At 37.0% G+C, this 52,816-nt stretch overlaps 2 protein-coding genes across 3 annotated transcripts; both read right to left on the reverse strand.

Moving 5' to 3' along the window:
- Positions 1-301: 301 nt before the first annotated feature.
- LOC121417636 (uncharacterized protein K02A2.6-like) lies at positions 302-4,237 on the reverse strand. The gene has a single exon (XM_041611374.1). The coding sequence runs from the start codon at positions 4,235-4,237 to the stop codon at positions 302-304; it is 3,936 nt and encodes a 1,311-aa protein (XP_041467308.1).
- A 6,154-nt stretch (positions 4,238-10,391) lies between these two features.
- Positions 10,392-34,912, reverse strand: LOC121417223 (tRNA (cytosine(38)-C(5))-methyltransferase-like). Of its 2 annotated transcripts, XM_041610850.1 has the most exons (10): positions 34,802-34,912; positions 29,991-30,100; positions 28,038-28,114; positions 26,956-27,027; positions 24,790-24,855; positions 23,525-23,570; positions 20,178-20,764; positions 17,988-18,045; positions 13,203-13,329; positions 10,392-11,219 (listed from the first exon to the last, which is right to left on the reverse strand). In XM_041610850.1, the coding sequence occupies exons 1-10, from the start codon at positions 34,902-34,904 to the stop codon at positions 11,116-11,118; spliced, it is 1,350 nt and encodes a 449-aa protein (XP_041466784.1). In that variant the 5' UTR covers positions 34,905-34,912; the 3' UTR covers positions 10,392-11,115. The 2 variants fall into 2 exon arrangements, with proteins under 2 accessions (XP_041466784.1, XP_041466785.1); XM_041610851.1 differs by lacking the exon at positions 29,991-30,100 and having other exon boundaries at positions 34,802-34,887.
- Positions 34,913-52,816: the final 17,904 nt, after the last annotated feature.

The following is a 52,816-nucleotide window of genomic DNA, read 5'->3' on the forward strand; positions in this document are numbered from 1 at the left end:
TTACATAGTGGCAAAATATGTCAGATGCCTGTAAGGGATTTCAATGTAACAAGGCATCAGTTTGTTTTGTTTTTTGTATTAAACAGTTAACTACAAAGAAAATACATACAAACATAACAGATATGCAACAAAAAAAAATGATAACAGTCCACTTTCACTGTAATAGTGTTGAACAGTCAGTAATTCGACGAATGTCCCAACAAAATGTCCATCAGTTTGTATCTATCAAAAGTTCAATAACACACTTGAATCATCTTGTCCAGCATAATCAGTTCCTTAGTTCGTATTTCACATTGAATTCTTACTTCACAAAGTCTCGGAGATAGGCAGGGGGGTGGATAGTGCGACCACATCTTGTCTTTACTTCCTGCCTCTCTTGTGTTTCAGATCGGTCATCACACTCATCATCTGGGTTTGTCTGCTTATTTGGTTCAATCATCACTCCATCATCTGGTTCACGACGACTCCAGGTTTCACACACTAATCGCAGATGTCTGCGATTTCTACGATATGTAGCTCCATCCTCTGTCATCACCACATATGAGTGTGGTTCTGTTGCCATACGAAGGACCTTCGCTCTGCGCCACTCCCTTTGCCTATTGTGGGGTTGGATGCGAACTACATCTCCTGGTTTCATTGAAGGCAGTTCTTTGACTGAGCGATTGTAGTGATGAGCTTGTTTCTCCTTTGTCTTCTCCCTCTGTTCTTTCACACCAGTGGGAACTGCAGGTTCAAGCAACTTCGCAGTTGTTGGTAGGGTAGTGCGGGTTCTTCTATTCATTAAACGCTGCACTGGACTAGAGGAGAATCCTGGTGTTGGCGTGTTTCTGAATGCCAACAAACTCAGATATGGGTCATTGTGTCCTTCCTTAGCCTTCTTGAGTAGTGACTTGGCAGTCTTCACAGCATTTTCCACTTTCCCATTTGCCTGAGGATAAAGTGGAGATGTAGTTGTGTGCTTGAATTCCCACTTGGCTCCAAACTTGGCAAATTCATCAGAAGTGAATTGTGGGCCGTTATCTGTTACAACTTCCTCTGGAATTCCGTGTCTGGCAAATTGGGCTTTCATTTTGTGTATCACACCAGATGAAGTTGTAGTTGTCAGATAGTCCACCTCAATGAAGTTGGAGTAGTAATCTGTTATAACAAGGTAGTCACGTGAGTCGAGGACAAACAGATCAGCACCAACTTTGGCCCATGGTCTCTCCGGTATCTCATGTTGCTTTAGCGGCTCCTTCTGCTGTCTGGTTCCCATGGCTCTACATACATCACATCTTTGTATGTAGTTCTTTACTTCACTGTTCATATTGGGCCAATAGAGGCATTCTCGTGCTCTCTTCAGACAACTGCTTTCCCCTAGATGTGATGCATGTAGTCGTTCTATCATGCCTTGTCTCATGCTCTTTGGTATCACTACCCTTTCACCTCTGAAGATGAGACCATTGGCGATGCTTAACTCATCCCGTATGTGAAAATAGGGTATGACACCAGATGGAAGATCCTGTTGCCTCATTGGCCATCCATTCATTACTACTGCCTGTATCTCTTGCATCACCTCATCCTTTGCTGTGCACTGTTTTAACTCTTCCAGCAGAGGTCTTGCAATTGGCAGGTGATCCACCAGGTTGACCTGCTCCATCTCTGTCTGTTTTCCATCCACTTCCAACACAGGAAGATACGCTCGGCTTAGCGTGTCAGCAATGTACATCTGCTTGCCTGGATGATAAATGATATCAGCATCATAAGTTTGCAAGCGAAGGATGAGTCTCTGAAGCCTTTTGGGAGCTTGATGCATGTTTTTTTTTGCAATGATCTCCAATGGCTTGTGATCACTTTGAACAGTCACCTTCCTTCCATAGGTATATTGGTGGAATCTTTCCAGTCCAAAGGTAACTGCAAGCAACTCCTTTTCTATTTGTGCATAGCGACTCTCTGCCTCAGTGAGCGCCCTACTTGTATACGCTATCGGTTGACCTTTCTGCAGGATGGCTGCTCCCAGGCCCTTTTCTGAAGCATCTGCCTGCAGAACGAGCCCTATGTCCTTGTCAAAGTACCTCAGAACTGGTTCTGATGTCACAGCCTCCTTGATGCTTTTGACTGCAGCATCATGCACGTCCAGCCAGCACCATTCTACATCTTTCTTGGTTAGTGATCTGAGAGGTTCACACATCTCACTCAGGTTGGGGAGGAACTTACTCAGGTAATTTACAAATCCGAGAAAGCGTTGTACCCCAGCAACATCTGTTGGATTCTGCATGTCTCTCACTGCCTTTACCTTTGCTGGGTCTGGTTTCAATCCTTCCTCAGTTATCAGGTGACCCATGAAAGACACATCTTTCCTTTTGAATTTCAACTTCTGTTTGTTGAGTTTCAGATTTTTCTCCCTGCATCGTTCCATCAAAGCTCTCAGCTTGGTGTCATGGTCTACTTCTGCATCTGTCATTGTGTCACCCTCACCATACACCAGGATGTCATCTGCTATTGTTCTTACTCCTTGCAGACCTTCTAGTGCTTCATCTAGCCTACGCTGAAATTCCTCTGGTGCCGATGCAATACCGAATGGCAGCCTCTTCCATCTGTAACGCCCAAACGGGGTGTTGAATGTAGTTAGGTACGAGCTGTCCTCCTCAAGTTCTACGTGCCAGAACCCATTCTTTGCATCGACTACTGAAAACACCTTTGCCCTGGACAAATCTGGCAAGATGTCTTCTATTATCTTCATTGGGTAGTGGTTCCTTCTGACTGCTTTGTTCAGGTCCTGAGGGTCTAGACAAACCCTCAATTTGTTGTGAGGTTTGTTGACGCACACAAGACTGGAGACCCATTCTGTTGGAGTATCGACTGGGGCTACAACATCTGCTTCTACCAGTCTCACTAGCTCAGCTTTCAGTCTCTCTTTAATAGCAACTGGTACCCGTCTTGGAGGATGCACAACAGGTTTTACTGTTGGGTCCAGTTCTATCTTGTACTGGCCAGGTAGCTTCCCAACTCTATCATCGAACACATCAGAATACTCATGGCTCAGTTGCTCCGCTGAGCTCAGCCGTGGCAAGTCAGTCACCTCCATGATGTTTTCATGTTGCACGGTGATTAGGCCCATCAATTGACTGGTTTCACTACCCAGTATAGGAGTCAGCTTCCCATTATCCACAATGATGAACTCCACATCAAAGATCTCTTGATTCTTGGGATTGACAACTTCTATCGTGCACTTTCCCATTGGTTGTTCTGTACTCATATTGTACATTGACAGCAATCCCTTGGTAGGCTGAAGCGACATGGTACTTGTGTCAATGCATGAAGAAGGAAGCACGTTGCAGGTTGCCCCACAATCTACCTGAAATCTCACTGAATGCCCACGGACCATCATGTTTGCAAAGATCCGTTTCTTTGGCCTTTCTTGAATACTTTTTATCTCTTCTGGTTCAAGGGTGATCACATGTAGAGTGAAGTCTGGATCCTCCTCTTCTCCTTCTCTGCTAACACCATGTACGTTGCTCAGCATGGTCTTACACTGGTTCTTGAAATGGTTATATTTCCCACATCGTGCACACTGTTTCCCATAAGCAGGACATTTCTCCTTGATGAATTCATGCTCTTGCCCACAGTATCGACATTTACGTGGTTTGCGGGTTCCAGGCTTCTGCTTTGTTGACTGCTTATGAGAGGAGTGCTGGATAGAGGACTCCCTCACTGCATGCACTGCGTCTCCATCTAATACACCCATTCTACTCTTTGTCAGTTCGGATGCACGGCAAATCTGGATGCACCCCTCCAAAGACAACGCCGTTTCTCTCAAAAGCCTCTCTCTCAAGCTTGACTCTCTAATTCCACATACAATGCGGTCTCTTAGTAGACCATCTGCAAGCGTAGAAAAATTGCAGTTGGCAGCCAGCAGTTTCAATGCTGTCAAGTACGTGTCAAATGTCTCTCCAGCTTGCTGATCCCTTGTGAAGAATTTAAACCGATCCACAGTCTCGTTGCGGGGAGGATTGCAATGATTGTCAAATGCCTTGACAACTTCCTCCAAGGTCTCTGTTGCTGGCTTTATGGTTTGATAAAGCTCTCTCCCTTTACTGCCAACAAGGTACAGCATCATCTTTACTTTTGTCTTATCTTCTTTGTCAGCCATGGCAAGGTCAAGATATAACATCAATTCTTCCTTCCAGAGTGCCCATACCTGCGGGAGGTTTTGTGCCTCCAAATCAAGCTGCTGGGGAGGTTTTAGCGCTTCCATATTTGCTTACGCTAGGTCCACTCGACACTGGATGGTTCAAATCAGGGTATGTAGCCAAAGGCAGAGTCAGAGATCAATTCACTGTTTCAAGCAAAATCACTGGTGCCAACCCAAATCTCCTTTGAATTCATATATGTCATGGATGCTCTAATACGGGCCAGATCCAGTCCCGATATGATTTATTTCTCGTTATAATGAACATTGACAGGCTTAATGAACTTAAGGCTATGGATGTAGAGTTTACTCACGTTCATTCTCTCTGCCTCTGACAGGGCAGTCCCACAGCTACAGTCTCGCGTAGGGTGCCTCAAATCTAGCACAAAATAAACACGTAACAGCTCCAAACATCGCCACCACTCCTGACACCATGTAGTAAGTAGTTACTATGACTCTCAATAAACTACTCTTTGAGACAGTGGGTTTGTAAACTATGAAGCTGAGTATATATTCTCGTTTCTCTCTGTCGCGCTGCTTACATTCAGCCTTTGCGATATTATACTCATGTCATCTCTTTTTCTGCCAAGAGGTGGCGCTGCACCTCTTTACACATATCACCATGTTTTGTGAAATATAAGGGAAACTTTAAAATGTCACAACTTTCTTATTTTACATCCTATTTTGATGAAATTTTCAGCATTGTCCTAGTTTGATTTTTCTCTATTCTTTTAAGTTATTCAAATCAACATTTTTCTGGGGTGGACTTGACCTTAAAGGGGAATCCAGCCTTGGCCATAAAATGTTGTGTTGGGAAGGAGAAAAATAAATTAAACAGAATGGTGAAAGTTTGAAAGAAATTGGACAAGCAATAAGAAAGTTATAGCTGCTTTAAAATTGAGATCACTAATACTATGTAGATTTCAAATTGGCAACTGGGTAAGTAAATTATGACAAGAGGCAAGGACAACTTTCCCATAGGCCATGTACTTTATTATCAGGGATTTGTGGTTTTCTCCTAAGTACCCATTCCCCTGGGGCAGTAATCTAAATATAACCCATGTAGTATATTGTTTTATGTCCTCATGAAAGAAAAATTTAATTTGAAATAAAACTTTTGGGAAAAATGACATTTTAGCCATAATATGTATTGGAGTACATGGAAGAGTAGTCCTTGCCTTACATCACTATGACATCCCATATGCGGCCAATTTGAAGTCTCCATGGGTATAGTGATTACCAATATTTACAACTTTTAAAAATTCATATCTTTCTTCTTGTTTGTCCAATATTGTTCAAACTTTCACCTATCATCTTGTCTGATTTTTCTTTTCCTTATAAAAACAAGTTTTTATTTGGGTTGGATTCCCCTTTAATATATCTTTCTCTCCTTGTTTTGGTTTCCATTTATTCCTACACCAAATATGCCCTGCTGGAACCCCCAAATCCCTATAGCCGGGGGATTTCAGAACACACCCTTACCAAGACAATTTTTTTTATCGTCCTCACATTCATCTTGACCCAACATTGCCCCCCCAACAATGAAAAAGGTCAGTTTATTGTACCTTCAGACTATTGGTATCAACAAATCATTTCACATCCGCTCCTAAGGAGAAACAATTTAGCCATCATGAACCATTAAAAGCTTGAAATTTATACATTTTATGTAACATATGGGGCAGCTGCTAGACAGCGTCACAAATCAAACACTTAGAGATGTCAATAAATTTTTTTATTTCAAACTCAAACCTTCACCAATAAATGGTTCAGCCTGCAAATGAAATAATAAACTGAGGCAATGAACGAAAGCATGAAGCAAAACAATTCTTTTCATCAATTTATTTGTAAAATACCTTATTACAATTAAACATTACAATAACGCCATATTATTTTCCTTGTTCCGTGACATACTTACTGTATTATCAAAGCACGATACAGGGCAGAATACTTACAGTAACACTGTCTGGTATCATGGCTTTTATCTTACAAGAATGCTTTACCCTATCTGGGGCCCGTTTCATAAAGCTGTTCGTAAGCTAAGAGCGACTTTAAGAATGACTGGTGATCCTTTCTTGTGGTAAATGATGTTCACCAATATATGTTGGTGATTATTTAGCACGTAAGAAAGAATCACCAGTCGTTCTTAAAGGTCAAGTCCACCCCAGAAAAATACTGATTCTAATAAATAGAGAAAAATCAAACTAGCATAACGATGAAAAATTCATTAAAAACGGACATAAAATAAGACAAGGCAAACGCCAAGCGTTGTCTCGCCTGCATATTGCAGTCATGAAGAGAATGTATGTCAAAACTATGCTATATGACTTCCGAGGCTGTCAGCAGTTTAGGGGGTGAATTGTGGTTCTGACAGTTTACATATGCAATAATGCTATAGGCCTACTTTATCCCTAGGAAATGAGATAACACTAAGAATGCTGTTAATACTATGAAGCTATAATGATTTCCATGGAAGTAAGGAAATGAATGTTAGTGAAAAAGAATGTAATTCATAATAATGTGAGTGAAATAGTAAAATTGAATTAATTATCAAGGTGTTATGGCAAACATATTGTCATGGACAGTTCATTGACCTTTGACCTTAATCAAATTCAACTCACATTCGAACTTGACGTGCACCTACAAAAGATGGACCTCTTGTATGAATTTGGCAATCCTACCTCAAAGCTGTAGAAAGTTATTGGGTGTACAACACAGCACAGTGCCAGTCATGGAAAGTTCATTGACCTTTGACCTCATTCAAATTCGACTCATATTTTGAACTTGACCTGTGCCTTCAGGAGATGGACCTCTGGTATGAATTTGGTGATCCCACCTCGAAGCTGTAGAAAGTTATTGGGTGTACAACACAGCACAGTGCCAGTCATGGAAAGTTCATTGACCTTTGACCTTTAACCTTATTCAAATTTGACTCATATTCGAACTTAACCTGTGCCTTCAGGAGATGGACCTCTGGTATGAATTTGGCGATCCCATCTCGAAGCTATAGAAAGTTATTGGGTGTACAACACAGCACAGTGCCAGTCATGGAAAGTTCATTGACCTTTGACCTTTAACCTTATTCAAATTCGACTCATATTCGAACTTGACCTGTGCCTTCAGGAGATGGACCTCTGGTATGAATTTGGTGATCCCACCTCGAAGCTATAGAAAGTTATTGGGTGTACAACACAGCACAGTGCCAGTCATGAAAAGTTCATTGACCTTTGACCTTATTCAAATTCGACTCATATTCAAACTTGACCAGTGCCTTCAGGAGATGGACCTCTGGTATGAATTTGGTGATCCCACCTCGAAGCTGTAGAAAGTTATTGGATGTACAGCACAGCACAGTGCCAGTCATGGAAAGTTCATTGACCTTTGACCTTATTCAAATTCAACTCATATTCGAACTTGACCTGTGCCTTCAGGAGATGGACCTCTGGTATGAATTTGGTGATCCCACCTCGAAGCTGTAGAAAGTTATTGGGTGTACAACACAATTGTTGACGACGCCGCCGACACCGGAAATAGTGATACCTATGTCTCGCTCCGCTACGCAGGCGAGACAAAAAATTATGATAATGTAAAATTTTATTTATGGTATTTTTCACAAAACAGTGATATGCACAACTCAGTGACATGCAAATGAGACGGTCGATGATGTCCCTCACTATTTCTTTTGTTTTTTATTGTTTGAATTGTACAATATTTCATTTTTTACAGATTTGACAATAAGGACCAACTTGACTAAACTATATGATATTAAACAATGCTAATTCCACATGTTCAGGGAGGAATCTATCGTTTTTTCACTTGACAATGACGAGAAAATGGGAATATTTCACATTTCATATAATAAAATACAAAAGAAATAGTGAGCGGATGACGTCATCAATTTCCTCATTTGCATATCAACCAGGATGTGCATATAACTGTTTTGTGAAATTGAGCGAAACTTGAAAATGTCATAACTTTCTTATTTTACATCCGATTTTGCCAAAATTTTCAGTGTTTTGTTTGTTGGATTTTTCTATTTTTATTCAAATCCACTTTCTGTTGGGGTGGCCTCCTTTAAAGTCGCTCCTAAAGGTATTGTTTAACTTTGTGAGCAGCCGATTTAAAAAATTGTCAAACCAAGATGAAACATGTGTACAAGTGCATGTATTAGAACTAATAAACCCTGAAAACAACCATTATTGAGAATGAAAAGCTAAAACTACAAGGCAAACCCAGTTTTTGTAAATGGGCGTCTTATAGACGCCTAAATAGTACACATAAGTGTATGGGATGTAATTAAGATGGTGTTTCCGGTCACTTTATATTTCAATTTTTGAAGCACTAAATAATTGTTTTTTAGCACAATTTTTTCTGGGCTTCATTTTTGTAACATATCACAGACACATGTGACAAGTGTGACCTTCTAGCTCAGATTTTTTAAAGTCAATCCAATGTTAACCAATCACTTTAACTTACGACCAGCTTCATGAAACACCCACTAGGTTGATATGACCTTTATCACACCCAAAGGTTGTGCATACGCAAATGCTTTTGTCACATACACATAAACCATGTAGTATGCCTAGCAAGTGAGTCTTTGAACTCTTGTTGGAATGCTCCCCAGGGAGTGGAAAAGGTGCATACATTGTAAGCGGGCATGCCTGGATCCGATGACCGGGGTAATAATATATTTGTAAAGCCCTTAGAGACATCGTTCCGATGTGTTAAGTGCTTAAAAGCAGGTTCCATTATTATGATTGATTGGGAATGAAGACATTTTTCTGTACAAAAAATATCCCCTCCCCCTTTGGGAAAATCCTGGATCCGCCCCTGTGAAACTCCTGTGCATCTCATTCAGAGCTACCAAGTCTCACGCATTATGCGTGAGACTCAAGCATTTTGGACTCTTGTTCATCCCCTCAAATCTCTGTCTCACGCAACTATCACAGCCTATCCCCATATACATTCTACACAATGTCTGTGATCTCACTCGGGTTCACAGAAAATCTCACGCATAGCTGGTCTTTGAACTTCGCATCTCTGAATAAATTATCAAATAGAACCTAAAATGTTAAGTAGTTCTCACTCATTTTCTTACTATTCTTCATGCGGTGAAATAAGGTTGGCAATCTTAGCATATAATGGTTGATATTTTGACACAGTCAGTTTCCATTACAGCTATTTATCATATGACTTGGCTTACAAATAAATTTGTTCTTTGAATTATTTTTTCTTAATTAAAAATAGAGATTGAAAAATGACAATTGTCTTTACTTTCCACCAATAGAGGGCATACAAAAAATTAGACCAAAAGCTTCAGTCTCTGTATTTTGGTTGTTCCGCTGAACTGCGTTGGCTCCACTCACCATACATAGACCAAAAGCTTCAGTCTCTGTATTTTGGTTGTTCCGCTGAACTACGTTGGCTCCACTCACCATACATTCTCAGCCAATCCAAACCAAGGAAAGTTGTCAGATCTGGGTGGTGTTTCATAAAGCTGTTCGTAAGTTAAGAGCGACTGGTGATCCTTTCTTACGCGCTAAATCATCACCAATGAACATACATGTACCACAAGAAAGGATCACCAGTCATTCTTGAGCTCTTAACTTTGCGAACAGCTTTATGAAACGGCCCCTGGCACTTATCCAATGAGATATATGCTGATGAAACACTCTGCCGTGCGATACAAACGAGTGGTAACACTTCCTTAGTACATGATAGTAGACAAGTTGGTGATGGGACAATGTGACATTGGACCGAATGTAAATAAATCCTGCAGAGTATGTTCTCTTCAAAACTAATCTGACAATGCGCATCAATCACCTTCGGCCAAGATAAAACACATCTCAATTTCAAAGGTCTTGATTTTTTATCTAATTATTGAAAAGCACAACTTTTCACCCTTAAAGTGATTGGTTAACATTGGTTTGACTTCTAAAAAAATCTGAGCTGGAAGGTCACACTTGTCACCTGTGTGTGATATGTTACAAAAATGAAGCCCAGAAAAAATTGCGTTCGAAAATTATTATTTAGTGCTTCAAAAATTGAATTATAAAGTGACCGGAAACAGCATCTTAATTTCATCCCATACACTTGGGTGTACTATTTAGGTGTCTATAAGATGCCTATTTACAAAATGCACTTGTACACGTGTTTCATCTTGGTTTGAGAATTTTTTTAAATCGGCTGCACACAAAGTTAAACAATACCTTATAAATAATATGATTTTACATCCATGGAAATTCCACATTTTTTATTGATGATCCCTGGGTGAACCCCTTCTTTTCTAATGATGAACATGAACAACTTCTGTCCTGTGCCATTTACCTGTAAGAAATATCCAACGGCACCAGCTCCCACCAATTGCTTGAAAAGATGGGTTGGTCTTTACTTCATCAAATCGGTTTCAATCCCAGCCGTGGCATATTTCTCTTCAGCAAGAAATTGATCCCTGTTGTGCTGCACTTGACCCAGGTGAGGTGAAAGGGTACCCAGTAGGATATATTCCTTGAATGCCTTACCACCTGTAAGTAACGGGCACTTAGCATAATAAGCATGCTGTAAATGTGCCATATACATGTATAATGGAATATTATGATAGACTTTTGTAGTCCGAAGAGACTGTGGAGCGTTGTTGTCCATTGGACAAGTCTCCAGGCTTTAAAACAGAGGGTCATGGGTTCCAATCCCAGCCATGGCATTATTTTCTTCAGTGCTCAAGAAACTGATCCACAATATGCTGCACTCCACTCAACCCTGGTGAGGTAAATGGGTACCGGCAGGAAGTTATTCCTCAAATAAAGCTGTGAGCACTGGAATCGGTAGCCAAGCTAAGCCAGGGTAATATAGCAGCACCCAATTAAGGTGGATATGTACGCTACACTAATAACTTCTAGGACTATGATTACTATTCAACTTCGGCAGAGCCATCAAATGAAAAATTGCCATCATGATGAAACCATGTAGTTTATTAGCCTTGCCACAAGTGTCACATTCAGACTGTTGCCTAGCAACCGGTATCTCTGCTTTTTGGTAGCACACTCCGGAAAACCTGCAGATCAAATGAAAGGATGAGAGGTGTGGGAATATAGACGGAGAGTAAGGAAGAGAGAAAGAGAGAGATTAAACCATAAAAATAACAATATTTTTTACAAAATAGTAATAGCAGGGCCCACTGGGAAAACAGTTTTCGGAACTGAAGTGGCTACCCTGGGTAAATACTGGTATACCGTTGTTATTATTTGAAATAATGATATATAAAAATAATAACATATAAGTGATAAAAGATATTTAAGTGATACGAGTTCATTCAAATCAATCAGGTAATATACAAATATTTAGCACAAAGGTTGGCAAAAAGAATATAACATGACCAGAGCTACCAAGTCTCACGCATTATGCGTGAGACTCAAGCATTTTGGACTCTTGTTCATCCCCTAAAATCTCTGTCTCACGCAACTATCACAGCCTATCCCCATAGACATTGTGCACAATGTCAGTGATCTCACTCAGATTCACAGAAAATCTCACGCATAGCTGGTCTTTGAACTTGGCATCTCTGCATGACAAGTTTTGGACCCCATAGAAGCAGAGCTTGTGAAAGGGGCCCCCTTAATGAAATTAACATAACATAATAAAAAAAAGAACATTACAGCAAAAATATTGATGATACATGATTTATGAAAATTCACCTAAACAAAAGAATAAAAAATATATATCCAATCTAACCCAATGTAACTCTCTACATCACATTTGGGGGAATGGTAAGCATTAAGTAAAGAAAATAATTTTCATTTCATTCATAAATTAGTTAATTGATACAACTAAATATAAATGTTTCAAATACAGGATCACAAATTTTCATACTAACTTCGAGACCACATTCCCCTTATAAACAACATGTAATTTACTCTAAATAAATAAATTTGTCTTACTTTCACCAAACAGTGATGTGCACAACAGGGGTTACACGTCCACTGACGAGTGGATACCATGCGTGTCCAAAGAAACAAAAAAAGGAATCCCTTTTTCTATATTAGGCATATTAGGCGTGTTTAGGGGCCGACTTAAAGGTATTGTTTAACTTTGTGAGCAGCCGATTTAAAAAATTCTCAAACCAAGATGTAACATGTGTACAAGTGCATGTATTAGAACTAATAAACCCTGAAAACAACCATTATTGAGAATGAAAAGCTAAAACTACAAGGCGAACCCCGATTTTGTAAATAGGCGTCTTATAGACACCTAAATAGTACACATAAGTGTATGGGATGAAATTAAGATGCTGTTTCCGGTCACTTTATAATTCAATTTTTGAAGCACTAAATAATCATTTTTCGAACGCAATTTTTTCTGGGCTTCATTTTTGGAACATATCACAGACACAGGTGACAAGTGTGACCTTCTAGCTCAGATTTTAAAAAGTCAAACCAATGTTAACCAATCACTTTAAGCGAGGTGTGGGGGGGGGGGGCGGTTAGTACTAAACCCAATGTAAGTAAAGCCGACGTACATGTACATGATCACGTAAGTGACATAACAATTCTGTACTATTACTAAGCTATACTAAAATGTGTTTGTACACATACTAGAAGGAATGCTGGAGCTTCAGATTTAAATGAACACTTATTTGGTTTAAGATAAAATCAAGAGACTATGCAATGCATGAAATACCAGGATTTTAACAATAGGTTAGAAAAACTTGTTAACAAGCAACCCTTGACATACAAAATAATGAAATACTATGAGAATACAATAAAATTAGATAAAAAATAATAAGGTAAATAAATTGAATAAAATATTGCTGTACTTGTTAAGGGGGTAAAAATAAAAGGAATAATTATGGTACCGTTTTGTTTCCAAGACTTGTTAAGGGTAAGGTTTCACACGCCAAAACTTTTTAAAGAATGCATTAAAATATTTGTTAATGGTGTTTTTCAAAACCCCATGGACGCACATGGCATCCACTCGTCAATGGAAGTGGCCTCCCGGGGGAAGTACCCTTTGACAACAAAAAAGGAAGAATTTTGCTCACCAAAATCTTGCGGGAAGTGATGCAAGTTGGCGACCTCTCGTGGAGTGAAGTAACGAAGGCGAAGCGCCCTCAACCTCGCTAATCGCTCCTCCTCACTACATGATCCTGGAGAGAAAGCTGCAGACATCTGTGACAGGATTAACAAAGATTAGGATTAAAAAAGGATATTAAAGATTAATTTCACACAAGAGTGTGGGACTGATGAAAGAATTAATGTCATGTTTCAACAATATTATAATGCAAGTACATGTACCTGAATAATGACTTGGGCACTTACAAAAACATTTCACCCTTGTTTTTGCTGTCAACTGACTTACTTAAATTATGGACTTATCGCTTGGGGTAATGCAACAAATTGGCTGATCGATAGAATATTTATATTGCAAAAAAGAGCTATTCGTGTAATAAATAATGCAGATCTCCGGGCACATACAAATAATCTATTCTTAAAAAATAAAATTCTGAAAATTAAAGAATTGTACACTTTTCAACTTGGACAGTTTATGTTCAAGCTCAATACTAAACAACTACCTTTGCCTCTAATTGATATGTTTTTAAAAAATAGTTCGATTCATAGTCACTTCACTCGCCAAGCAAACTCTTTTCATTTGCCATTGAACAGGACATCATTTGCTCAAAAAACGTTTATATTTATGGGTCCTAAACTATGGAATTCATTTACAATTGATATAAAACAATGCAATTCTATACAAATGTTCAAAAAACGACTTAAATTATTTCTCCTGAATTATTACTAAATATTCAATTCATCAATTTCAAATTAGGCCTTCAGTGTTAAGTGGAAAACCTTTAATAATTTGTATATACTGTGAATGATTCATATATATATTTTTTAAAATATGATGCATATGATTTGTATAATAATGTATATATTCCATAATGTAAATATTGTTACGTTTTTTGTTTGTTTGTTTTATTTCGTTTTTTTACAAAAAAAGGCAATTCAGTTGCTATAAAAAAGTAATTAAAACAATAAGGGGGGCCTACATTTTACAAGCTCTGCTTTTTAGTTGGCCCTCCCTCCCTTTCAAATATTTATATATCTCGATCTGATGATTGTCTATTGTAATTTTAGAATGTAATTTATTTTTTTGTATGTACTTCAAATGTGATTGTAATATGTTACTATGTCAATTGAATTATAATTGTAAATATGAAATTGAAAGTGGAAAATAAATAGTTGAATTGAATTGAAAATTGAACTGACAATAAAGTACCACTTATGAGGACTCGGTTTGATAAACATATATGTTTATGTGAATATATTCATGCCTTCTTTTTCACTGGCCTGTCACATTGTTTTTTGCGTGCAAATCAGACTTGCATGTGCTTCCTCGTGCGAGATACTGTCAACGTGGGCGACCGAGCTGCGGGTAGCAAACATAGCCACCCGCAAGGCTTGCATGGAGCAATATGACAGGGCCTTGACTGTTTCTTTACAACTTGTAGCTTGCAAAATGTTAGCAGGATACACCAACAAGCAACGTGTGCAGATTGGCTTCCTTCATTAAATTATTATTTCAGAGGATTCATGTCCCCAAAGACGGTTTAATAGTGCAATATTTCTGCAACATGCAGCAAAGAAGCTGATATGAAATTTCATATTTAAGACAAGTGGAATGCCTCTGGCCGTCTCACCTGCATCACGCGATTCAACATAGCAGCATTGCTGATTTTGAAAACTACTATACAGCTGTAACTCGCACAAGATGTTCAGTGATATTTGGTTACCGGTACTCGTATTTCCACGTTTTATGAACTAGACCAATACACTTTACAGACATAGAATGGTAATTCAACAAATATCCCCAATGTGGCCAAAGTTCATTGACCTCACATGACCTTTGACCTTGATCATGTGACCTGAAACTTGCACAGGATATTCAGTGATACTTGATTACTCTTATGTCCAAGTTTCAAAAGTCAGATCAATAAACTTGCAAAGTTATGATGGTAATTCAACAGATATACCCATTATGGCCAAAGTTCATTGATGTTTGACCTTGGTCATGTGACCTAAAATACTAACAGGATGTTCAGTGATACTTAATTACTCTTATGTCCAAGTTTTATGAACTAGACCAACATACTTTCAAAGTTATGATGGTAATTCAACAAATACCCCAAATTCGGCCAAAGTTCATTGACCCTAAATGACCTTTGACCTTGATCATGTGACCTGAAACTTGCACAGGATGTTCAGTGATACTTGATTACTATTATGTCCAAGTTTCATGAATCAGATCCAAAAAACTTTTAAAGTTTTGATTGTAATTCAACAGATACCCCCAATCGGCCAAAGTTCATTGACCCTAAATGACCTTTGACCTTGGTCATGTGACATGAAACTCATGCAGGATGTTTGGTGATACATGATTGACTTTATGTCCAAGTTTAATGAACTAGGTCCATACATTTTCTAAGTTATAATGACATTTCAAAAACTTAACCTCAGGTTATTAGATTTTGATGTTGATTCCCCCAACATGGTCTAAGTTCATTGACCCTAAATGACCTTTGACCTTGGTCATGTGACATGAAACTCCAATAGGATGTTCAGTAATACTTGATAAACCTGATGGCGCAGTTTCATGAACTAGGTCCATATACTTTCTAAGTTATGATGTCATTTCAAAAACTTAAGCTCAGGTTAAGATTTGATGTTGACGCCGCCGCCGTTGCCGTCGGAAAAGCGGTGCCTATACTCTCACTCTGCTATGCAGGTGAGACAAAAATAGTTTTGCATGTATTCTAAGATATAAATCACAACATTTAGACATACAGACCCCCCCCCCCCCCCGAGTCAGGCAACTTTCTCTTTTGCGTCAGATTAATTACATTAATTGGTAACACAGGTCCCAGACTGGTGGGCAAATTGCCAATTTGTCTATTGCCATCTCCTCCACTCATCACATGGTCTAACTTCATTTAGTCTTATGCCATTCCATCCATCAACATTTTGTCTAACAACCATTCGGTCCAATCACCACTCTGTCTAATCACCAGTTCATCTATGACCAATTTGTCTCATAAACTTCTGGTCTAACATCCATTCAATCTTCTTTCATCTTGCCCAATTAACACTCATTTCAATTAGGCCAAATAGTACAAGGACTAAATGGATATTGGACCAATTGGTTATTAGACAAAATAGTGAGTGGACGAAATAGCAATTAGACCGTGTGGATAGTGGACGAACTAATGGTAGACCAAATGATAGTAGACAAATCAGCAATTAGATGAATTGGCATTAGACCAATTGAAAATAAACCGGCTGGTGTTACACATTTCTTTGCATGTTATGAGTGACTTTACGAACCAGTGGTAACACTTCCTTAGGAAGTACATACACCAAAGAAAATCAGAGGCCTTTCTCACAAAGAGTAACATGTGATTTGATCAATCTCAACTCTATGGAAATCAATCATAACTTTTCCTCCCAGAAATTTGCACAGTGTCCCTTGTAACCAAAGAGGATGCACTCTGAATTGTCAAGACAATGTATATAAAGCATTCCCCATATCAAAAAACATTTTGAACAAACATGTATGTTAGATGTTGGCGTTGCTGGCTTGCCATAGTTGCGATTGATCTGGGGCCTGTTGCAGAAAGAGTTGCGTTTAAACGCAAGTCAAAAAAATCAATTGCAAGTCCCAAATGCGCGCTGTTGATTGGTTGAAAATCAAGTTGCGCATGATTTTCAGAGTTGCGATTGATTGCAACTCTTTCTGCAATGGGCCCCTGGTCAATTGCAACTATGGAGAGCCAGCAAAACCACCTCTAAAATACATGTTTGTTCAAAATATTTTTCATAAATGATGTAAGTTCTAGATTCACTGCTTCCTAGACAATTCTTCTCTTTGATTTCAAAGGACATTCAGCAAATTTCTTCAAGAAAAAAATTATGACATTGACGAATTTCCATAGACTTGAGATTGATCAGAGCAATCGTAACTCTTTTTAGGACAGGGCCATGGGGTGTATCATTAACCCCTGACCGGAAACGATCACCAGGGCCCCATCTCACAAAGTTACGATTGATCCAATCAATCTTAACACTATGGAAATACACCATTGTCACAATTTTTCCTACCAGATATTTGCACATTGTCCCTTGCAAACAAAGAAGCACACTGAATTGTCAAGAGCGGAGCGTTGTGGCCCAGGGAATTCGTCTCCGGACTTTGAAACAGATGGTCGTGGGTTTCAATCCCTGCCATGGCGTAATTCCCTTTGGCAAGAAATTCATCCACATTGTGCTGCACTTGACCCAAGTGAGGTAAATTGGCACCCAGGATTTATTCCTTGAACGCTTAAGTGCCTATTAATATGGCGACTCAGCGACAGCCGGGATAACAATATGATACCAAGTACCAAGCAGTTGAATATATGCACATAGTGTAAACTGCGCTACATAAATGGACATTATTATAAGACAATGATGAATGTAAGAGCATTCCCTATATCTGGAAAATATTTTTTAAAAACATGTTAGATGTTGGCATTGCTGGCTTTCCATAGTTACGATTGATCCGATCAAAGTCAACATATGAAAAGCATGTTTATTTAAAAAAAAAATAGATATGACTTCTTGATAGTTTTGTGTGTTTTGTTTACAAAGGACATTTTGCAAATTACCTGCAGAAAAAAATTATGACACTGATGGATTTCCATAAAATTACGATTGATCCACAGATTTACGATTGGTTGGATCAATCATAACTCTTTGTACAATGTGGCCCAGATTGAATGAAATAAACTTACATCAGTTGAAAGATCAGTTCTGAGTGTAGATCCTGTTCCCTCCACATAATACGCATACCTATCAAAACACAAATCAGTGTATACTGTATTAATAGAATGGTCATTTAAAAATCTGAGCTTGTAAATTCACTGCCGAAGCTTAAAAAAGATATATAATGTTACAATTGACCAACAATAACCATTACAGTACTTAATTGAGTGCAGAGGAAATTCAGCAAGTGCTTTAACCCTATATAGCCCGGGGGGGGGGGGGGCCTAAAAGGCCCCCCTCTCGACATTTTTCGCGATAATTTCTAAATGCAAAAAAATAATACGCTGAAATTTCATGACTTTTTTTCTTTCACATCTCCCGCACATTTTGAGACCCTATTTGCGAAAATAGATCCTGTTCCCTCCACATAATACGCATACCTATCAAAACACAAATCAGTGTATACTGTATTAATAGAATGGTCATTTAAAAATCTGAGCTTGTAAATTCACTGCCGAAGCTTAAAAAAGATATATAATGTTACAATTGACCAACAATAACCATTACAGTACTTAATTGAGTGCAGAGGAAATTCAGCAAGTGCTTTAACCCTATATAGCCCGGGGGGGGGGGGGCCTAAAAGGCCCCCCTCTCGACATTTTTCGCGATAATTTCTAAATGAAAAAAATAATACGCTGAAATTTCATGACTTTTTTTCTTTCACATCTCCCGCACATTTTGAGACCCTATTTGCGAAAATTGGGGGGTACACTTGTGGAGATATAGCACATATTCGTGACCAATGTCACCGAAAATGGCAATTTCCATCGACTTTTGTGTGTACAATGTATGGGTTTTACAAGAAGTGTTGTCAGATGAATGTTTTTTTTTCTGTTTTTCCTCACATACATGTAACTTTCTTTGGGGCTATCACCAACTATTCTAGATCTAAAAAAGCAACAAAAAATAGAGATTTCAAAACAAAGAAATACAAAATAAATTAAAAACACAGAAATACATAAGAATTTGGAAACACGGAAGGAAACAAGAATATTATCCATCTAATAAATTACTTTGAAACATTCAACTGTCTGGCTGCTAATTAATATTCATTTATCTCTAATTTGCATACGTATTTTCACTTTTTGATGATATAATGTCAAAATACAAAGTAAATATCACCTTTCTTCAGTACACAACTAGAACAAAAAAAATTATGCCCAGACGTGGTAATCAATATATGAAATTCAGAATTTCGAGAAAAATTAACATATGCGCATAATTAATTACTATTATAATCTAATAATTATACACGTTCAATACAGTTGAGTGAGCTGTCTTTTAGATTACATGACTGGCTACTAACATGCTTGATTCCATTGCATTTTCTCAAAAAATGGGGGGAAAACTACAAAAAAATGAAAATTCCTTGAAAAAATTTGAATATTTGCATAATTAATTACATAAATGAAAAATAATATCACAAATTTGACAATGCATTCTTGTAAAATACATAATGAGACACCCACACACCAAATTTGGTTGCAATCGGTCGATAAACGGCCGAGATCTGAGAGGGGGGGTCTAATAGGCCCCCCCTGGCTATGCAATTTCAAAATAGCCCAGGCTATATAGGGTTAAGGAGAAAACTAGGTTTGAAGTTGGGGTTCACTCAAGCATGAGAATTCATACTGTGCAATCTCAATGAAACTTCCAACTTCCAAGCAGTCCGAAAAAGTAGTGTCTAAGGAACTCTTGTATCTTTTCTTTTATTCCACTTCACGGCTTCAAATTTTCACATTATGAAGAAGAATTGCTCTTCCAGGTAGGCTATTTTTTCAATTTTTGGATTTGGAGACTAAATTACTATTTTGGCTATTTACAGAGAACCTTACCTGGTGACTTATTGGTGGTTTTGGGGTGGTAGGTCACATACAATATATACATCTCTCAAACAACCGTGTGTATAAAAAGAACAAGGACAGAAATAGAACAATTTCTTAGGAAATTTCACAATCTGGGGTCTTTAATCATCATTCTATGTATTGGTCAATTTGGTGTCAATCAGTAATGATCTTAAGAATATTCTTCACAAAATAAAGTGCTCTAAGAAATTTTCAAATTGCCATAACTTTGATTGTTCGTAAACAAAGTGGGGGAGATTTAGGTCCCCCATTATAGGTCTTTATGAAACACGCCAATGGTATGGAATTCCTTACGCTTTGGTGAAGCAGCGGGTCTTGGTCTCATCGGCTGTAACAATGTCCATCATGTGTGCATACTTCAGTAAAATCTTGTCCGGTATCAGATATTCCTCCATTGATTCTGTGTCCAGATCGGTTTGAAGGTAGCCGCCTATTTTACGGCCCCCATCATCCTGACAATTTTCCTGTTCGTTGTGTTCACTTGAAGACACCATATCACCACAAAAAGTCACCTCTGTACCGCATGTCTTTTCTTTTTCATTAAAAGTTGATTCCTCAGTCGAATGGAGGTGATTTGTAATCTTCTCTTCTGATTTTGTTCCAACAATTTGCTCATTCGAAGACACCATGGATGATCCAACATGCATTTCACATGAAGATATGTCCACATTCGCCTGCCCCAGTGGGGACAACACAGAGTTGCCACAAACCAGTCTGCTAGGTTCATTTCCTTCATTTGTATTCAAAGGCACGTTTACTCGGTGCTTCACAAGTTCTGAGCCATATTTCTCGTCAAACTTTAGAGGGCGCTGTTTGGCAAGCATGAAGTATCGTACACGCTGATTGGGTATGCCGATGTCCATTGGGGAGAGCAGGAATTCCTAGAATTAAAGCAAAGACAATTTTTTTATATATGAAATGAAGGGGCAAATTCCAGCCCTTTACCAAGGAAATAAAAAAAAGAGACTTTGAATTCATCCCTTTCAAAGTCATCCATGAAAATTCTGCAGATATTTCATAAACAAATTTTGAGTCAAAATGTCTCTTCACCCCAGACCAATAAGAAGAAATGAAGGGTGGGGGCAATCAAATTTTGAACCCCCACCTACATGAACAATTAAATTTGTGACTTTCATGCAACTGCTCTAAATGTTGTATGCAGTTATACTTTCAAGTCTCAGCTTTTGATACCAAGCCATTATTGACCCTAGAAGCGCTGCTGCATAATCGTTGAGATCACGGGTTGTGTGGTCCTGTAGTTAGAGCATGGGACTCGCAATCTCAAGGTTGTGAGCTCGAATCGCCAATCTGCCATTGTCTCCACTTTGATAAAAAGGCCAGTGTGTAATATCTGTCGTCTATAAGGTCAGCCACCATGGCTCATTAACCTAGATGTAAAATGTTTATGTAGGTAATTGGTTATATACCAGCAAAATCTGTCCTGCCAAGTTCCTACAGGAGTTACAATAAACAGAATCAGAAAAATCATATTTTCAAGAACCATTTTTAGTACCTTATTTCATGCAATAAAATATGCATGAATCTGAAGGTGCACGTCACTGTTGGATGGATGTCGTCATCTTTATTACGAAGATCGACGTAATCTGCATCAGCCGGTCATGCAGGGTTTATTTCCAATTCGCCCATTTGCCAACCCGTCTACTCTCATTTGGTCTACATCAGTTCGTCCACTCACCACATGGTCTACTTTCATTTAGTCTCAGGACATTCAGTGTAATAACCAGTTGGTCCAAAAGCCATTGAGTCCATATACAATTTGTTATAGTTTGACTAAGAGTTAAAATGTGCAAAATGAATGATAATGAAATGGATATTAGGCCAACTGGTTTTGTGATGAAATAAATAATAATAATACATGAGATCTGTATAGCGCACTTTCCATTATGATTACATGCTCAAGGCGCTTCAGAGCAGAACAACATAAACTATTTACATATAATACATGTCTGAACAATAAATCAACAAGAAAAAAAAACACTCTTATACAGGTATGTTTTCAGGTAGACAGCTGGCTGTCAACAAGAAAAAAAAACACTCTTATACAGGTATGTTTTCAGGTAGACAGCTGGCAGCCGTCTGTTTCGAGGAGTTTTTAACTTTTTTTTTTAATTTCTCCTCGTACACAGACGACTCGCTATCGTGCAGCCACCATTAGGGGACTTGCCATGCAAAATCCCCCCGTCAGGGCTCTTCAATTTTTGTCTTTAATGAATAAAAATTTTGAAAATTAACGCGACCAAAATGCAAATTAATATTCCCTCTTGGCATTTATTGCCAAAAAACGGAGAAAAATCAAGTTAAAAGGAACCAAAACAGTGACTTACCTCGGCTGTCGCGCAAATTCACTTCCCCGTTTTATCCGATCTTAAGTACATAAACATATGGCCATTGAGTCCCCTGTACAGATCGCGCTAGAACTTCGGTCTCTGTATTTGGTGAGTGAAGCCAACAAAGTTCAGCTGAACAACCAACAGAACAGAGACCGAAGTTTTTGGTCTAGTTTTCAGGTTGCCCTTGAAGGTGGTGATAGACGAAATAGTGATTAGACGAAGTGATGATCAGACCAAACGGTTATTGGACCTAATGTTTATTAGACGAAATGTTGATGGACTAAATGGCAATAGACTCAATAAAATAGACCATGTGGTGAGTGGACAAATTTTTTTTTTCTCTTTCAGTGAATTTTTATTATCCATAACTTCATATACATATAACAAACATAATCATTATACATTATACTGTACATATTATATACAAAATGAAATGAAATACAAAACATATTAAGAAGAAAGAAAAAAAAGAAAACGTTTCAGGATTGAATGGTTATGATGACACATTTGATTTCGTTTTCCATCAAGCTGCCCAAACTATTACATGAAAGAGGGCTGTAGAGTTTTCCATTTCTTTTCAAACTTTGATAATTGTGAGTGGACAAGTTGGCAGTAGACGAGTTGGCAGTTCACCTGCCCGACAGTGCCCTCTGAATTCAGAGATTATGCACCTGTAATGTGCTACACCACCCATGAATTTCTCCCGGGGGGCCACTTACATTGACGAGTGGATACCATGCGCGACCAAAAAAACACGTAAAAAGGATGTCCTTTTCACGATAGGGCACGTTACGTACGTAACATGATAAGGGTGTCAAAAACACGAAAATTATGAAAAAAGGGTATCTATTTCGCTAGGAAAATTACGTGTTAAGGGTCGAATTTGCGGGAATGATAAAACAAAATTTAAATGTTTTATAAAGGATGTCCTTTTTGCCCCAACACTTCGTGTTTAGAGTCCGATTTGCGCGAGGTGTAAAAGGTGGGGTCGTACTAAACCAAATAAGGTAAAGCCGACGACCGAAGGACCCGTAACCATAAAACATTCCTGTGCTTGTTTAGGGGTTCATTTCAGGAATATTTGCCAACCAAGAGTATCGATTTGTTTCCTATACTTGTTAAGGGTAGGGTTTCATACGCCAATACTTGTTAAGGGGTGCATTTTCAGAATATGGAAATTACGTGTTTAGGGTGCTTTTCGAGACCGCATGGTCGCGCATGGTATCCACTCGTGAATGGAAGTGGCCCCCCCCCCGGGGAATTTCTTCATTTAACCAAGCACATTATTACCTGAAAGTTGTAATTGCACCTCTGCAGGGTATCCACAAGGAAATTTCTGCAAAAACAATAATACAGGAAAACATTCAAAACTGGTTAGAAATATTATTCATTCTGATACCAGTGATCCAACTCTGAAGTCCGGTTAAACGATAAATACCAGTACAACATCAAAATGAGTTTGAATAGAATCCAATAAAAGTGTTTGTATAAATAAAAAATATGTGCCAAATGGCTCTGGGGAAAAGGTGCATTATTGAAATGAGAAAAATAAGCACAGAATTCCATAAAAAGACAGGTATTTTTGCAAACAATGGTAATACACTGTCCGACATATGCCTTTTTGCGTTAGCGATCATCAGAATTACCAGTTTTCAGTGAGATTTCATGATTTCACAAAGATCAGTTTATTTCAATGTACCAGAACTAGATCTATAATAAGCACAGAATTCCATAAAAAGACAGGTATTTTTTGCAAACAATGGTAATACACTGTCCGACATATGCCTTTTTGCGTTAGTGATCATCAGAATTACCAGTTTTCAGTGAGATTTCATGAATTCACAAAGATCAGTTTATTTCAATGTACCAGAACTAGATCTATAATAAGCACAGAATTCCATAAAAAGACAGGTATTTTTTGCAAACAATGGTAATACACTGTCCGACATATGCCTTTTTGCGTTAGTGATCATCAGAATTACCAGTTTTCAGTAAGATTTCATGATTTCACAAAGATCAGTTTATTTCAATGTACCAGAACTAGATCTATAATATGGTGGCATTTGATTTTTATTTTAACTAAGGAAAGAATTGTTTGCTGCAATTACTGTTTTTTACCTTTAACTTTTTCAGTGTAGACTGTATGTCTGAGCTACGCTAAGGGGAAGCTCAAAAAATGTGTTTACAAGGTACATTTCCTACATTGTCCTTTCCTTAAATGCTTTTATGATGTTGAGAGAGAAAACTCTTTTTTATTCATTCTTCTCAGAACTGAACCTCTGTTGTAAGAGATTTATCTCAAATTGGCACATCCATTGCCGATCCATAACTCTAAACCAACGTTTTAGTGAAACTCCCAAGTGGTATTTCATAAAGCTGTTTTAAAGGGGAAGTTCACTCTAATGATAAAATGACTAATAATAGAAGCATTCAAAACATAGGGGGGGAATTTTGTTGAGATGTGATAAAAATGCAACAAGTTTTTTTCATGATGCATTCCTTTGGCCTACTGTACTCAGGAAAATGTTGAATGATTGGATATGGTTTAAATATACCTTGTTTCTGAGGTCTCAAATCCTTTCACATTTTCAACCAGCAAGTAAGTTGGTCTCTTGGCCATTCTGTGAAAAGATAACACAATAAATAAAGAAAATTGACTGAAAAGGTTGGACCTTATTCCTCTCTTTAATTGTATGCTCATGAAAGTGATCAACTTAACCCTACGTGACTGGGGTGGGAGGGGGTCTATTTAACCCCCCCCCCAACGAATTTGTCACTTCGCCGCCTTGCAAAATTTTGAACTTGGTGACTTTTTACTTTCAAGTCTTGGGCATCAGCACACGTATACACGATTTCAAAATTATGCACATTTTAAAGTGCATGTCAGACACAAAATTGCTCTAAAGTGTGATTTCACATACAAAGTCAAAGAATGCAATTGTGTTTTCAACAAAAAAATCATGAATATAAAATTCTTACTTTTGTTGGTTTAAATGTATTGATTTTAAGCTACTTATGATTGTCTGGGTCCCCCACAAACTTCATAGAAAAAAAAAACAATAGAAAAACAAAGGTTAAAAAAAACTTAGAAATACATAAGAATTAAAAAAAAAAAATACTAGAAAAAATAAAGATAAATGAGATTAACTGTTTAAATTAGGGCAATGTCTGAATTGAAATTATCATTTATTCCTGAATGAGCTATCATGCTTCAAAAGCATATTCTGCTGTATGCAGAATATTGACTTCTGAATTTTTTTATTATCGGTTGTGGCAGATATTGGGACAACTTAAAGGAGAATGAAACCATTGGAACAAGATAGCTTGTGTGAAAACAGAAAAATCAAAGAAACAGATCAACGAAAGTTTGAGAAAAATCAGACAAATAATGAGAAAGTTATGAGCATTTGAATATTGCAATCAATAATGCTATGGAGATAGCAAATTGGCAATGCGACAAAGATGTGTGATGTCACTTGTGAACAACTCTCCCCATTACTTTATTATATATTTCACTTGAATTGCCTCTTTTATCACATCTATCCATAAATCATGTGTTCTTTCTACATGAGGGCATGTAATACATATTTTTTAAGAATACATCATGGATAAAGAGTTTGTATCATCATAAGAAAAAGCAAAAGAGACATTTTGAGGGTATTTTATAGTCCACCGAAGGGAAAGTTGTTCATCAGTGACATCACACATCCTTGTCGCATTGCCAATAGGAGGATCTCCATAGCATTAGTGATTCAATATTCAAGTGCTCATAACTTTCTCATTATTTGTCTGATTTTTCTCAAACTTTCTATATTCTTATTCTATGATTTTTCTGTTTCTACACAAGCCTATTTGTTCCAAAGGTTTCATTCCCCTTTAAGAAAAGTTGAGGGCAACTCTAGAAAAGTTGCTTGCCTCTAATCATATATTTTAGGGGTAAGTTTAGCTGTCAAGAAGTTGAAATTGCCCGCCGCCCTTGTAATATATTTTCATCAATGCTCAAATGATTTGACATTCAGAGTGGACACACAACATTGGGGCTCAAATAAACTGGCTGTGATGCAGACAGTCAAGTCTTCTTGGCAAACCCTTCACTCAAGTTACGGGTCTGAATGTGCAGCCTACTAATGCCTTGTGTACTGAAGGCCTTCTCGATCAGGATTGAAACATGTAATCAATAGAGATGCTCTCTCTTGCATGTAATCAATAGAGATGCCTTTTTGAAAATATCTCCTTGATGAAATTTCTTGTTTAATACTCTGGTATATAATAATAATAATAATAACGGTATACATGTATGTACCCAGGGTAGCCACTTCAGTTCCGAAAACTGTTTTCCCCAGCAGGCCCTGCTATTATTATTACCCGGCTATGCTAGTCTCCCAATTCCGGTGCACACAGCTTTTTGAGGAATTACTTCCGGCCGTAACCATTTACCTCACCTGGGTCGAGTGCAGCACACTGTGGATAAATTCCTTGCTGAAGAAAATTACGCCATGGCTGGGATTTGAACCCACGACCCTCTGTTTCAAAGTCCAGAGTCTAATCCACTGGGCCATGACGCTCCATGTATCTAAGTCTGTATATTATAAATTTCTTTGTTGGAGATGAATTCTGGTACAGGAAACGACATAAAATAAAATGTTCACAGAATTGAATAAAACTTACAAAGAATTACACTCCCCCCCCAAAAAAAAAAGAATGAAAAAAAATCAACTTACTCTGGTAGATTCCTCATGATATTGAAAAAGGCATTTGTCCTTGCATCATTTTTATCTCCTTTCAATCCTACTCTGATAACAGGAAAATAATGGAGAAAAAAAAGTAAATATTGTTGTCACTGCATTGTATTTTGAGGGGGCAAACATCACATATTGGGCAGAAAATCTGAAAAGTTACAAGCTAACAAAATGAGCCCCCTCCTTGAGATCTATGCCCTATGCCATTACCATGGCAACACAGTCTCCAACACACTTTGAAAGTGAATCTTGCATGTCTTTACTCAAGATAAATGTTTGTGTCAAACTTCAAGACAGGGTTCCCAAAGACATTTTAAAATAGAATTCCAGGACTGAATTGCTGCTTTCCATGACTTCCCAGGAGTTACATGTATGTAGAATTTGGGCTGTCACCAAACTGGGGAAAAATGGAAAGCATGAACACCAATTATAATAGCAGAGTACATGTATGATCACAGAGTACAAGAGTTGCAAGCCACGACAAACTAAAAAGCTGGCATAGCCAAGAGGTAAATAATAATAATAGGCATTTATATAGCGCCATCTATCTAGAAATATATTCCATTCCGAAGAGCGTTGGTATTATTATTACCCCAGCTTTAGCTCGAGCTGCCTCTCAGCGCTCATGCATTCAAGGAATTAATCCTGCCGGGTACCCATTCACCTCACCTGGGTCGTGTGCAGCACAATGTGGATAAATTTCTTGCTGAAGGAAATTACGCCATGACTGGGATTCGAACCCACGACCCTCTGTTTCAAAGTCAGATGACTTATCCACTGGGCCACAACGCTCCACACTATAAATACTATTCCATGACTTCACAAATTTTCCAAATTCTCTGACTTTCCATGACTACAAATTTTTCCAGGAATGTCTATGAGTGTGGGAAATTTGGAACAAATTTGGAAAAGGGAATTGCATGTTTTCACCTGAAGCCCAGAGTTGGCGCCAACTTTCATGAGCACATCACGGCAGGACTTTTTCGCATTTTGAAAATATTGCCCCCCCCCAGCTTACATGTAGGGGTTAAAACAAAATTATCATAAGGGTGAACGTCAAATACCTAGTAAATGGTTGACATGGTGGGCTCATCACAAACATATCTGCATCAAAAGAAGAGAAGTCATCGGCAGTAAATCCCTGTGTTTAAATGAGAAAGAAAAATTACAATAGCATAAAGCAGAATACCCCCTCTATAGTACATTCCAGAAAAAGGAAAGCAGGATTACCAAGCCTTTCTTCTTCAAAGGCAAATGAATTATATTTTATATATTTTATGTATATCATCATGAAATTCAATCATTGCTCTGTATACTGTATTTTGATAACTAATATGAAACCAACACCTCATGCACAAGACAAGCTTGAAATTTTAATTTCAAATTCAGGTTGCGCAGAAAAATTGGACAAGCATGGTTCAAGATATGGCGACCGTTCTAATTTAACAATTGGCTCATAAGCATTTCTTTTGTATTCACTGTAAAGTTTCTCTCACTGATCTCTGAAATGAGAGTGGATTCAGTGTCACAAACAAGTTTCTGCACAAACAATTTCTGATATGCCTCAATATTTATTGTTTGTAGAAACAGTGATTTTCCATTTCAAAAAATTTTTTTTTCCATTCTGAAAATCTGTAATTCTGTCTCAACTTGATCTAAAACTGAAAATTCTGTTTTATCACTGAAAATGTGCACATCAAAAACCTGAATTCCATTTTTCCAAAGGTGAATTCCATGAATTTTTGCATGAAAAGTGTAAAAACCTAACGGAATTTCTGTTTTATTTTATACCAGTAAAACGGGAAATCACTGTCCCTATGTTTAGTTTCAATCAACCATTTGCTATTAAAGCTGTTGGTCTCAAGTTGAGAAAAAAATCCACTATTATTATAAGTGTCAAATTTATAGTAAAAAATATTTTAAAATTGTGAAATATCTCTGAAAATGGGATTACTTTTTTGTGGGATGCACTCTATAGTAAATAAAATTGGTACAATAAATACAATGTAATTGTCTTGTCTTTCCATGGATGCTAACAATCATAAAAGATTAATAAAAAAGATCAGTTAAATTTAGCCTTATTTTAAAAAGACACCTGTCCTGCAATGTTTTGAATTTCACAGTAGTTTCAAGCAAGATCTCTAGCATTGCTATCTTTTCTGCTTTCTAGTTAAAAATGCAACGTTATGAAAAGCATATTACTTGAATGTTTTGCTAAATGCATATTTTTTTCGTTTTCAAAGGGTAGACACTTCAAAAACCTGAGAAACATGTAAGGGATGGCATCATTGGTTCACTAATTTCCTTAATGAATCCTCATAATCTTCAATGTATTGAAAAATGCCTAACTTTGCATATTTGACTTTGTTGGAAATCACATTGTTACAATTCAATGGTCTCTAATCACAACCCAAATTGACCTTTAATAGAAAACTCTAGATTGAAATCATCAGATAATGAAAAATATATAAGTTTAACATTTTTTGTGCAACAGATCCATATTCAGGTGTTGATGATGTCATTTCTTTACGTTTCATTTGAAGAAATGCCATAGAATTGACATTTTCTGCTCCATCTACACAAAACCAGAAAGTCATTCCTTATTTTAATCTGTAAGATCTTTATTGCTGTATTAAACTTATCTTCTTCTACTTTCTTTCTACTTTTTCGTCTACTTTCATTTAGTTTAATGCCATTCTGTCCATAAAAATTTTGCCAGACAACATTTTGGTCTGATAACCATTTGGTCCAATCATCACTTTGTCTACTCTAATCACCACTTTGTCTTTGACCACTTCGTCTCATAACCAGTTGTTGGTCTAATATCCATTTTATTTTCATTCATTTTGCACAATAACACCTAGTCCAATAAATGGTATATGGCGATATGGTAAGTGGACGAATTGGCAATTAGACCATGTGGATAATAGACAAACTGATGGTAGGCCAAATGATAGTAAATGAAATGGCAATTGGAAATGGCGTTAGATGAAATGGAAATAGAAAGGTTCACCAACCTCCAAATTCCTCTGCATCAAATTAACATCAGGAAAATTGTGTTGATAGACTGCATTTGCAACTGTGTTTATTTCCACCGCAGCAACCACAGTACATGGGACTCCACATGCTGAAATACAAAGAGGAATACATGTAAGTTCATGGAATTTCGAAAAGCACCCTAAACAAGTATTTTCCAAATTCTGAAAATGCACCCTTAAGTTTTGGAAACAAAACGGTGCACTTGAAAAGTATTCCCTGAATTGACCCCCTAAACAAGTACAATAACATCTGATTTGTATGCCATCGACGTGATCACGGACGTCTGCTTTACCTTTACTTTCAGTGGGCGGGTTTAATACCACCCCACACACCTCACTGAAATACATGTAGGACCCTAAACACATATTGTAGGGGCAAAAGTACATCCTTTACAAATTTTTACAAAATTATTTTTTACTCTCACATATTGTACCATGAACACATAGTTTTCCTGGAGAAATATACCCTTTTTTTCATTATTTTAGTGATTTTGACACCCGTATTACGTTAACATACTTAACGTGCCCTACATGTATCTTGAAAAAGATATCATACATATAAGAATTGTAAGAGCAATTACATTCATTTTATTTAGATATTTTCTATTTAAGGATATTCGAGAATAGTATATAATGATTAAGAACATTCCAGAATGTCTCACTAAAGCTTTGTTAGGCATGTCTATTTAAAGGTCAAGTCCACCTCAGAAAAATGTTGATTTGAATCAATAGAGAAAAATCAGACAAGCATAATGCTGAAGATTTCATCAAAATCGGATGTAAAATAAGAAAGTTATGACATTTCAAAGTTTCGCTTATTTTTAACAAAATAGTTATATGAACGAGCCAGTTACATCCAAATGAGAGAGTTGATGATGTCACTCACTCACTATTTCTTTTGTTTTTTATTGTTTGAATTATACAATATTTCAATTTTTACAAATTTGACGATTAGGACCTCCTTGCCTGAAGCACAAAATGTTAAAATAATGGAATTCCACGTGTTCAGGGAGGACGAGAAAATAAAAATATTTCATATTTCAAACAATAAAAAACAAAAGAAATAGTGAGTGAATGACATCATCGACTCTCTCATTTGGATGTAGCTGGCTCGTTCATATAACTGCTTTTGTGAAATGAAGCGAAATTTTGAAATGTCATAACTTTCTTATTTTACATCCGATTTTGATGAAATTTTCAGTGTTATGCTTGTTGAATTTTTCTCTTTTTATTCAAATCAAGTTTTTGTTGGGGTGGACTTGTCCTTTATTAATAGGTTGAATAATCTCTGTTATTTATGGAATGTAGACAACAGACTAGTGACAGTGAAAAGAACAATTGGCTTAGCTATGTTGTTTACATTGTTAATTTCACTGAGGTCATTCAAGAGGCTTCTAAAATTAAACTGTTCTAGAAATTGGCAGGTCCTTTTTGGAGACAATGCTAAAAGCTTCCAGAATAGTGAATAATTTATACAGTATATAAGCTGGCAGTTTCTTCAAGGAGATCATCATATCAGATCAGAACTCAGAGTGTCACCACCAGACTTTATGTCAGAGCATAGTTTATTTCCACCTGGAATACAACATTTATCTTCTGTGGAATTATTTGCACGCCATCAATGAACTGTTTGCACTTACTTTGAGGAATTCTCAGTTTTCATCGAGATTATCATTTATTATATCAACCTGTTTTACTTCTAACCTGTAGGTGCAGGTCAAACCGATCGCATGCCATGTTTTGAAATCAGCCGTGAATAATACGTGTGAGGAAAAATATACTGGCCCAAAATCACTAATTAAAACAATTTTGAAGATAACCGGAGGATGGACACGGAGTAAAATACGCGTGAAGAGTAAGAAACTAAGCTATTATATTTTTTACGTTCTCTTTATATATTTTCTATAATTTTTACAATAAATAACATTTTCATCATCCCACCTTTGTCACTCGGAATATCTGATCGAGTTCACCATCGCGAAGTTCGGGTAGGTGGAGCGTACATATAGTGTAGCGGTAGGCCTAGTGAAGTGGAGTGGAGCCTGCACAAAGATCGCCCGAGGTACATGTAGGTGTAACCCAGGGAGTACCGGCCCGAATAACGGGCCGGCGCCCAGGAGCTCACTGTGTATCTACCCATACCCACGGGACAAGGGTAGATTATGGTCAAAATATCTAGCAAGATAAATTATGAAAACAGAAATTATGCACTTACCATGGATGAAGGTCTAACGAGTGGCAGTTTTCCCGACATCTGGGCACAAACTGGAACCTCAAAAAAAAACCGAAAAGTTCTCTCCTTCTACCCCCATTTCGATCGGCCATTTTGTTACAATTCATAACAAAAATGGCCGATCGAGACGGGGGTAGGAGAGAACTTTTTGTTTTTTGAGGTTCCAGTCTGTGCCCAGATGTCAGAAATACTGCCACTCGTTAGACCATCATCCATATAATCGTAGTAAGTGCATAATTTCTGTTTTCATAATTTATCTTGCTAGATATTTTGACCATAATCTACCCTTGTCCCGTGAGTATGGTCAATTACACGGTAAGCTCCTGGGCTCCCTAAGTTCCCTGGGTTAATGTAGGTGATGATCTCCCTGGGTTACAACCCCACAAATTCCAGCAGTACCGTATGAGCACTAGTATTCAACCCGGCAGAATTCAAAGATTTTGACATATTCCCGAAAATATTTAGAAATTGGGAATTTATCTTAATTTCATATTGTTGTTTTCAGGGTAATCTGTTGTCGGTATTTTCTTTATCAATCTGTCAACTGTATGCGCGTAGGATCGAATTATGCGGCGATTAGACTGGAACCTCAAAAAACGAAAAGTTCTCTCCTTCTACCCCCGTCTCGATCGGCCATTTTTGTTATGAATTGTAACAAAATGGCCGATCGAGACGGGGGTAGGAGAGAACTTTTCGTTTTTTGAGGTTCCAGTCTGTGCCCAGATGTCAGAAAAACTGCCACTGGTTAGACCATCATCCATATAATCGTGGTAAGTGCTTGATTTCTGTTTTAACTATTTATTCGGAGAATTATTTTGACCATACTTCACGCTTGTCAGGCGAGTATGCCTTTACACGTAAGATCCTGGGCTCCCGCCCGCTATGCGGGCGGTAGTTCCCTGGGTTAGTGATTAGTAAGTTATGGCAAATTTACACTCCACTCATTCAATGAACAAGGTTACAATATAACCTTGTTCTCAGTTATATCTCCATGTGTGGCAAAATAAGGGTGGCAATGTTTGGCTTATTTTCTCTTTTTCTTTGGGGCAAATGCTTGATTTTTTTTACACTGACTGTTTCCATTACACCTATTATTCATACAACTTGGCTCTTATTTAAATTTGATTCTTTAAATCATTTTTTTCTTAATTAAGAATAGAGATAAAAAAATGAAAATTTTCTTGCCATATTACTTTCCACCAATAGAGGGCGTACACAAATATATGCCCAAAATTCAAGTTTTTGAGCGCTCTGGTGAATGAAAAAATTATTCCCAAGTTACTAATGAAAAATAAATTGCAACTGTATGGAAATTAGTAATTTTGGTCACAAAAGTGATATTTTAATGATTTTTTAAAGTGTGTGCTCAATACAGCATTGGCATACCATAGTCCTACCCACTTGTTCACTGCTACCACCCTGCCTGTGGGGAATCTAGAAGTAGGACTATGGTATGCCAACGTTGTACAGAGAACACACTTTAAAAAATCATTAAAATATCACTTTTGTGACCAAAATTAGTAATTTCCATACAGTTGCAATTTATTTTTCACTAGTAATTGGGAATAATTTTTTCATTCACCAGAGCCCTCAAAAACTTGAATTTTGGGCATATATTTGTGTACGCCCTCTATTGGTGGAAAGTAAAATGGCAAGAAAATTTTCATTTTTTGATCTCTATTTTTAATTAAGAAAAAAATAATTTAAAGAATCAAATTTAAATAAGAGCCAAGTTGTATGAATAATAGATGTAATGGAAACTGTCAGTGTAAAAAAATCAAGCATTTGCCCCAAAGAAAAAGAGAAAATAAGCCAAACATTGCCACCCTTATTTTGCCACACATGGAGATATGACTGAGAACAAGGTTATATTATAACCTTGTTCATTGAATGAGTGGTCCTACCTGTAGATTCTCCATAGGCCAGATGGTAGCTGAGAACACTCATTCAATGAACAAGGTTATAATATAACCTTGTTCTCAGTTATATATCCATGTGTGGCAAAATAAGGGTGTTAATGTTTGGCTTATTTTCTCTTTTACTTTGGGGCAAATGCTTGATTTTTTTACACTGACTGTTTCCATTACACCTATTATTCATACAACTTGGCTCTTATTTAAATTTGATTCTTTAAATCATTTTTTTCTTGATTAAAAATAGAGATCAAAAAATGAAAATTTTCTTGCCATATTACTTTCCACCAATAGAGGGCGTACACAAAAATATGCCCAAAATTCAAGTTTTTGAGCGCTCTGGTGAATACAAAAATTATTCCCAAGTTCCTAATGAAAAATATATTGCAACTGTATGAAAATTAGTAATTTTGGTCACAAAAGTGATATTTTAATGATTTTTTAAGTGTGTGCTCTGTACAACATTGGCATACCATAGTCCTACCTGTAGATTCACCACAGCACAGGCAGGGTGGTAGACAAGTGGCAGTGATTGAGTGAACAAGTGACACACTCTGACTTTTCTGCTTAAGTGCTTAAAGTCTGATTTTCACCAACAGATTGTTAGAAAAATAGAAGAAAATAAATCTGAATTGACCAAATACCTTTGACAGCACAATGTAAACCGCCGACGCCGCTGAAAAATTCTACGACACGGAGATTCTTTGTTCCTTTCTCACGACAGTATTGCGCACTGGAGGCTGCCATCTTAGAAATAGTCTATCTATGAGGTGCATGCGAGCATATCATGCGAGCCTCAGATCTGGGGAGCGTTTCATGATATTGATGAAACGTACGCCCCCCTGTATCCCGATCAGTGTTTCCACAGCTCAAAAATAAATTTCCCGAAACTGAATCCCAAATTTCCTGAAATTCATAGATATTTCCTGGAATTTTCAAATTTGATTTTAAACGAAAATCGGGCAATAATATACAGCAAGCCTGAATTCGGCCTAGGTGGCCAAAATCAAGGATTTTAGCATTTTCATTGTTCACGCCTCTATGCGAGCGCGGAGCGCGAGCGGAAAATTTTGAGCTACGTATGGCTGTAAAACATTATTAAAATGTAACCAGAATATCATGAATATTGATAGTTTGTACGTTTAATTGTTGTTTAATTGTAATTTTCGGATTTCCCGAAATTTCCTGGAATATTTTCATTTCCCGAACCTATCCTGGAAAAAGTAAAAATTTCTTGAAATTGAAATTTCCCGAATTTCGGGAAGAGTGGAAACACTGATCCCGATTATCATGCATGCTGGGGCCTTTTCCTGTTTGGTTTGGTCGGCTATATTTTTGCCACTGCTTTTTGGAGCTTTGTTTTTTCTTTAAAAGGATGAATATCTTCTTTCTCCTTCATTTTTGTTTTGTTCTATGCTATATTTTCCCCCCTTACTTTTCTACATTTTTTTCTCATTTTATTCTTTCTTTCAGTAGATCTCATCAATTTATCATCATGATTTTTCTTTTCTCTCATTACTTATTTTTCTTACATTTCTTTTCTTTTCTTTAAGGCTTTTCTTTTTTTTCTTTTAATTTCTTTCCTATTTTCTTTTCTTTTCGTTTTCTTTCTGTTATGTACCTTTTTCTGTCGATTTTCTTGTCTCTTTTTTGTCCAATTCTTTATTCTCCTTTTAGCCTTTATTGCAAGAATTTATCTTGTGTTACATTGAATAGGAACTAGCCCCGGGGGGGCCACTTCCATTCACGAGTGGATACCATGCGCGACCATGGGGTCTCCAAAAGCACCCTAAACACGTAATTTTCATATTCTTAAAATGCACCCCTTAACAAGTATTGGTGTGTGAAACCCATCCCTTAACAAGTACAGTATTGGAAACAAAACTCTTGGCAAATATTCCCTGAAATGAACCCCTAAACAAGTACAGGAATGTTTTATTGTTTATACGGGTCCTTTGGTCGTCGGCTTTATCCTATTTAGTTTAGTACGACCCAACCGTCTACACCTCGCGCAAATCGGACTCTAAACACGAAGTGTTGAGGCAAAAAGGACATCCTTTGTAAAACATTTTAATTTTGTTTTATCATCCCCGCAAATTCGACCCTAAACACGTAATTTTCCTGGCGAAATAGATACCCTTTTTTTCATTATTTTTGTGTTTTTGACACCCTTATCACATTACGTACGTAACGTGCCCTATCGTGAAAAAGACATCCTTTTTACGTGTTTTTTTGGTCGCGCATGGTATCCACTCGTCAATGTAAGTGGCCCCCCCGGGGAACTAGCATGCAGAGAAAGTAAAAATGAACTGGCATGAGTGAAGGGGAGTGAAAAGGGGAGGAAAGAACTTAGAAAAAAATGAAAAAGCAAATTATAATTTTATATAAAAAAGATGAATGGGGAGAAATCAAGAATTAAGATAAAAAATTAATAATGAATTTAGGAATCTGGTATGTATGGAATAATTAAGTTCAAATTTCATGAGTGTCTTGAAGTACAATCAGGATTATACATCATGATCAGAGGCGTCGATCCTGGGGGGGGGGGCGATCGCCTCACCAATGAAAATATTGGGGGGCAAACCAGGCGCGTACGAAAGGGGGGGGTTTCGGGGGTTCAACCCCCCCCCCCCCCTTTCGTTTCCTTTTTTTTTTTTTTTTTTTTTGCTTGTCTCCCCAGAGTTATCGGGCAAGAGCCTGATAACTCCTTGGTCTGGTTACGGACAGTTCCCCTACCCAATAATGTATATGACAGCAATAATGAACAGAATCTCATGTTTCCGACGAAAAACACAGAAAAAATTTCCGCTCGCTTCGCTCGCTCCATTTTATTATATCTTTTATTTCCGCATGTCGCCGACATGATCACGGTATCGCCATTAACAAGGCCATACATGATTATCATGATGTATACTTATGAATACAAGTGAACCAAGACAAAGACATACGTTTTCTTACAAAATATGTTTTACCAATATGAAAACCAAAATGACGGTAAAATGTCGGTTAGCTCGCTCCGCTCGCTCGTAATAATTTATGAAATTCCATAAGTATCTAGTCTCCTGTTCAAGGCCGTATTATGAGTGTTACGAATAGAAGGACATGTAGCATCGACTAATACTTGATTTACTAACAAACTATTGACAAGAAATGTATGTTTTGACGGGAAAACGCGAAAATTTCGGCTCGCTCACTCCGCTCGCTCGTAATCATTTATGAAATTTCTTAAGTTTCTAGTCTCTTGATCAAGGCCATATCATGAGACTTACGAGCAGAAGGACATGTATCATCAACTAATATGTAATCATTACCAACAAGCTATTGAGAAGAATTGTATGTTTTGACGGAAAAACGCAAACATTTCGGCTCGCTTGCTCCGCTCGCTCGTAATTATTCATGACATTTCTCAAGTTTCTAGTGTTCTGATCAAGGCCATATCCAGGCGCGTAGCCAGGGGGGGGGGGGCGGTCGCCCCCCAGAACGTCCCCAAAAAGAAAAAAAAAGAAGGGAAAAAAGGAGAGGAGAAAAGGAAAAGGGAAGGAAGGAAAGGGAAGAAAGGTAGCTTTGTGTTTTTTCTATTAATTCTTTATTTTTTTCTCAAAAGAGAAACTCCTTCACTCTTCTTGCTCTAAATTCATATATGAATTTTGCTTCCGCGCTGCGCGCGGTTAAATGACAATATTGAAGTTCTCCATTGTTCCCCCACCTTTTCTCTAACCCTGTTTTTCCACCTCAGCTATGTGCTTCTTGCCAGTTAAAGTTAAAATTGTATACATTAGGGCATGAATTTGAGTAAGGTTAGGCCGAAGTAAATGTATGAAGTTATCTTTTTTTTTCAATTGATCGAGCAACTTCTGGTCTGGTCGGCTCCGAGCGGGTAAAATCTTTATATCAGTTTCTGCCGTCACCTCCATAAAGTCAGCTTCTCCCGCTTTTCAGCTCATTACTATAAACAACCATAATTTGGGGGCAAACAGGTTCCTAATTCAAAAAGAGGAAGGTATGGAATTCGTGTCGTATTAAATAAAAAAGTACAATATTTTTTTTATCAAATTGTATTAAACTTCATGTCATTTCCCTGTATACATTCATCTCCTGTCCTGTTTTGCGCCCTCAGTTTGAAATTTTGAATGACACTTAAGTTTCTTTATATTCAAAATGAAGCGCTTCAGGATAAGTCAAAAAAAATAATCATCCTTTATTATATAGATAATTTCAATAAATCACATTAGTTTCAACTTTATGCGCACTATTTTCCTTGTAATGAAGTTCAATAATCTTAGAAAATCAATTGAATTAGAGACGATTGGGTATTAGAGATATCTACATTATTTTGATGAAACGTCCGCCCTTTGAAATTTCAGAGTTTCATTGCTCATCGCGGGGAGGAATATCTTCCTCTACCAATCTTCTCCTCTGTTTTGCGAGTTAAAAATATGCACTGATGCTAAACTGTTTGTAATCAAATCGGATCTTTCCAAAGAAAGTTTCAATATATCTTTGAGAATACCCTTTTCTCGGGACCCTTTTTATGGCAAGAAAAATTGATAAATCACTTTAGCTTCCGCGCTTCGCGCGGAGTTATTATCATTTTAATTTCTTCCATTGTATACCTCTTTTGTGCGTTTACAATCACTTTTGAAAACAAGGTTCAAAATCGCAATATAGTCAACCGAATTGGAGGTACTAGAGACAAGAGAAACGGCTCCTTTTCATTTTAATTTATGAAACACTAAAAGCTTCGCGCTTCGCGCGGGAGGGGGAAACTCCCCCTCCCTGCACCCACCCCCTAGGGAGCGCGCTTCGCGCGCTCTGTAAGTGTTGGCACGCTTTGCGTGCATTTACCGCCCCCTCCAAAATGAAATCCTGGCTACGCGGTTGGCCATATCATGAGTGCTACGATCCCAAGGACATGTAGCATCGACTATGATACCAACAAACTATTGACAAAAAGGTTATGTTTACAACGCAAAAACGAGAACATTTCTGCTCGCTCACGGGTCATGACCGCACTGTTACATACCCATTCCCACTTAAATGTTATTGTCTTATTTGCAGCACTGAAAAAAAAAGAAAAAAAAATCATCACCTCCCCCCCGTTCATCACTTTTTAGAGACTGGGCGGGAGATTTAATAAACAAAAATCAGCTCGAAAACCCCCCCCCCCCCTTTCAAAAATCCTGCGTACGCGCCTGGGGCAAACATATAATTTTGCCCCCCAAATAATTCCGGATATGCATAAAAAACAAGATTGTAATGTTCAGCAAGCGAGATGGACATACACAACTCGTTCTTTCGTGCTCAAAATGTCCACTTTTCAGATTGGAATATAAAAATTTTCAGCTCGCGCTTCGCGCTCGCATCATTTCTGTAGCAAAAACCCATACTTTTCATGATTAAATAGGTGAATGTAAATGTCCTGTTTTCAGTTCTAGGCCTCAAAAGAACTCTTGCTCCGATTTGTAATTATCTCTGCTTGGAGATATATAGCTTGTTCTTTATCAAAAACGTCCATTAAACTGTCATTTTTTCAGATCTAAATATCAAAATTTTCAGCTCGCGCTTCGATCGCGCTCGCATCTATCTTCTTTTAGATACAAATCTTAATCATTGGTACCAGAAATGCTTAGAATATCAAGTTTTCAGGTCAGAATATAAAAAAATTTCAGCTCACTCTCGGCACTCGTGCATTTGTATCCTCCTCATGAGTTACAGTCCTAAACAGGCACGCTTTTCCTGTCAGTATACTAAAAAAATTAGCTCGCGCTTCGCGCTCGCATTAGTTTGTTGGTGAGATACGTGTCTGTGTCTCATGAGTCATATATATACACATACACACGTATACATATATTATGTGTGTGTGTGGGTGGGTGTTTTGTACGATCGAGCGCCTTTAATTGGAACGTTAATGATTTTGCCCCCCCAATCTAAAAAATAGATCGACACCCCTGCATATGATTGTATCACCTTTAAAACAAAACAACGGGGAGGTATCGGCAGGCGCACAGGAACACTTTCAGTTTTTTTTTTTGGGGGGGGGGTAAAATCCCAAAGGGGGCCCAATATTTTTGACAACGTGATATACCGAAGCGATCGAGCGAGAGAAGGTGTGGCGCCACCACGTTCCAAAAGCATTCAAAAAATAAATTTCTTGAGAATTAAATCACCCCGAAAGACTATACCAATAAATTATGAGAACATATGAAATCTACGCGCAAAACGATCGCTTCGGAATGCGGTTTTCATGTCTGATCAATTAAATTACGTATTACGCTTATACTGACTCAAAATAACAGAAATTACATTTTTAATGCAATATCCTTTCAGAAACATTTATTTATGTACATTTACATACACGGACGACGCGAGAGAGCACAATCATCACAAGTTTCAAGTCAGAATAGTTTTTTGTCAGAACAAGGAGTGTATTAAGCAGAATAAGCGTAACAACAGAAACAAAAGAAATTCTAATGAATGTCTTCAAATTCAAAATGCCATACTGTTCCGAGGTGGCAGACGTCGATAAGCACTTAAATCTCCATTCTATGTCAATCATTTCTGACATCAGCATTGGAGAATAAAGCACCCCCATGATAACTTTTTCCAAATGTCTGTCCCCGCACCAACCGCGGTCACACTCTTAAGTGCATGCTGGTTACCATGGTTACCAATTCAGTGATTACATAATGCATATGATTTCTTTCTAGAGGAGAATACAGAGGGCCTTGGACATTAACACGCTTCTCCTTGTATCTATTCCATCAAAATATGATATTGATAACAGGAAGGCGGATTTCGAAATAATGTCATGCGTCTCCAGTTTTTTTCCCTTTTTTTTCTTTTTACTCCGATTTATAACCGAAATTTATAAAATCGTCGTCAACATGCTGTTGGTAAACATTAAGATACAAATTTACGCTTAAAAAAAAATATGCCTAGGTTTCTTTGGTCAAGAAAGGCAAATTTTTATGTTTAGAATATAAATGTACACGAAAACCATTGAGCAATCAAGAATGTATATATATATGTTCTTGGATAAAATGATAAAAAAGAATACTGTGTGAAATACTTATCACAAAATTAGAAGTTGAAGTTGTGTTTAAACCGATATATCAGGGGTAAAAACAGTCAGGGGCTTTTATTTTTAGGCTTCTGAATTTTAAAAGTAGCAAGGCAACGAAATACAATTGGATTCTCCTTTACCTAATGTCTGTGGGGGTGTTATTTGTTTCAACTTCTTTAAAATAATTTTGGTTTATTTAATACAAATCTGTGCATATTTCACTATGTTAATTATATTATTAATATCAATTATCTTCTGATTATAAATTGGAGCACGAAACATTGAACTAGAATTTGGTGGGCCTAAAGATTAAGAAAAGTGTCTTGTTGCGGGAGGATGAACACTCATGGCACATACCAGCCTACTTACACAAGTGAAGGAATATACAAGGTAATATGTTTTGTATATCTTCATTAAAAACTTATATTCAATCACTATAATAGACAAATTTGAAAAAACATATTTTTATACCTTCATACATCACAATCACCACTATATCTGTACGTTACCCATACACAATAAAAAATGAAGTGCTAATTAATAGCACATACAGAGTTTGTATAGCTCAGTTAAAGCTTTTACGCTCCATCCATCATTTCGTTTCAATTTTGTTTTAACGCTTTCCAACATTCTCCCTGCATATTTTTTTCTTCACATAATTTTATTTTATTTATTTATTTCTGATATTTTGACAGGGTAGCACATTCACCAATAAGTAGTGGTCTTCCACGGGGCCCTGAATAATAACATATTTATAAAATGCATAACGTATGTACAGAATGTTACGGTATTAAGATTCACTTTAGGATTTGAATGTAAAACGAAACATTAACAAACTTAGCAGCAAACAATAAGCAGACGGGCACTCGTTTGACGTATCATCAAATATCAATAAATCAAATTAACGAAGAACGACATATTGAAAATACTGGGAATATGCACCAAATCATCAAGGTCATGCTAACACAAAATACGCACAACAGCTGTTCCACAAGTTATTTTATTATAAATTAAAAGTTCTTCTGAACATTCTCTTAAATGAAATGACAGAAGGAGCTGTTCTAACTGAATTATCAAGCTTAATTATTCCATTCAAATATTGAAGATACGATTGGACTATACTTATAACAATCAGTGCGAACTTGGGCACGCGCGTAAATATCCACCGTCTCTCTGTCTGGTATGATGTTCATGTACATTATTTGGATTGGTTAAGTTTACCTCAAGGTAAGAAGGTGCTAAATTATGAACACATTTATATATCATCAAAACGCGACTGAGCTCAAATCGTTTATCTAGTGTCATCCATTTAAGACTTGTGAACAAATCAGCAGACGGTGTGTCGTATGTCTTGTTCAATATTATTGCAGCCCTCTTCTGAATATTTTGCAGCTTAATTGTATGGGATTGAAATTTATTCGACCATACAGCAGAGCAGTAATTAAATCTTGGCAACACTAAACTGTTATAAAGCAACTTTAAGGACTGCACAGGCAAAGAACTTTTCTGTTTCTGTTTGTGGTAACTCCCGTAGGAACTCGGCAGGACAGCATTTTTTGCTTGTAAACGTCAAGCTGGTATGTAACCAATTACCTTGGACACATTTTTACGTCTAGATTAATCAGTCATAGTGGCTGACGTAATAGACGAGAGATATCACTCTTTTCGCTCTCTTTATTATGCCAATACTTTTCTGAGTAAGTTTACATACATTTTCAATTTGTTTTGACCATTTCAGTTCTTCATCTATCAACAAAACTCCTAAGCATTTGGTGAATTGAACTCTACTTATCAAATCACCGTTTAACGAAATCGTGAAAGAATCTATTTTCCTGAGATAAGCACGAGAACATAATATCATGACACAAGTTTTTTCAGTGTTGAGGACGAGCTGATTATCTTTAATCCATGCCATGACCTTGTTTAATATGCAACAGTTATTTTTTCTTCCAAACTGTCGCATCATTCGCACTGACGGTAAGTGTCGTGTCATCAGCGTACATATCTATGATACCTTCATGAATGCATTCAGGTAAACTATTAACATATATTGAAAATAAAAGGGGACCTAGAATTGACCCTTGTGGCAAGCCTAATTTGACGATTGAAGGGTGCGATTTGGCTCCTTTGAATTGTGTCACTTGTTGTCGATCAAATAAATATGACTGAACCAAGTGATAGTCCTATTACTACAACCAATGCAAGCTAATTTCTTTAATAGCAGCTCATGGTCCACGGTATCAAAGGCCTTCCGAAGATCTATGAACGCAACTCCAGAAATTAAATTGTTATCAATGTTTTAATTAACGACCACTGATTTACAAGTTTTGCAAGGGCAGTAGTTGTTAATGCATAGGCCGAAAACTAGATTGATTTGGGTGTAATAAATCATTCACGTCTAAGAATTCACTTAGCTGTTGGTGAACAGCCCTTTCTAAAATTTTACTCACGATTGGTAATATAGAAATAGGGCGGTAATTTGTCAACGAAGACATATCACCATAATCAAATATTGGTACTACCCGAGCCTTTATCAATTCACGAGGAACAACTCCAGTAGAAAGGGATTTGTTAATAATATCACAAAGTGACTCTGCGATAACATTTTTTGTCATCTTTAAAAGTTTGCAGCTGACGTCTTTCCCAATCGATTTATTTATACTCAACTTATCACTCTGTTTCAAAACGAAATCTCTAGTAATCAACTTTAGCTCAAATTGAGAGTGAATTGAACCAACGTTTGTATCATCTTCTACTTGAACTCTCTGTTGAGACGTATCCCTTTGCAGGTTCTTATAGCATTTGAAATGAAAAATTCATTAAATGCTTCAGCAGTATTTGCATCTACGTTTATGGTGTTGGGAGAAATAGGTAATGACTTGGGCACAAGTTCTCTCAAACATCTCCACATTTTCTTACTATAATATATATTGTTATGGTTTTGTGAAATCTGGTTTGCATTATATTCTTTTTTACTTTTTCTCATGAGATGAATAACTTTATTTTTCAGAAATTTGTATGTGTCCCAAATATCATTATTTTTGTTAGCTTAACTGTTAGAACCTTATCACGTTCCTTCATTAGCTTGATGACCTCGTCAGATATCCAAGGACAAGCTTTTTTTCCTATCCGCTTTTTACAAAAGGAAATGTGCCTGTTGATTACATCATTGAAAAAAAGTCAACCATACATCCCAAGCAACATCAACATCATCTATATCTTTTACGACCTGCCAAAGAATATTTCTTAATTCACTATAAAATGTTTCCTCATCAAGATTTTTAAATGAACGAAATTCTGCATATTCGGAATCTTTATACATCTTAGCACTGAAATCGCGAATTGTATACACCAAATAATGATGACTTATACTAGATACAAATATTCTCCATTCACTGTATGGTCCTTTGTCTGATACAAATATCAAATCAATCAAAGTGGCAGAGGTATTTGTAACTCTTGTAGCAGTATCAATTAGCTGACTCAGCCCGTACATATTTCTATAAAACATTATTTTTCCCCATTCACATCATTTTGTTGTGGCATACAATTACAGTTGAAATCACCCAAAATAATACTGCTTATATCTTCCAAGAGAGCAGCGTCCAAGTTTCTGTCTAATTCTTAAAAGAAATCAACATGAGAATTCGGAGACACGTGTGAAGCAAGTTCTGATTTTGGCAAATCTTAAAACAAAAGTATTATCGTAAAAAATTGTGTCATTCGAACGCCGGCTGAGTATATAATTTACTATAAAACTTACAAATTTCTGTTATTTTATTTTGATCAAAACTAAATTTTCATCTATCATTACAATTTACGTATGATTGTATTTTGTTTATAAGATCGCATCAGTTGCATAAAATATCTCGGATCCTTTTCCCCACTTTCATAACCAATCATAGCAATATTCCAATCCGATATTAATCATGCAGATGCCCCTTTAATTTTCATTTCATATCTGATTTAATTTTTTTCTCAAAATTCACACCCTTTCCTGATACGTCTGACTTTTTTTGCCCTACTTTGTGAAATTATTCTTCAGTTTGATATAAAGAAGATTTCCTATTATTTTCATCATATAAATTGACGACTCCCTATACACTTCCCAAAGAGAATAGACATTCCAATTGGTCTACTTATGGAGATCATGGTAATTCTGTCCGATCATTGAGCTAACATTGCCCGCAATTGTCGGGATGGAAATGGGATCTTACTAAAAGACCCGGTAACGATACATACAAACACCTTACGGAAATCGGGATGTGTGAAGGCGTAGATGATTGGGTTCATTGTAGAGTTGCTCCACAAAATACAGAATCCAACGGTATTATGAAACGGGTTTGAACTGTTGATCAAGACGGGAAAGGGAAGGAAACAGCAGACAAATACGATGGTAATCAGTGCCAGATTCTTTGTGACCTTGATTTCACGAGCCCTGAATCGGTTAGCCGGGATTTGATGAGGTGGGCGAACTGGTCTTGCAGGTGGTACTTGGTTCTGATCTGGTCCTCGGATTGGACGGGACTCGTTCCGATTTCCTAGCGCTATTCGGGCCTGAATTGGTAGAGGCTCGTTCTCATTTGCCATTTCTCGAATTGGTGGGGTTACATCTCCAGCAAAATCCGCCACCCTTCGCGTGCTAGCTCTAACATATATAATTATTTTGATATAGGAGACCAAAATAAATATACTCGAGGAGACGACCAATGTTCCGTCAAGTATCTGGTAAGAAAATGCGATGACGTTCAATTTATTGCCGTACATATATACCTTAGCTTCTGGATCATAAACAACGAAATTATCGGATCCCGTCAAGTACAAAGCCATGTTTATCATAATCGGGAAGGTCCATGCACCAAAAATGATGAGTGCTAGTTTGGGCCCTGTGAAAAAATTGTAGAAGGTTGTCGAGGTTTGAGTGATCTTAATACATCGAACAAATGCGATCATGGCCAATGTAAGAATCGTAGTATAAGTTGAAACTGCGATCACTAATCCAGAAGCGGCTACATAAGCTTTTGATAGTGACGGTTCATTGGATGATAGTAGAGCCGTAACTTGGAGAGGAATAACCAGACAGGTCACCACATCACAGAATGCCAAGTTAACCACGAAGACATTGGTTTTGGTTTGTAGTTTAGTTGACAGGAATACCGAGATGATCGTCAAGCTATTCCCCACTAGACCAGTAACCAATATCAAGATCAGAAATGACCCGGTGACAATGTACCAAGCGCTATGTATTGATGTCGAATCTCCTGAAGTTATATTCGATTTGAATATACCATCCATGACTGCTGAAATTAGGAGAATCTTTAGTAAGACTACTCTTTTTTTCTAGATTTCAATATAAATGTGTGATCAGTTATTACAACAAGCAAGCAAACCCGGGAGGCGTGTGTGTTCCTCAACGATCCGAAGGCAGCCTACCAATGAAATATTGTCAAAGAAAGTGTTGGAAAGGTATATCGCTTTTATGATTCAGAGAGGTTTAAGTATAAATAAGTCACCGTGCTATTTTTGCACTAATAAGTAGCATCATGTGACAAATATTTTCTCCTCTGAAACTGAGAAAAAAAAAATCGGTGCACCCCATCTTGGGCGCTAATTGCCAAACAGCGAGGTCAAAATATATGCATTAATGAAACATGATATGATAATTTACCTGAAGTTTTCAATTTTCTTTTGAATATAAATGTTGTTTTCGAAAGACCTTCTTGTTGGCAAATTTGCCACTGCAGTTTTTAACAAAGAGGGAAGAAGATGTTAGAAGAGAAAAAATCATATAGAAAAAAGGAAAAGATAAGCTACGAAGAGAAAGAGATGATTTTTTTTCATCACCTTGTCTATTCCGTTGCCTTCCTGTTTTTCTTTTCAAATCGATGCATCCTAGCTTGGATAAACGTTGGCAAACGGCGAGGTCAAATGCATTTTAATGAAACATGATATGATCATTATATTTACCTCAGGTTTTCAATTTTCTTTTCATTATATTGTTGTTTTCGAAAAACCTTGTCGGCAAATTTGCCACTGCAGTTTATGAAAGAGATAAAGAGGGAAGAAGATATTAGAAGAGGAAAACATAGACACCCCCACAAAAAGAGAGAGAGAGAAAAGATAAGCTAAGACGAGAAATGATATGTTATATCTTTTCTTTACTTCATCACCTTTTCTATTCCGCTGTCTCCCTGTTTTTCTTTTCAAATGTTTCCCGGCCAGCTTGAACAAACGTTGGCAAACGGCGAGGTCAAAATATACGTATAAATGAAACATGATATGATCATTCAATTTCACCTCAGGTTTTCAATTTTTATTTCAATTATAAGCGTTGTTTTAGAAAGACCTTCTTGTCGGCAAATTTGCCACTGCAGTTAACAAAGAGAGATGAAGAGGGAAGAAGATATTTGATCAGGAAAACATAGACAACAGGAAATAAAGGGGAAGTTCACCCTGACAAAAAGTTTATTGTAAAAATAGCAGAAAAAATTATAAAAAATATTGCCGAAGGTTCGAGAAAAATTCATCAAATAATTAAAAAGTTATTCGAATTTCAATTATTTGATTTGTGACGTCATATGCGAGCAGCATTCCTACATAGCGAATGGTAAAAAAATCAATGAAATGTCATTTTCTCAGAAAATTGAAAATGGTTTTTACTGTACCTTTTGTGTATCAATAGACAAACCATTTCTCACTCGATAATGAATAGAAAACAAAATTAAGTCATCAGGAACTATACAAAATTTGAAATTTCTGCATTTTATATTACATAACACATGGGGCAGCTGCTCGTTTATGACGTCACAAATCCAAAATTTTGAATTCTAATAACTTTCTTACTCTTTAACGGATTTTCCTCAAACCTTCATCAATATTTTTTACTATTTTTCTGGCTATTTTTACAACAAATTTTTCTTCAGGGTGAACTTCCCCTTAAAGCTATATAAGCTAAGAAGAGAAATGAGATGATTTTTCATCACCCTTTTCTATTCCGCTGATTCCCTGTTTTTTCTTTTAATTTTACCACTTCTCTCATTTTTGCCCATATAAGTTAAATTAAGAATATATATTGTACATATTTTGAACTCTAATTACTACAAGGTGGCTCAATAAAAATTAATGCCGGCCATGATTATGCTGACTTTTATAGTTATTTACAGTAATTATACTTCCCGCTATTGTTTGCCACTTTGTCATCTTTTAATTTATTTCCCATCATGTTATTGCATTACACAGGCCTATTTTGGAATTATTTTTCTTTCTCAAATGTAATTCTTTCGTTCCTTTTCCCGCTTAATTCCTTCCTTTTTCATTAAATTTATATTTTTCTTTGTTTTCGTTTCACTTTTCCCTTTCCTTTTCCTCCTTTCCTTCCCCTTTCCGTTTCCTTCTCCCTCCCTTTTCTCTTTTCCCGTTTTTTCATTTTCCCCGGGTGAAATCCGCCAGGGGGGCAGAGTGCCCCCCTGCACCCCGCCTGTACGCCACTGAAGGGGGTGAAAAGGGCAGGAAAGCATTAAAAATAGATGGATTAAAAAAATCATGAAATAAGATGAAAAATTTTAAAGAAATTTATGAATCTTTATAGTGTATTATGTGTGGAATTAGTTCGAATTCATTAGGTATCTTGAAGAACAATTTGGAGCATATATGATTATTTTTTTTCAACAAAGGGAGTGTACATTCAATGAAAAATGTAGGTTACTAAGTTTAGGACCAAGTGGATTACTCTTCTTCTACTACTACTCGTAATTCCGAAACAAGTAAATTGCCTATACCTCGATGTTCGTTAATCCGAAAACGAAAAGGGTTCGTTAATCCGAACATTTGTGGCGTAATTCCGAAGGTTCAATAATCCGAAAACGAAATAAGGTTCGTTGTTCCGAAGGTTCTTTAATCCGAAAACGAAATAAGGTTCGTTGATCCGAAAACGAAATAAGGTACGTTGATCCGAAAACGAAATAAGGTTCGTTTTTCCGAAGGTTCGTTGATCCGAAAACGAAATAATGTTCGTTTTTCTGAAGGTTTGTTAATCCGAAAACGAAATAAGGTTCGTTAATCCGAAAACAAAATAAGGTTCGTTAATCCGAAAAATGAAAATCGGGAAAGCAGAGGCAAGGGGAGGGGGGGGGGGGGCGAGGGAAACACTGTTGCCTTTCAATTATTATGAGGATGGGAAGGCAAGGGCGGCCGAACGAACGAATTTTCGTTGGGGGGTAAAGCCAAAAAATGAAACTCATACGTCAAAATGGGCACTTTGGTGATATTTTCACCTTAAGATTATCATCTGCTTGAAGTCATTGTGTGTTTGATAGTGATTAAGTAGAGAAAAACTATTTTGAAGTGACTTCTTATTACGGCAAATTGTATATTTAGGCTTTATTTTTCGGTAGAGAGTATAGTGAGCGAGCGGCTGGGTAAAACAAATTCAAAGGTGAAGTTGTAAAAGGTTTTTGGGGTCAATTATTCTTAAAATGGCATTATTATTATATATTGCGAGGTGTTGCGAGCGTGAATCACAAGCTAAAACTTCAGGGTATTTCAATAAAAAATGAAAATAATTTTTTAAAAATCCGAGCAGATTTCTGCTGTCATTAAAAAGATGTGCATCTAACTAAAGAATTAACACGAGCGCAAAACGCCAGCTTAAACATACTGACCAGAAAAGGAACCTGTTAAAGAAAGCATTTAGTGACATCTTTAGGATGCATCTTTCACCAATGGAATGAGAGTGCGTAGCGCAAGCTGGAAATTTGCAATATTCCATCCTGAAAACTTAACTTGTATAATTTAAAAAGAGTATTTCATTTCGATAAAAAACATGAAAAAGTGCATATTATTTTTGAAAAAGGAACTTTCCCATTTTGGAAAATATTAATTTCCCTGTGTTTTATTTCATTTTTGGGGTGAAAGTGCCCCCTGCCTCTCTCCCGGCGGATCGAATTTTCGTCAAATAGGGGGGGGGGGGGAATTTTTTCAGCCATATTTTCCTCGATAGGCAGCTTAAAGTTGATTTTTGTTTGTTTCTTTGAAAGGGTAGTCCTAACAGTCAATAATTAGCTTCATACTTATACAATAAAGTAAATATGTAATAACGTGATGAACCCTTTTTAAATAATGCGAGCGCGAGTTATATATTTTTTTTAATATGATGGGCAATATATTTGTGATCTTCAAAACGAGATGCCTATGTAACTAAATTTAAATAATAACTGCGAGCAAGAAGCGCGAACAGAAATTTTTAAAGCTCTGACCTGATCTAAAGGGGACATTTTAAGAACTTTTTGCAGTCAGCCATGAAGATGATGCGTGTTTCAACTAATGGCGGCGGAACGTATTTTCCTTTTTTCTTTGGGGGGGGGGGGCGCAAGGCAAAAAAGGGGCCAATAGGACCAAAATTGAGCAAAATTTTTTAAGTGATCACTAAAGTTATATATTTACGTTTCATTTCTGCGAGCGAAGCGAGCAAGCGGTTTGGGGGAAAAAATCAAATCTGAAGATGTAAAATTCGCCTTTTTGGTCAATTACTGTTAAAATTAAGGGCATCCTTGTGAGATGTTGCGAGCGAATCACGTGCTCAAACTTTTGGAAATTTCTTGTAGGCCTAGAATGATAATAATGATAATATTGATATAGATATTATTTACCCAGGGAAGCCACTTCAGTTCTGAAACTGTTCTCCCAGCTATTTTTAATTTTACAAGAATGCTTAGAATGTCCAGTTTTTAGGTTGGAAAATCGGAAAAATTTGGCTCACGTTTCTCGCTCGCATCAAGTATTGTTTATTGAGGAACTCATTCTATTCCTGATTACAAAAAAGAAAGCTAAAATGTCCAGTTTTCAGGTTGGAATATCACAAATTTTAAGCTTGCGGTTCGCGCTCTCATTATTTAGTTCGTGAGATATATATTCTATATTCTAGTCACTAAAATGCAGTCCTTAAAAGATTACTTTCTGAAGCCTGTTGCATAAAACTTTTTACCTGAGAAAACTCTGGTAAAAACTGAAAACTAAGGTTAGTCTGATTTCCGCCATCGACTTTAGCACAGGGCAAAAAATTCCTGTAAAAACAACCTGAGTTTTCTCAGGTAAAAAGTTTCATGCAACGGGCCCCAGGTCAGTATATAAACAAATTACAGCTCGCCCTCTCATTAATTCTTTAGAAAGATACACATCTTTCTCACGATTACAAAAAATGCTCCGAATGCTCACTTCACGTCTTGTTACATGAAATGTCTACTAGTTCGAGCTTGCGATTCGCGCTTTCAACATCTCACAAGGATAATTATAAGTATTATTTTTATTTTTATTACCAGCAGAAGCTGTTATTAAAAATGACATCCCCTCCAATACAAATCCTGTTATCTAGAGGTTACTCGCACGCGACCAACACACTTGACCCCCTGCATCTTTAAACCATTTGCTTAGGCAGCAATTGCTCAGATAAAATCGAAATTAGCCTATGCTTGATCAGGGCGCCTATTTTTAATGAAATACATGCTTTTGGCCACAACACACACATGTATCATCGATCGTTATTACTATCATTGCATAATATCGTGTAATCTTTTAATGACAACATAATTTTTGTTACCAAAATGAATTATTTTCATTTTCGGAAATATGAACCTTATTTAATTTTCGGATTAACGAACCTTCGGAATTACGAACCTTATTTCGTTTTCGGATTAACGAACCTTCGGAATTACGAACCTTATTTCGTTTTCGGATTGATGATCCTTCGGAATTACGAACCTTCGGAATAACCGAACCTTCGGAATTACGAAGCTTCGGAATTACGAATGTATGCGCCATTCTCATAGATAGGTCCTATATGTCAAATCTGACACGACGTCACCAAAAAAAAAGCTGCACTAGATGACTGAAGCCAGTGTGGAAAACATTCCTATCATATCAAAGACCTTGTATGGGTGTGTGTGGGTGTACCCAGTACCGGTAAAAAAATCCAACAAGCATAACACCGATTTTTTTTTATCAAAATCGGATGAAAAATAATCAAGTTATTACATTTTTAAAGATCAAGTCCACCCCAGCAAAATGTTGATTTGAATAAGTAGAGAAAAATCAAATTAGCATAATACTAAAAATTTCATCATAATCGGATGTAAAATAAGAAAGTTATGGTATTTCACAGTTTCGCTTATTATTCACAACAAAAAAGTTATATGCACAACTCAGCGACATGCAAATGAGTCAGTGATTGTTTTTCTATTGTTTAAATTATACAATATTCAATTTTTTCGTAGATTTTACCAACTTGACTGAACCGTATAGTTTGCTACTTCCACATATTCAGGGAGGAATTTATCGTTGTATCATTTGTCAATGATGAGAAAATTAGTATATTTCATATAATAAAATACAACAGAAATAGTGAGTGGCTGACGTCATAGTCTCCTCATTTCCATACCAGCCAGGATGTGCATATAACTGTTTTGAGAAATTAAGCGAAACTTTAAAATTTCAAAAATTTTTTTTGATTTAACATCCAATTTTGATGAAAATTTTCAGTGTTATGCTTGTTGTATTTTTCTCTTTTTATTCAAATTAACTTTTTGTTGGACTAGACTTGTCC

Source organism: Lytechinus variegatus, chromosome 6 (assembly GCF_018143015.1).
Source record: "Lytechinus variegatus isolate NC3 chromosome 6, Lvar_3.0, whole genome shotgun sequence".
Taxonomy (NCBI): Eukaryota; Metazoa; Echinodermata; class Echinoidea; order Temnopleuroida; family Toxopneustidae; genus Lytechinus; species Lytechinus variegatus.

Coding starts and splice junctions, on each gene's coding strand:
- LOC121417223 (XM_041610850.1), bottom strand. CDS start 34,904: ATGGCAGCCTCCAGTGCGCAATACTGTCGTGAGAAAGGAACAAAGAAT. Junction 27,028..28,037: donor CCATGTCAACCATTTACTAG/GTATTTGACGTT, acceptor TCCTGTTATCAG/AGTAGGATTGAAAGGAGATA. Junction 11,220..13,202: donor TCACTTCCCGCAAGATTTTG/GTGAGCAAAATT, acceptor TTTGATCTGCAG/GTTTTCCGGAGTGTGCTACC.
- LOC121417636 (XM_041611374.1), bottom strand. CDS start 4,237: ATGGAAGCGCTAAAACCTCCCCAGCAGCTTGATTTGGAGGCACAAAAC.